The 72089-nt window shown below is 38.6% G+C and overlaps 1 protein-coding gene, 1 non-coding gene and 1 pseudogene across 2 annotated transcripts; all 3 read right to left on the reverse strand.

Moving 5' to 3' along the window:
* Positions 1-3207: 3207 nt before the first annotated feature.
* Positions 3208-3309, reverse strand: LOC121102670. The gene has a single exon (XR_005834783.1). It is a non-coding gene; the product is annotated as a U6 spliceosomal RNA (small nuclear RNA).
* Positions 3310-19492: 16183 nt separating this feature from the next.
* On the reverse strand, positions 19493-20367 carry LOC103669630 (annotated as a pseudogene).
* A 47114-nt stretch (positions 20368-67481) lies between these two features.
* On the reverse strand, positions 67482-68477 carry LOC103669631 (vomeronasal type-1 receptor 90-like). Its single transcript, XM_008697973.1, is given in 4 exon segments — positions 67482-67541; positions 67543-67983; positions 67986-68242; positions 68245-68477. Coding segments are annotated over 4 exon segments (909 nt in total). The 5' UTR covers positions 68396-68477.
* Between the last annotated feature and the right edge of the window lie 3612 nt (positions 68478-72089).

A 72089-nucleotide genomic window follows, 5' to 3' on the forward strand; every position in this document is an offset into this window, starting at 1 on the left:
TGGCTGCTGCATTTCCTAGGACAACAGCTGGCACATAATCAGCCCTCATGGATGATTGTTGGATAACTGAGTCATTGAATGGGTCTCATTTACTCCTCATAACCACCTCATTTTCCAGAAGAGAAAACTGAGATGTTGCGAGGTTAAGGTGCTTGCCCGGCAACTAGCTGAGTGTCTGGCACGCAGTGAGTGCTTAATAAAAGTCACCTCTCAATTCCCTTGCTGTCTTCCCCCACATCTCCCAACCCCTGTCAACAATGGGGGCCTCTACACTGGTCTCTCCCCACCCGAGCCCTCCCACTGCTCTGCATGAGGTCCGCTCACTCCAGGTCAGTGATTCAGGGCTTAACACAACAGGCCAGGATGACTAGGGCCAAAGCATCCTGACTGGGAGGAGCTGGAACTGGGCATCAGGGCTGGAAAAGCAGCGTCTCACTCCTCCTGCTGCCAAAGTCCTGTTAACTGCTCGGCTGGGCAGCAAACCCAAAGGTCTGTTTGCAAATTTGGGGCAGAGCATGAAGTGTGCAAGGACACTGATCATCCCACGGATGGGGAGACTGAATCCCAAAGCAGGTACTAGGGGCTCTCAAGACATGGCTGGCTTGGGGAAGTCACATACGAAAGGCTGCTGAGGCCCCTGGAGAAGCAGATCCAGCCTTGAGTCCCGGCTCAGCCACTGGCTGTGCTACCTTAGGAAAACGATTAACGCCCCTCGGCCTCAGTTTCCTCCTCTGCAAAATAGGGATGATAATAATGAGTCCCACCCACTCATATATGTAAAGCATCTAGCAGAGTGTCTGGCGTATATCACGCACTCAACGCATGTTGGTGTTTGATGGTGGCGGCGGTGGTGGTAATGACACATATTGGAACCCAGTCTTCAGGACCAGAAGGAATCTTAAAGATCATCTATGCCAGTGTGTCTCAAACCTCTTAGTCCATGAGAATGACTTGGTTACAATAGGGATGTCCAGGTCCCCTCCACATCAAGCAGGGCTTCCTAGCAGAGGCGGGAGTCGACTTTCCGCTTCTAGGCAGCTCCCCAGGTGTCAGCCGTGCCTGGCTTCATTGGAGCAGAGGCTGCTGAGGGTCCAAATACTAGTGCAATGCCCAGACCTGTGGCCTGGGAGGCAGGAGTCAGAGGGCGTCAGCCTCTGACAGACTTACTCCGGAATCCTGCGTAAGCCCTTTGCCCTCTCTGAGCTCCATCCTTCCCATTCACACCTTGAGGCGTTTGGACTGTGCCTCAACTAGACACAAGCGTGAGACCTGAGGCTGAGCTTGCCATTATGAGTAGAGCCCGGTCATTTTGTCTGTGAGGCTCTGGTGGAGAGAGAGGGCAGTCACGGTCTTAGCTTCCTGCTTTGGGGAGGCCTGCTGGCAGCAAGAGAAAGGCAGGCTCCCCTTTCAAATCCCACCTCAGCCGTGTGACCTTGAGCGAGTGACTTAGCTCCAGAGCTCCGTTTTCTCATCCTGAAAGTGGAGATGTTCATCCTCATGGTATAAGGTCTCTGAGAAGTCACTCTGGCAATGCATCTGGAGCTCGTGGGCCTTCTTCGAAACATCTGAGTGCTCACATCGCACGTGGCCTGGCTGATCACCGGCCAGCTGACCGCGGGCTCCTGGTCACCTTGGGAGGACGGTGCTTATCACAATTCCACCCCCAAGGTCTTCCTCAGGATAATCTGTCCCGGGTGATTCATCTCGTGGGCCGGGCCCTTCCTCTCAGGCCTGAAATATCTCCCTCCCTTCACCATTCCTGGGTCAGGCCTGTGACCCCCGCCATGTGACTTCCTCTGGGGACTGGCCCTGGGCCCCTGCCCGCCTGCCAGCCCTCCAGTCCCTGGCTAGTGACCCGTTCTGGGCCTGACATATCAGGCAGGGCTCAGCTAGGGAGGAGGAAGCCCGCAGCTTGTTGTGCTGGGGAAAAAGTGCATCCCCATGTCCGGCCCCCACCCTGGCCCAGCCACACCTCTGCCTTCAGCAGGCTGGGCTTCCGCCACACATCCTGGCATAACCCGACCCGTTTATCACCCAGCTTCCACGTGGTGCCCTGCCCCTCGGGCACACACATTCCCAGCGAGGCTTCTGGGCTGGCTGGAGCAGAGGGGTTGGCCAGTGTACCCCACAACTTCATGGAAGTCACCTTTTTCTGGAGCCAAGGACAGCTCTTTGGAGAAGGTAAACAGATGTAGACACACATCCCAGCACCACTGTGGACTTGCTGTGTGACTTTGGGCAAGTGAGTCTACCTCTCTGGATCGTAGTTTACCTAATTTTAAATAGAGAGAAAAATACCTCCATCTCCAGTTATTGTGAGGACTAAATAAGGTAATACAAGCTTACTGATGCCTGGTCTTCACCTTTAACCAGTTAAATCAGAGTCTGAGGGATAGGTCCCAGGCATTGGACGCAGCCAGGGAGGGAAACCACTGGTTTCCACTGGTGTGGAAAAATTATTAAGAGCCAAAGCTTTGGGGGAGACCACCAGGGTCTGGATTTTGGCTCTGTTATAGAATATGGACCCTTGAATAGATTATAAGCCTCTCACAGCCTCTTTTTACCTATCTGTAAGATGGGGACAAGTACTTAACTTCCAAGTGCTGTTACAAGAAATAAAAGGAGTATATCATGTGCTTTGCACATAGTGAGCACCCCAAGTGACACATGTGAGCAGACCCTTGTCACATCACCACGGTACACACAACAGCAAGCACTGTGCCTGACCCACATTTGGCCCTTCCAACAAATATCCGTAAATGATAGGTGTAGCTGTTACCATCATAGCTTAAAAAGCATTGAAGACACGTCTGTTACCATGAGACAAAGCTTCTGCCTTTTGACAGACTTACAAAATGACATATCCCAGCATCTGGGGCTGCTAGGAGTGGCCAGGACTCTGTTGTGGCCAGAGATGTAGGGGGAAGTCACAGGTTCTTGGTCCCTTGAGTTTCCCCTTCTTGGTGGTCCTCCGGCTGCCATCTTGAGACGAAGGGCAGAATGGAAAGCGAGAAGGACCCTTGGGCTTGCCAGCATGGATAAGCTGCCATTGTACCCACACTGCACCTCTGGGCTTTCATTTTTCCCCCAAGTGAAAGAAAAATAGACTTTTCTTTGTTTAGGCTCCTGGTTGGGGAATTTTTGTTTCTAATAGAAGGGAAACAGATGCTTTGGGCTTCCTTATTATTCTACTGTCTTTTTTTTTCTTTAAATATGGAATGCTTCACAAATTTGTGTCTCACCCTCACAGGGGCCACGCTAATTTCTGTAGCGTTCCAATCTTCGTATGTGCGCCCCCAAAGCGAGCACACTCATTGTTCTACTTTCTGTCCATAGTCATCAGACTCCAGCTAAATCTATGCCAGGAGGACCAGCAGCCTGTGTCATTAAGTCCCTCCTCAGCCCTCTCAGAGGCACCGAGAAAGCCTGCGCAGCCCCTAAACTGACCCCCTGGAACAGGATAAGCTGCGATCCTATCCAGGCTCCTCTGGCCTTCCTAGAAGGTTCCGGAAGAGAGAGTACTGCACTCCATCCCCCCAAGGCTAAAAGCTCACAGCTCCCGTTGCTCTCCTGAGCACTGTCTCTGGAGTCGGGCGAATATAGATGAGAATCTTCGACTCCTGCACTGATTTGCCATGGGCAAAGTGTCTTTGAACAAGCCTGATTTCACATTTACAAGTGGGACTATGCCAACCAAGATATAAATTTAGACAGGGAACTCGGAGAGGAAAAAGAAAGTAACAGGACCAGAAGTAAGCAACGCTTCCAAATAAACCCAGAGCTAGGTCTAAACGTCCAAGGGAAGGGAGGTGGCAGAGTAAACGTGATTATCACAGACCTTGGCATTATAAAAACAATAGCCCAGCAGCCGCATGTTGGGCGTGCGCAGAGAAGAGAGTGTGAGGGACTTAAGTTTTCTCATCCTTCACCGTAAGGAAAAATAGAGCTGAGGGTGAAACATGTAATTTAAACAAATACATGACCCCAACTTCTTAATGTTCTTCATAATCTTAGGGGGACTTGTAGGAGATAATATCTGATACAGTAACAAAACAATAGGTAAAGTTAGCAACTGCTTTTATTTCAATTAAATTCTTTTTCTTTCCTTAGATTTGAGTATAAATCAGCTCCATATTTTACTTTTAAAGTTTAGCGCACAGAATAAGAAACAGGTGTATTGTGAAGAAGCATCACGAACAAATGCAAACGAGGTGGATGTGTATCCAGCGAAGACTTTTGGAAATGTACCTAGCAAAGAATAACTAAGCAATTAACTTACACCATACTCACGGGTTATTAAAGTTTTAAGCGAAAACAATGGAACCCTAACATACTAGATGAAAACAGATGTGTCTTTTTAAGTGGTATGAAGGTAAAATGGAATTTTCTAAGAAACAGGCAATGAAAGAGATCACAAAGGAAAAAATGATTAATAAAGTTAAAATTTCTGTACATCATAAAAAACAAGCTCAAAGCTATAAACAATATAAAAGTAAATATTTAGTTGGGCAAATATAATTTTGACAAGAAGTAGCTATCCTTAAGACATAATAAAAGGCTCTAAAAATCACTATTACTCTAATAAAGAAGAACATGAATAGACAATTATGGATTGAAAAAACATTAACTACAAAAATATATTAAAAATTACCAAACTCATTGCTAGAGAAACATGCAATAGAGACACAATAAAATACTATTTATAATGTGTACAATTGACAAAATATACTTTAAATGTAATTCTCAATATTCCCTAAAACAGGTACTCATGCATTATTTGTGAGGTTATAAATTAATATTAATTTCACGAAAGCAAACAGAATTTTCTCAAAAATATTCATAGTCTTTAAATCAGTAATGCTACTTCTAAAGAAATAATCAGAGATAGGTTCACAGATATATATACAAAGACGTTTATTGTAGTGTTATTTATAATAGTGAAAATTAGCAATAATCAAAATATCCAACTATAGGTAAATAGTAAAATAAATTATGATTTATAATTCATAAATTTGATAGAATATTATACAGCCATTATAATGCTGCTTCCAAAGCATATTTAAAGTCTTGGAAATTTTTCATTAGACAGGGTTACATGAAAATTCAGGACTTAAACTTGTATTTGCAAAATTATTAAAATAAACATTCCAAATGGAAATGAAAATTAGCATGCAGAGTGTTATCCCAATTCATAAAGTTCTTTCTTTTCCTTTCTTCCACCCAAACTTCCTCCTTCCTTCTCTCATTCTTGTCTCCTGCAATATATATGCCTTGAAAGATATCTGGAAGGATGTGGCCTAATATTAATCCTGGATATCTGAGATACTAGAATATGTCTGATATCCTAGCCCCTCTCATTTTACTAGAATATGTGTGATATCCTAGCCCCCCTCATTTTTGCACCATATAGCTTGAATTCTTTATAAAAGCATTTAGCATTTTTATAAGAAAAGTATTTTCTAAAGAATTAATAATACCTATTTTTGTAGGGTTTTTGTGCGCATTGAATAAGATGACCAGGAAAGCACCTGGCACAGTGTGGCAAGCAGAATTCTGAGTTGCCCCAAGATTCCTGCCCTGTGCTGGACATGACCTGGACATGCAGCTCCTACCTGGAAGGTCCCCTTCCCTTTCCCTTTGGCAACTTTCTATTCATCCTTCAAAACCTGCTCAGGTCAACGTGAAGACCGTCCGGACACCTATTCCCCATTAATCAGATTGTCTCTCCAGACACACGGAGTCCAGCAGTGAGAGCCCAGTCAGACAGCAGAGGGGCTGGGGTGCCTTCATACACCAGTAGTGTCCAAGAATGACTGTTCAGAAGTTTTGGGTACAAAACCACCTGGGGCAGCCCAGCTCCTTCTTCACTGACCCTTGTCTTCAGGCTTCCGTTACTCCACTATCTCCCTGGTATCCTTCTAACAATTGTTTTTATTTAAATTAGTGAATTCCGTTGCTGCAGCCTGCAACTCAAGTACCCAACCGTTGCCCTCTCCCCCCATCACTGAGTTAAAGCTATTAAATGTTTCTGGAATGAACCTTAGTTACACGGAGGGTTGTTACGAGAGACTATCCTTGCCCCAATCCAGCCTTCTGAAGGACGGAGTATGGGACTGACACCTGAGCACCTCCATTCTGAGATGTCTCGGACTGGAGAGCAGGGTGAGCGCAGATGATTCTTGCTTGGGAAATGAGCTATGCCTGCCTTAGGGAGCAGAAACTTAGGGGTTCAATTGCGTCTAAGTGACGTGCTCAAAGCCACACAGCTAGAGAAGAGCACAGGGCCTGGTCTTCTAAAACATACCCTATTTAGTCTTGTGTGCTCCTGGAGAATGCGGGGCCAGGATCTCCTCTGCGTCCACACTCGCTCAGCACACGGATGGCGCTCAACACGTGCTTACAAGCTCCCTGGTCCTCCCAGTAGCCCCAGGAAAGCGGAATTATCCGTAGCTTCATTTTGCAGATAGAAACTGAGACTCAGACGGGAGAAGCGCCCCCAAGGTCATCCAGTTGCGATGTGGGGGGCCTGGACGCCACGCGAAGTCTGCCAAATGCCAGAACCCAGGACCGTCCCTTCGTCCGCCCGGCCTCTGCGATGATGGAAACCCTGGGAGACCCTTGTGGGGTCATGTTGGACCAACTCCCCCAGAATGCCTGGTAGGAGAGGAGTTGACAGGCGTACAGGGGGCTTCGCGTGTGACTGAAGAAGGGGACGAAGTGCGCCTGGTGGCGCTGAGCCGTGCGCTGCACAACCAGAGGTGGGTCGCGTGGCGCGCCTGCCCCGACTCAGCACGTGGCCCTGGGTCCAGATGCGGCGAAGGTGAGAAGATAGGGTGCTCTACTGGTTGAAAGACGCCAAGTACGTGGGCCGGGTGGGGCCAAATGGGGCCGAGCGGAGGCGAGCTGGTGCGCAGAGTGAGTCGAGCAGAGCCGAGTGAGCCGAACTGGACCGAGCGGGACCGAGCAGAGCCGAGCGGGTGGACGGAGTGAGCCGAGCAGAGCCGAGTGAGCCGAACAGGACCGAGCAGGGCGAGCGGAGCGGGTGGACGGAGTGAGCCGAGCAGAGCCGAGTAAGCCGAACTGGACCGAGCGGGACCGAGCAAAGCCGAGCGGGTGGACGGAGTGAGCCGAGTAGAGCCAAGTGAGCCGAACGGGACCGAGCAGGGCGAGCGGAGCCGAGCCGTGGACGGAGCCGGTCCGGCGGTCGGGCGGAACCGAGTGGCTGCGCAGAGCAGATGCCAGCGAGCCAAGTGGGTGGGTGACGGGACCCGGGCCGCGTGGGTCGTGGCTAGTGGAAGAGATGGGAGTGTGCAGCGGTGAGGCTGCTCCGGAAATCCTGTGGCGCATCGCGTCTGGACCCCTCCTTTCTAGGACGAGCAGGAAAGCTGCGCGCTCTGGTTTCCTGAGCCTGCGAAGTGACTCTCAGAGGCGCTCTCTTCCTTTGCTGGCCTCGGTTTCCCCATTTGTAAAATTAGGGCAATGGAAGGGGACAGAAGACACTAGTGTGTGCAGCCTTTCTTAAGCCCTCCGCCTCAGGGGATGATACAGACTTTTCCTATTTTCTAGTGGGACTGAATGTTGCCTCTGTCGTTGGGGTTCGTCCTGGGGAACGTCACTTGACATACTTTTTCTGGAGCTGTAATTGTCCCTCACGCTTTTCAGGGAACATTTCCGTAGCGTGCAGCAGATGCTGTAACCCGGCGGTCCAGCGGGTACGGGCGTGACACCAATGACACCCCAAAGGCCAGCGTATTTACGTGAAACAGGCAGGAGGGCGCTCTCTGGGGCCTGAGCCGAAAGAGTCGCCGATGGGGAGAGAGCCTTGGCCCTTAGCGGGCCCACCTCACTGAGCCTCCTTGTTTTCCTCCGTCAGGTGAGAAGAGCGACGCCTGCCCGTCAGGCTGGTGAGAAATCAGAAGCGTATCCCTTATTCTCTAAAAAGGCGCTTTGGAGATGGATGGGGTAGGGGATCTACATTTTGACGGTGTTATCCTGTCATGTTTATATTGTAAAATATGCCCCTTGTATTTTTTGATAAAAATTACTATGTACTAGGCGTGGTTCTAGGCAGGGTGGATAGAAATGTGAGCAAATCAGCCAGTAATCTCTGCTTATATTCTGGTAGAAGGCCTATGATCATAGATTCCTCTGATGTGGCCCAAGAATTGAGACAGTGAGCATAGTCTTGCTGGTGCTGACCCCATAAGCATCTGATGCGTTCTGGAAGCCCATGCCTGTGTGCCTACAGCTGAATCGTTCTAAAACACACATCTGATGACATCACTGAGGTGCTCACCCCCCTTCAAGGCCTGTGAGGTAAAGGCTTTCTTCAGGGGCTGGCCTCAGCCTACTTCTCCAGTTGCATCTCCCTTCCCTCCCTGAATTTTCTGGAACACCTGGCTACTCACCCCTCCCAGAGTAGATCAACTCCTTCATACTTCTGCTGTGTATTTGTTTCCTTGTTTGGACATGCTGATCTCAATACTAGACACGAGATGGCGCCGATACTGTACCCAAAGCTTTCTCTAGTAGCCACTGAGTACTGGCTACCTGTAAACTGGCTTGGTTGTTGGAACTTTTAGAAAGCCCCTTAATGGCTTGTTTTATAAACAGCTTTCGTGTTTTTAGTACAACTCTTGGTGAATTTTATGTATCTAATCAATGTTCCAGATATAAACAGGAATGGGAGTAATGAAACTTATCTACCCAATGTTTCAGTACTGTCATCCATCCTTGGACAGCAAGCCACATAGTTGGACTCAGAAGCTAGTTCAGGTTCTGAATTCACACGCAGCTTCTTCCTACAACCTTTGTTGCCTGGATGCTTCAGGGACCTTGGCCAGCGTTGAGGGGACATCCCCTTCTCTTTGCCAGGCTCTGTTTTTCATAAGCCAGGAAACAGAATTCAATCAGGAGGATTTTTTCCCCCCAAAGTCCCATTTATTTTCCACCCAAGTAGTATTAGGTAAAAATCAGATAGTATTACTTGTACTGGTTTCTCAGTGAAATTTCTAACATTTCAAATGTGTGAAATTGTAGGTCCCTCCCCCTCTTAGGAGGGGCCACAAAATGGACTTTCATCTGATGTCAAAAACACGTCATGACCTGGTCTCTGCTGCCAGGTCATGAGGGGATATGCCATCCTTTTATAGATGAGTATTCACCAAAAACAGTCTAATAGATTGGAAGGAAATATTAGAATGGTTTCAAGAGCTATGATTCTGCCTTGCCTTGTTCATATTTCTATTTCTGGTCATGTTGTATAATATGTGTAAGAAATCTTAGTTGTATTCATCAAGACTGTGTTTTGCACAGGGCAAATGGCCAAGAGTCTCATTGGTTTGTCCCAAGCTCTTTTGGCCCGAGTGGGATCTCTGGAACTTGAGTAGTGCCTCTTGGAGAGTTTTGTCTTTCTCCACCTCTCAGCCTCATTTTTTCATTTATGAAATTGTGCTCATAATCCCTATTCCATGGAGTTGTGAAAATTCGGTAAGATCCTACAAGCCTTTTCAAAGGCTTTGAGAGCTGTGGTGTTGGAGGAAGGATAAACAGGGCTGTTGTTAAACTACACAGCACATTTGGGAAGGTGAGAAAAAGGCATCGCTTTCTCCTGGTAGACCCAAACCTGTGCCAGGGTGCATGGCTTGGTGGGTTGAGCTTGATTGGAATTCAGCCCTATTTGCCCTTGTGGCCAGGCACACAAGGACACAGTCTATACAATGGTTGTGGCAGCCCTGTGGGTGAAGTCCAAATTCATATGGGGGCGTCTGCCCAGAGTGCCTCTCCCATGCACACACCCTGTGTTTCTACCAAACTGAAGCCATGAGTGCCTTGAAAGTAGAGGATCATTTCACCCCTCTCTGCCTTGTACATGTGGGTCCTGCTGCCTTGTGTGCTTCTTCCCTTACTCTTGCTGTTTCATTGAGCTCCTGCTCAGCCATGAAGACCCACCTTAGGCAAGTCTTCTTTAGGTGCTCCTGATGGGATCCCTTCTACCTTTGTGGCCTTTCCCCTTGATCTGAGCACACACTGCTATCCTAGCCCCAATGCAGTGATCTCTTCTCTTGCACCTCTCTGCTAGCTTTGGACAGTGATGAAGAGACAGACCCAGAGAGTGGGCTCCCCTGTATCCCAGACAAGTCCCATCTCCAGCATGGGAGCTTGCTAATGTGGCACGGAATGGTCACTCTAAAGAGAAATTGCCAGACTATGGGAGCTGCCCAGGATCAAGGAACATGACTCATTTATCTCCTGGTGCCCAGTTTGCAGCAGCCCAGGGCCCAGGGGATTGGTGTTGGTAAGCGTCTGTTGACTGATTCACTGACTGTGTCTCATAGTTCCTTTCCTGCCCTAGCCCTGAGCCAGGACCATGGAGCCCAGGGAACCATGGAGGTTAGCGAGGGAAGGACAGTTGGGGAGTAGATAGAGGTTTCCAGGAGCAAGAGGAGGGGAATACAGGGATTGTCTTTTAAATTTGTTACCCACACCTAAAATCTATATATTCATTATCTTTATGAAAATGAAAACACTGTAAATTCGACTGAGGTTCCCCTTGTCTGATGCACCCAGTTCATGCACTGTCACAGATCGATCTCCACATGTGCTTTTTATATGTGTCCATTAGGGTACAAGGTGGCTGCAGTGCCAAAAAAGCTCCCAAATCTCAGTTGCTTAACATAGAAAACTTTATTTCTCATACTGCATAGTGTGATGTGGTCGGGAGGCAGCTCTGGGCAGCAACCCCAGAACATGTTTGGGGGTCTGGTCTGGAATGGCTTGTAACTGCCAACTCCTTGACCCCTGCTTCTCGCCTCTGAGAGGACCATTGAAGGGGACATTTCAGGCTGGAGGCAGCATATGCTACTTGTTTGCGTATTCCAGCAGCACGAACCCAGTCATCTGGTCTGAAGGAACTGCGGGGAGACTGCGAAATGAGTCTTGTGTGAAGAGGACTCGCGAGGGCCTAGCAGATCTTGCCACCACAGAGATGGGTGTCAATAGGGCATATGTTGTATGATATCAGACAGGTGAAATAGTGACAGTTCTCCTGGAGTGTTCCAACCCAGTTCTTTCTCCTCCATTGGCTGCTAGGCTGTAGATTTTCACCATGACTGCTAGCTCTTGATTTTCAAAGATACCCACAGACAAGGAGAAGAGGGTGCGGGTAGAGCAATTTCAGTGCCACAGAGCCTGCTGGGCTTACCCACATTCAGCCACCTTTCTTGAATAAATGCTCTCTTACTACAAGCCTTTGGTTAATTTCAAGAGTCTGAAAGGGTTGGTTTTGACTGTTTTCTACAGTGTCCTCATTGCTTTTATGAAGCAGGGTATTGGAAGTCCTTATTCTTTTTTTTTTTAAGATTTTATTTATTTATTCGACAGAGATAGATACAGCCAGCGAGAGAGGGAACACAAGCAGGGGGAGTGGGAGAGGAAGAAGCAGGCTCCTAGCGGAGGAGCCCGATGTGGGGCTCGATCCCAGAACGCCGGGATCACGCCCTGAGCCGAAGGCAGACGCTTAACTGCTGTGCCACCCAGGCGCCCCTGGAAGTCTTTATTCTGTCATTCTCCCTGACTTCTCTCTAAGCTCCTTAGTTTATAGTAACTCTCCAGTCTGTGTACTTTATCTCTTATTCTCCTCCGTTTACTTCTTGTGTGTGCTTTGTGGATTTTCTGCATTATATAAGATCATATCTGAAATAATTCACATGTTCTCTTCCCCAAATTGTCCATTTTTGTAGCAATTGGCTTATGACAGGGACTTCTTCAGATAGGAAAGGGATTATTTGCACTTGAGCTCTTTTTAGAGCTCTTAGAAGAGTAGACCTGAAACCAGAGTATCAGACACACAACAGGACACTTCTGACCAAGCATATGCATAAATAGATTATAAAAATATTCACAAAGAGTAGTTATTTATACAATTTATGGAAAAGGAGATTTCAAACCGCTCATTGCGTTCATTTTCAGTAAAGCATTGACTGTGGAGGAAGGACACGAATATGGTAAAAGAGAAAAACCAATTTCATCTGAGCTCAGAGCTTTTTCCTCTAAGAAAAATACCCCATCATCATTTGAGGGCATTTCAGATGTAGTGTAGACAAAGACGAGAGAAGCTGCTAGCATGAATTCTTACGAACATAACGAATGTGGGAAATTATTCTGTAATAGCACAAGCCAGGCAGGAGTAAAACTTTGAAAATGTAATCAGTATGGGAAAACCTTCAGTCATAACAAACCTCATAAGATCTCAAGGGATTAATAGCAGAGAGATTCCCATAAGTGTAATAAATGTAGGAAGGCCGTCACCAGGGAAGAGAGCAGACAAGTCATACCATAAAGAATTTCTCTGATTTTAATGAAAGCGAGAAGCTACGGTGCCAGGAGTTAAAACTCCTTAGCCACCAGAATTCTGCAGAGATGATAATCCTTATAAATGCAGTGAGTGTGGTAAAGCTTTCTTCAGTGAGTCACACTTTATTACACATCAGGAGAAAACCCTAGTAGATTTCTAGGGTTGCCATAACAAATGACCACAAACCAAGTGACTACTTAGCAATACGTTTTCAACATCTGTAGAATATGTTTGGCATCCATTGATTGTGTTCATCCCTTAGAATTGGTCACATTTTCCTGATACTTTGTATATGGAGTCACTTGGAATTATATTTAGACATTGTGAATGTTACATTGTGTTCTGGGTCCTGCTATATGCCTCTTGAGATGTTGCTTTGCTGTAGAAGGCAATCGACCGGGTTTGAGTTGGTCAGCCTGTATGGCTAGTTGAGATTCCGTGTATGAGATCAAGTAGCTCTGTTGTTTTATATGTGTGCCGAATATGCTCAAGGACTAGGCTGGGACACCTGCAGAGACCCACATAGAATTAGGACCCCTTTTCTGGTTCTCTCCTCTGTAATTCCCTCCCACACTCGTTTCCTGTATCCACTGGCCAAGGTATATGGTTTCTATTACTACTTCTAGGCCAACTCAGGAGAAAAAAATCCATGAGAGCCAGGAAATGGGAAACTCACCCCCATGCATATGTATCTGGTTTCTTTTTAAAGTATTTTTGATCTTTGCTCATGGTGTAAGTCTTATATTCATGTGTTTAATGTTTTCATGTTTATATGACATATGTGGTCATTATAATATCTGCACTGTTGGTTATTACGACGTCAGGATTCTCAATTTCAACAGAAATTAAGTTTATGAATGTCCTGAAAATTTAGATTTTTTCACTCATATATACTGATCTTACTCTCGGAACTATTTTATGAATGATTTATTATTTGTTTCCTTCTTGTTCTCGAGGAATAACTAGAGAATGTATTCTGAGTCATACACATTTGTAAAATTCGAAGTCCAAACTACTATAAAGGAAAACTTCCATTACCATCAGATCCATATGAAAATTACAAAAATAAAGTGAAAACATTTTAAATTGAAATTTGGTGGAAAAGTTCTGGTTCTGCTCTGGTGAAACCTGTTGCTCTTGCTAATTACAGCTAAAATCTTTGGGAAAAACAGACAACTCTCCGAGGACTGTGAAAAGTGAACAAAAGCAGGCCAATTATGGAGCGAGCCAGAACTTGGGAGATGCATCCTGCTAGAGGGTGAGTTCCCCATTTCTTTTCTCTCATGAAGAAATAATAGAAATCACGTTGTTCTAGTCAGAGGAAACAGGGGAAGGGGACTTTGAGGGTCAGAAGGAAACTGACACAGGCTACAACTTGGACAAATCTTGAGGACATGGTGCTCAGTGAAATGAGCCAGTCACAAAAGGACAAATACTGAATGATTCCACGTATATGAGGTCCCTGGAGTTGTCAGATTCAGAGATGGAAAGTAGGCTGGTGGTCGCCAGGGGCTGGGGGAGGGACAGTGGGGAGTTACGTTTCATGGGGACAGGGTTTCACCTACACAAGATGAAAAGAGTTCTGGAGATGGACAGCGGGGACGGTTACACAACGGTGTGAATGTGCTGATGCCACTGAACTGTATACTTAGCCACAGGGAAGATGTTAAATTTTATGTGTTAGGTATTTTATGCCAATTTTTAAAAGGTGAAACATTGCTTTGTCTTTATGTCTGTTTTACCTGACATTACAGCAGCCACCTGAGATTTCCTCTGCTCGCTTTTTATGTAGTGTGTCTCTCACTCCCTGATGAAAGTATTCCTATTTTAGAAAATATATAATATGGACTTATTTTTCTTAAATCACTCTCAATCTTTGCCTTTATTTGGATTGTTGAGATTATTGATGTTTTGTATAATTATTGATACAGTTGGATGGAGATCTGTCATTTCCTTACCTATTTTCTATTTGACTCTTCTGATTTTTATTCTTCTCCTCTCCTGCTGCTTTCTTTTGAATTATCTCAATAATAGTAATATTCTAATTTAATTTATCACGTGGCATTTTGGCAATATGTCTTTGAACATTTGTATGTGTTGTTGCCCTGAGGATTATAATATACACATCTAACGTTTCATAATCTACTTAGAATTAACTAAGTATCGTTTTAGGTAAATCCTCAGTACTTTAACACTGTATAGCTTCATCATGACACCACTGCTGCCTAATGTGTTACACATACACATAGTGAAACTGCCACTAATTTGTGTTACAGATTTTGCTTTAAACAGTCCTGTTCATTTTAATGACAATCTAGGAAGAAATAAAAAGTAATATTTCCTCCTTACCCAGCTATTTGCCAATTCTGGACTCTCCTTTAATTCCTGAGGTACCAGCTTTACCTCTGGCTCATTTCCCTTCAGGATGAACTGCTTAACCATTTCTCATTGAGAACGTTGGCTGGCAAATAATTCTTCGAGATTTACTTTAATAGAGAATTAATTCCTTTTACCCTTATTCTTGAAGGATATTTTTTTCTGGGTATAGAACAGGTTTGGGAGGGGTTGTTTTTGCGGGGGGTGTCTTTTTTTTTTTTCCTCTCATAACACTTAAAAATATTTTTCCAGGGGCGCCTGGGTGGCTCAGTTGTTAAGCGTCTGCCTTTGGCTCAGGCCCTGATCCCAGGGTCCTGGGATCGAGCCCCGCATCAGGCTCCCTGCTCAGTGGGAAGCCTGCTTCTCCCTCTCCCACTCCCCCTGCTTGTATTCTCTCTCTCTCGGTCAAATAAATAAATAAAATCTTTAAAAAAAAAATAAAGATATTTTTCCACTGTTTTTTGACATCTGTTTTTTCTGATGAGAAATCCATTGTCATTCAAATCATTGTTTCCCAATATGGAATGTATCTTTGATCTCTAGCTTCTTTCAAGGTGCTTTTATATTCAGGTTTCAGCAGTTTTATTATGATCTGTCTAGGCATGGTTTTCTTTGAATTTTTCCTGCTTCAGGTTTGCTAAAATTCCATGTCTTTAAATCACAATTGGGTAGTTTTGTGACCATTACTTTGAAAAAATTGTTTCCCTCCCATCCTTTTCCCCTCTCTTATCATGATAACCACTTACAAATATTTTAGACCTTTCGATATGTGTGACAGGTCGTTGAAGCTCTGTCCATGTTACTCACTCTCATTTCTCACGTTCCTCAGTCAGTCTGTTGTCAAGTTTGCTGACTGTCTCCTATCATCTCCATTCTGCTGTTGAGCTGGGAGAGCAGTCTTATTTCAGGCATATAGTATTTTCTAGTTCTAAAATGTCCATTTGCTTATTTTTGTAATTTTATTCTTTCTACTGAGAAATCCTGTCTTCTCTTCCTTTTTTAGTCATTTTCCTTTACTTTATAGAGCATAGTCATAAAATCTTCCTGAAAATCACCAGAATTTCAACATCTGTGTGGACATAGGTTTGGCCTCTGTTGAATGTATCTGTCCCTTAGAGTTGCTCACATATTCCTCATTCTTTGTGTGGTGGGTAATTTTGCATTGTATCTTAGACTTTCTGAATATTCTGCTGTGTTCTCAGTCCTATTATGGAGAATGCTGATATTTTTGTTTTAGAAGACAATCAACCTGGTTGGTCAGTTTCAGTCTGTAAATTCTGTTTTGTCTTCTGTGCCCGGTGGCTAAATCTCTGCTGTATTGGTTTGAGTCTTCCCCAAACATGTTCAGGGGTTACGATGAGACCCTTGCAAGGAAAGGTATAGAACTGAAGAACCCCTTCTCTGGTTGTCTCATTTCTGGCTCTCCCTCTCACACCCTCTATCCCCCAAGGGCTCCTTTCCTTGTTTCTTCTGGTCGAAAGAGCATGACTTCTACTGCCTCCTCCATGCCATTTCATGAGAAAGAAAAAATGCATTATAAAAAAGAAATGGGAAACCATCCTCTTTGCAAAATGTATCTCCAGCTTTTGGCTCACGGGACTGACCTATTTTTGTTTACGTTTGGGTCCTCAGTGGTTTTTTAAAAAATATTTTGTCCAAATATATTAACTGTAATCAGTGAAGGGTCCCACCATGGCAAAAGGAGAACTTATGCATGAGTTTTAATATCACTATTAAAAATTTTCATTTTATATCTAGAATTTGTATATTTACTTTTATGAGACTTTTACTTCGTTTTTACTTTTTTTTTTAAAGATTTTATTTATTTATTTGACAGAGATAGAGACAGCCAGTGAGAGAGGGAACACAAGCAGGGGGAGTGGGAGAGGAAGAAGCAGGCTCATAGCGGAAGAGCCTGATGTGGGGCTCGATCCCAGAACGCCGGGATCACGCCCTGAGCCGAAGGCAGACGCTTAACCGCTGTGCCACCCAGGCGCCCCCGTTTTTACTTTTATTGTCCTTTTATCTTTGTTCATGTTTTAAGCCCCTTTAAAAAAAACACCTTATATTGAAGAAATTTGGCAGATAAAGGGAAAGGAGATGTAGGATAGCTAGATGAACTGTTTGTTCAAGAGAAGGTTTTTTTGGATAATGGAAGACTTTTTTATATTTTAAGGAAAAGAGGAAAAGGGCCAGACTGGGAAGCAGGAGAACTCTGGAGGGGGGAGGTGTGGGGAGGTGGTCTTCCCAGGTCTGGGAATCTGGTTAAGTCCCGTTTTAAATTTCTTTAATGTTTGTCAATATCTTCAGTATTGGAGACCTAGTTCTTTCCTCTTCAATTTCTATTGAAATTAGGTTTTGGAACGCTGTGCAACTTTATTTTTTTATATAGATATACACATATATTTTTTATTATGTTCAATTAGCCAGCATATAGTACATCATCAGTTTTTGATGTAGTGTTCAGCGATTCATTAGTTGTATAAAACCCAGTGCTCATCATAACATGTGCCCTCATTAATACCCATCACCCAGTTATCCCATCCCCTCACCCCCATCCCTTCTGTAACCCTCAGTTTGTTTCCTGGCGTCCAGAGCCTCTCATGGTTTGTCTCCCTCCGATTTCTTCCCCTTCAGTTTTCCCTCCCTTCCCCTGTGGTCTTCCGTGCTATTCCTTCTATTCCACATATGTGTGAAACCATATGATAATTGTCTTTCTCTGCTTGACTTATTTCACTTAGCATAATCCCTTCCAGTTCCATCTGTGTCAATACAAATGGTAGGTATTCATCCTTTCTGATGGCTGAGTCATATTCCATTGTATACATGAACCACATCTTTATTCATTCACCTATTGAAGGGCGCTGCAACTTTAGATTTTGTGCCCATGGATAGCTGAGTTTAATCCAGGGAATTTTCTGAGAATGAATTTTCATTTGCTTCCTCCCTGCTCTGGAGCGTTAACACTGGATGTTCTGAATAACACATTTGTTATATTCGCAATCCAAGTGGACTTGGAGGAACTCTCATCGGTACCAGATGTAAGGCAGAGAAGGGCTGCTTCATGGTCCCACGACTGCCTGTCACTTTTCTTAATGGGCCTGCTTTCCATTGTCTCTCAATATCAACTTCCCACCTGTTACGGACCCCAGGCCTGTGCCCCGCCCTGGCAGAGCAGGCAAAAACCCGTTATCCAGGTTATCACTCGATGTCTCAAGACCAGCACAGGCTTTCATCTCGCTTAATATCCTGGTCTGAGATCATCCTTCATATTTGGACCCTGGGATTACATTTATTTTAGCAGATGCCAGTAGGTATTTAAAGGAACATTTGCCTTAATTTATCCACAGTTTAAAGCAAGAGGTATTCATACTGACTAGCCCATCTTATCACCTACAGGAACAGTAGTCATGTTACATGTGTCAGGAATGTGATTTTCAGACTCTTCACACAGACAGTGTATTGGAAGAAAAAAGTATGTTGTCCATAATCTTGACTTTGTGACATGTTCGTTCTGTGTTGCTTACGATATTATGTTACAGGAAAAATAATAATTTTGATGTTTTGATTACATTTTTTAAAATGAAATAACACCATGCGGTGCCTGGGAGACTCAGTCGGTTAAGCATCTGCCCTTGACTCAGGTCATGATCCCAGGGTCCTGGGATTGAGACCCGCATCGGGTTCCCTGTGGGGAGCTTGCTTCTCCCTCCCCCTCTGCCCCTTCCCCCAACTCTGGCTCTGGCTCTCTCTTTCTCTCTCAAATGAGTAAATTTTTTAAAAATTAAATTGAAAAATCTTAAAAAAATGAAGTAACACCAGAATTTGATATTATAATCTTCACATTACTGAAGAGATATAACAGTAGTTAAAATTATTGACTTCCTGGTTTCTAAATCTGATGTATACAATTAAAGATTTGAATTCATATTCTATTCTGCTTCTTTGTACCTAAATTCATTTAAATATATATATATATAGTCTCTAGGTTTTACATAAGGATTTATACATTTGCAAGGAGATAAATAATTCTTATATGTAAGCATTTTGCTGTTATTTGCTGATATTATAAATTATGTCTGGATCATTAAGACTGCAAGACTTACTATGAAATATGTGGAGATTTCTCTGACCTTGTACATGCTCACTATTTAAAATTCTCTCATACAGATATATTCTGTGCACACCTATAGACACACACATACACATGCGTTATTTTAATATGTTATTAAAGTCTTCAGATTGGTCATCTAGGTTTTGTGTTCTCTCTCTTTCACTTTTTTAACAACTTACTTGAATTAGCTGATCTATAACAAACTATACCTACTTGAAGCATACAAATGGGTTCTTTTCCACATATATACATGTCATGAAAATATCACATCACCCCCCAGCATTCCTTATGTCCTTTTGTAAATCTTGCTTCTGCTTTTCTTGTCCCTGTCCTCCACCTGCCGATAATCACTGATCTCCTTCCTATCACTTCAAAGTTCATTACTGGGTTAGGGGTCCAATTCCTGTGAATGAGATTCAAATGAAACCCCTGAATTATGTCATATAGGTGTATTGTTAAATGATCTACTATGTAGTTGTGAGCCATGTATACCAAAATAAACAGACTTAACAGAAAAAGCCTAAGTCCTTATATTTCAAATAACCCAGGGAGCACACCCTTTAGACTATGATTAATTGTTTTGAATTCAGTGCCTCGGATCATCTTTTAAAGGCATTAACTGTCACAGAATAATTACACATTTATTGTCATTCCACCCACATGGATTTTAAGAGCTTGATTATTTGTTTCTTGGTGCTGATTAGGACTGATGGTGGCATAGCCATTTCCCACAAACATTTGGACACACAGACACACAGGGTCATTGTTCCAGAACATTCTTGAAGAAGAGGAGACAATACAGTCTAAAATGTACGTGACTACAAAGAAACTCATTAGTCTTGGTGGCCTTTTTTTCTGAGGACGCTTTTGGAGAAAGATTGGTGCTATGAAGATGCTGGTACAAAGGAATCTCACTTGAGAGGGCCATGAGCTCCATCAGGAAGACTTCTTGGAATATCACCAGTGCAAAATATATGTACCGAAGGAAGTAACTCATGGGATAAAGTGAGCAGGATTCAGGGACAAATAGATGGGCTGAGGTCACATTGGGGGGTGGCAAGAGTGGACATTAGGAAATGACCACTAATGGCCATGTTAAAGACCCATAGGAAGAGAATGCAGTGTATGTTTTGATGTGATGATTTATGTTCAAACTTTACCAGGTAGGACCTTTTGGGACTCAGGGTGAAGGCCTGGGTGACACTCAACAGGCAGGTAGTACAAAAAATAGGCCCCTCGTCAATCTGTACAAATAGATAACAGATTTACATTTTATGTCACCCCCAATTTTTTGGGGTCCCAAGATGTCTGTAGCCATGAATCCTATGGTTAGTAGCATGACTATATGGATTAGGGCCAAGTGACCAATGATCAGGTCAGTTGGCTTAGGCCTGTGCTCAAGAAACAGGGTGTTGATGTGGAAGACAAGAAGAATGGTGTTGACTATGATCCCAATTTCAACTTTGGAGAAAAAGACATTCCTTATGTCAATAAAACTGGAATGTTTGTTATTTTTATTCATGTTTATGGTGGAAAACAAGCATGTAGTAGATGCCTGAGGAGAAGCTCAAGAAAACCTCTTTATCACAAATATGAACAACATCATCAGTTCAACCAGCACTATTGCCGTTCTCAAAATAGCTGGAGTAATTCCAGTGTGCTGCTTCCTACACTTTAGTGCACAAGACCACTCGAACATCCTCCTGAAAGCCATCCCCTGTATTTCCCTAGTTTTGTCACTTCCCAGTCTTCACTGGATTGTGTATTCCGTTGCTGGGCTCACATAGTACCTGAGTTTTCCCCTACAGTAAAAATAGCCAATTTGCCTTTGTACCTACAGAAACCTCATAAAAATGCTGGCTATATAGTAAGAGCTCTATAACTCTTGTAGAATTACAGTGAGGGGAATTGCCTGAACGTGGAAATCGGGCCCTTCCAAGCAAAAGGAGTCAATGAGATAACCATGCACACAGTTACATTAGTTCACCACTGTCTTTATTCTGATTCTGATTTATTTCCAGACCAAATAGTTTCCATATATAAAGACTAAATGTTGGTAAGAATGGTCGTAAAGTCAGCAGCTTGAACGTAAATGTATGATCTGATGTTTGGTGCAGGTGTGACCCTGATCAGCCACTTTAACACATCTGAGCTTCAGTTATCTTGCATGTAAAACAAGGATAACTACAGTACCTATATCCTAAAGATATTATGAGAAGAAACAGATTAAGTCAATATATCAAACATAGACAAGTGCCTGATGCATAGGGATTGCTATAGAGATGTTAGCTATTATTTTTATTATTATTCAGTTCCTCATATGTGTGGCTTAGGAGAATTGATGCAATTCTTTATTAATTCCCTAGCTCTGTCCCTGCCTAGAGAGAGAGGAGAAACAATTACCAAAATAGTACATCGTTTTAACAAACTATGTTCATAGGACATTGGTGGAATTTTACTCTTTTCTCAGAATCCCCCAAGACAATTTCACATCTTATGTGTATTTTCATTATTATGCCAGAGGTGGGGGGGCACTTTTAAGTGAGCGGAATCAAGTTTCAATCATTTTCAGGAACACATTCCCAGAATTCTTTTCTTTCTATTCTTTGGCACATGGTACCAGGGTAGGAAACATAACAGCAATTTAAATAGATTCCGGGTCATTTTCTTGAAAGGTTTTAATCAGAAGACTGGTATCCACCCCACCCTGAAAGCTGTTTCTCCACAGAAGTTCAAGCATGCAGTTCTCTTTCAAGTAACCACTGGTATCTCATGAGGACCAAATGTAATAAAATTTATACTAGAGAGCTAGGTGATGGCCCTATTCAAGGAATATTTTCCCTGTGCAATGCAAGTATTTACTTTAATTCAAGCCTTAGAAATATGAGGTACATAACATTGTAAAATGGATCTAGACACATATTTTCACAGATTTGTCATCTATAAATCAAGAATGTAAGGCTCAGATATTTTCACAGGTACTCGACAAGTACTTCTATTATGTGTAGTTGCTATCAACATAAGATAGCATTTAAAAAGTCACATCTAAGATGGGCACTTGTTTTAGATCCTTTGGGAATTTTTGATTTTATAAAACAGAAATTCATTAATAGCATTAGAAAAAGTTAATCTTTCTCTTTTTTTGTTCTATCCCCTCCACATCTATTTATTTTTTTTAATTTAATTAATTAACATAGAGTGTACTATTAGTTTCAGAGGTAGAGTTTAGTGATTCATCAGGTGCATCTTACACCCACTGCTCATTACATCACATGCCCTCCTTAATGTCCATCACCCAGTTACCCCATCTCCCCACCCACCTTCCCTCCCACAACCCTCAGTTTGTTTCCTATAGTTAAGAGTCTTTTATGCTTTTTCTCCTTCTCTGATTTCGTCTTATTTTATTTTTCCCCTCCTTCTCCTTTGATCCTCTGTTTTGTTTCTTAAATTCCACATATGAGTGAAATCAAATGATAATTGTCTTTCTCTGATCGACTTATTTCTCTTAGCATAATACCCTCTAGTTCCATACATGTTGTTGCAAATGGTAAGATTTCATTTTTGATGGCTGAGTAATATTCCATTGTGTGTGTGTGTGTGTGTGTGTGTGTGTGTGTGTATCTTTCTCCAAAGTATTGAACAAATAAAGTGATACAATTTTCTCCAATCACACATTCAGCAAATTAGAGTTTACTCCTGTGATATGCCCAGAAGAAATAACAGAAAAATATTAATCTAATTTTCCAGCTGTCTCTGAGTTTTACAGTCATGATGATATCATTAAGCACACAGCCCTAAGTGGTCTTTAATGTCTTTTATGTACTTATGAAATATACATATTTCCTATAAATCGTTTCCTGTATTGAAATAGATACTGATAACATTTTAAAAGAATAACACGAATTAGATATATAATAATGTTTAAAGGATAACATTTTAAAAGAATGGTATAAAATAAAATGAAAATTATAAAATTCTCATGTGTAATTCCCGTGAATACAAGCTTTGCTTTAATTTAGTTTGAAAATTTATAAATAGTTTAAAAAGAGTTTTATAAATATGTAACATTGTAAAAGTGGTCAAGTAGCATATTTCAATCATCTCTGTTAGGGCTTAGGACTCCCATTATTTTCAGTGTTATTAAGGGGACTGCAGGTCCTACAAATAGAAATGACTAAGAAAGGCAGGAGCGTGTAGTTGCCATGAACTTGCTCTAATAGTCAGGAAATCATGGTTTAGATGGTCATTGCTTTAGAACTACTGGCTCCTGCAGCTAATCTCCTTCTCTGAGTCTTCCTCCCGGGAGGCCAACCTGTAATAAGGGGGTCTAAAAATAAACTCCTAGTTTTCATTCCTCCTCATGAATCAGCCTGATCCCATATGTGGGCAATTGCACCTATTAGAAGTTTCTTATTCTGAAACACAATGATCTTCTAGTAACCTGTGGTCTTAGTGTCTGCTCATTGAAACCAAACAGAGCAAATCTATTCCCTCTTCTTGTAGCATCTTAAATTAGCAGAGGATGACTATTATGTGCCTACTAAAGCTTTTTTTTTCCAGGCAAAGAGCCCAGTTTTCCCCACTGTTCCATATAATACACAGTTTCCAGATTTGTCTCCATCCTTGTTGACCTCTCCTGTTTACCCATCTCTTTTCCTTTACTACTTGGTATATTGAAAGAGACCCTTTTCCTATGAGTAAATGATATGATTGCTTAAAAAAGAAGAAAAAGACCACTGGAAACTCTTGTTTTTCTACAGGAGATATCCCATAGGAAGCACAAGAAAAATTAATCTCCTTTTGCCCAGTATCGATTAAGTGACATCATTAGATGCACTCATGAGCCTCCACTTGTATTTCCTCCACGAAGTGTAGGGGAGACAACAGAAAATATTACTCTAATCGTCCAGCTGTCTCCAAACTTGGTGGGTCACACAAAACTATCGACAAAGCACGCCCCCCACATATACACATTTTGTATTTGTTTGCAAATATTGTAAGGATGTATAGCTGTTTCTGTGCAGTATACTATATTATTTTTATTATAAAGCATTCTAGTAGATATGAACATTTCATAAAAGCAAACTAAAAGAAATTCCACTAGTGTGTCCTCTCGTAGCCATGATTCATTACCTGAATTCATACCACTGTTTAGGAGATCAGGGTGCCAGAAAATAATCTTTTCCCCATTAGCAGAATGATCTAGGAGACCTTTCTCAAAAGAGGCTCTTAGGAATAATTGATGTTGAGATGGTACCTGACTTACCAATGTACCAGGCACCAAAAAATCTCATTTTATATAGTGGAGAAAACTGAAATATAGTGGAGATACTTGAAATGACATACTACCACAGAGAAAATAAAATGGAAGAAAATTTGGAATAGGTCACATCTGGAGAGGTCATTTTGTGAAAGATGAGGGAAAGGCTATTAGCAGATTAGGGGAAAACAAAATAAAACAAAATGCAATTGAGTAAGAAATGCCAAATAGAAATCTAAGCATTCAGGGGTGCCTGGGTGGCTCAGTCAGTTAAGTCTCTGACTTTTGATTTTGGCTCAGGGTCAGGAGATCGAACCCCACATCAGGCTCTGTGCTTAGCGGGGAGTCTGCTTCAGATTCTCTCTCCCTCTGCTTCCCCCCCATCCGTGCTCTCTCTCTATCAAATAAATAAATTTTAAAAATCCTTTTAAAAAAAAAGAAAAGAAAAAGAAATCTGAGCATTCATTTTGAAAAGTTATCACCAAGAGCTCTTGAACCTGAGAGTGAAGCTGTCAGAAAAGTATGGATGGCAGTTAAGACTCTCTAATACCCTGATCAAAAAAAAGCAATCACTGTGAACATACTGCATTTATCCAAATCGTGGATAATCATATGATAATATCATCAAGCGGGTCACCAATTAATGAAGAATGGTAAATTCATTTCACTGGATCCAGTGGTCACAAAGGAAGTGGAGGGTATAATGGAAGGAAGAACCCCTTACTAAGACCCCAATACAAGTTTGTGTGCTCTTGGTCTTTTGGGTGGAACAGATTACAATGTGAAGGGAAAGAAGGAAGGGCACACACACTTTTTCATGTGTACCATGAGAATAATAATGTACATCTACTAGGGCGGAGATGATGTATAAGTAATATGATTAATGTCAGCACATATGAATGTGCCTTAGATTTATGAAAGAGCATACTTTGGTTCGTCATTATTATATGTGTCAAATTCCCCACCATTGTCATTACATCTGTCATCTATAAATTAATTTAAACATACAAAAGGCATTTATAAGGCACAACTGATCATGCATTGGGTTTGGGGCTATGGGTATATTAAGTAATATTCTCTACCGGAGGCACAATTTTAGCTTTAGAACTATGACGAGAACTACAGGCATAACTTGTTTTATTGCACTTCATAGATACTCCATTTATACAAATTGAGGGTTCAAGACTTCAGGGGAGGAAGAAACTGCAGATTTGGTGGAAATAGCAAGAGAACAAGAATCAGAAGTGGAGTCTGATGACATGACTGAATTGCTATTTTGGTCTTTTAAAGTATCTCCCAATAAATTTGTGGATTTTGGTGTACAGATCTTCCAAGTTTTGTTAAAATTATTCCTAAGTATTTCATGTCTCTTTAATGACGCTTTCAATGGTTATGATTTTTTAATGTATTGCCGAATTCTGTGTATTCTTTTTATGAATTTTTTGTGTATGTTCATGAGGAATTTTAGTTTATTTTTTTTAATGTCCTTGGTTTTGTATCAAGGTAATGCTTGCCTTAAATAAGTTGAGAATGTGCCCTCCTCTTGTATTTTCTGGAAGATGTTTTATTACATTTGTATTATTTCTTCCTTAAATATTTGGTATGGTTCACCACTAACTGCATCTCAGATGGATTCTCCTTTGTGGGAATTTTTTAATTGTTAATTCAATTCCTTTGATAGCCATGGGCTAGTCAACTTATATATTTCTTCTTGAGTGACCTGTGGTGGTTTATGTCTTTTAAAAAACCTTCTCCATTGCCAAATCTGTCACAACAAAATGTTTGGAGCTTGTCTCTAAACTAATTTTAAAGCAGTTTATTGCGGTGTCTGGCTGGCTCAGTTGGAAGAGCACGTGACTCTTAATCTCAGGATTGTAAGTTCAAGTCCCACATTAGGTGTAGAGATTAGTAAATAAATAAATAAAACTTTAAAGCAAGTTTGTTGATCTCCATAGCGCCCGTACCAATTTACATTCCTACCAAAAGTATATGACGGGATCCTTTCTTCCACATCCCGGCCAACATTTATCTGCTTGAAGATAATCATTCTAACAGGTGTGAGGTGATATTTTATCAGCATTTCTCTGATGATGAGTGATGCTGAGCATCTTTTTATGTATCTGCAATATGGAGGTTAAAATAGATCTAAAAATGATCCAAGAATTCCACGTCTCCGTATATACACGAAGAACACAAAATCAGGATATCAAGATATATGCACTCTCATGTCCATTGCAGCATTATTCACAATAGCCAAGATACAAAAACAACCTAAGTGCCCGTGAATGGGTGATTGGATAAATAAGATTTAGTATATATAGGTATACAATGGAATATTTGTTCAGCCATGAGAAAGAAGGAAATCCTTCAACTTGCAACAATGTGGCTAGATCTTGAGGATGTTATGATAAGTGAGGTAAGTCAAGGCAAATACTGTATGATATCACCGATATATGGAATCTAAAAAAAGCCAAACTCATAAGAACAGAGTAAAATGGCAGTTACCAGGGGCTGAGGAATGGGGGAATAGGAGAGATGTTGTTTAAGGATACAAACTTGCGGGGTACCGGATTGGCTCAGTCGGTTAAGTGTCCGCCTTCAGCTCAGGTCATGATCCCAGAGTCCTGGGATCAAGCCCCACATTGCGCTCTCCACTCAGCGGGGAGTCTGCTTCTCTCTCTGACCCTCCCTCTCTCGTGCTCTCTCTCTCTTTCACTCACTTTCTCTCAAATAAATAAGTAAAATCCTAAAAAAAGGGATACAAACTTGCAACTAGTAGCAAATAAGTCTTAGAGATCTATTGCATGATAGATCTTGCATATAGTGAACTATTGCATATAGTGAACATAGACAATGTTGTATTATAGTCGGACTTGCTATGAGTCCAGATCTCAATTATCCAACCCACACACAAAAAATATAATTATGTGACAGGATAGAGATGCTAACTGTTGGTACAATGGCAGTCATCTTCCAACATATAAATGTATCAATCAACATGTTGCACACCTTAAATTTACACAGTGTTATATGTATGATATATTTTTTTAAAAGCACACATGTAATAAAGATGTTTATAGCATTGTAAAAAAATAAAAATGATTCAGAAAAAGTAAGTTCATTGAGGTATAATTCATATATCATACAATTCAACATACCATATAATTCATATACCATACTAATTAAATGTACCCATTTAAAGTATACTATTCAATAGATTTTAATATATTCACTGAATTATGCACCCATCACCACAATTAATTTTGAAGATTTTTATAATCCTAAAAAGAAATCTCTTTTCTTTAGAAATAATTTCTCATTTTCTCTCAACCCTAGAGTTTCTCAACCACTAATCCATGTCTGTATTTATAGATTTGCCTATTGCAGACATTTTGTATAAATGAGATCATATAGTTTATGATGGTTTGTGACTGGCTTTTTTCACTTAGTATAATGTTTTCAAGATCCATCCATGCAGCATGTATCAGTATTTCATTCTTTTTTGTCTGCGAATAATATTCTATTGTATGGATATACCATATTTTGTTTTTCCGTTCATCAGTTGTTCCATTGTTCCATTTGAATTGTTTCCTTTTTTGATTATTATGAATAACACTGCTATGAGCATTAATATAAAAGTATTGTTTGAACACCTGTTTTCAATTCTCATGATTATAAACCTAGGAGTGAAAGGGCTGGGTCATATGGTAACTCTACCAATATATGTTCCTTTTCTTTCATCACTTACACATTTGATGGTGTATTTAAGAAGGCTTTACCTAGGGGTGCCTGGGTGGCTCAGTCGTTAAGTGTCTGCCTTCGGCTCAGGGCGTGATCCCGGCGTTCTGGGATCGAACCCCACATCAGGCTCCTCTGCTGGGAGCCTGCTTCTTCCTCTCCCACTCCCCCTGCTTGTCTCTCTCTCACTGGCTGTCTCTCTCACTGGCTGTCTGTGTGTCAAATAAATAAATAAAATCTTAAAAAAAAAAAAAAAGAAGAAGGCTTTACCTAACCTAGAGTCAGGAAAATTTACTATAGTATCTTCCTCGAAGAGGTTTATGCTTTCAGTTTTTCTTATGAGATTATGATACATTTTTTCTTTTTTTAATAATAATTTTTTATTATGTTATGTTAGTCACCATACAGTACATCCCAAGTTTTTGATGTAAAGTTCCATGATTCATTACTTGCGTATAACACCCAGTGCACCATGCAATACGTGCCCTCCTTAATACCCATCACCGGCCTATCCCAATCCCCCACCCCCCTCCCCTCTAAAGCCCTCAGTTTGTTTCCCAGAGTCCATATGTTGAGAATTCGTTCTTTCTGATAGCTGAGTAATATTCCATTGTATATATGGACCACATTTTCTTTATCCATTCATCTGTTGAAGGGCATCTCGGCTCCTTCCACGATTTAGCTATTGTGGACAATGCTGCTATGAACATTGGGGTGCATATGGCCCTTCTCTTCACTATGTCTGTATCTTTGGGGTAAATACCCAGTAGTGCAATGGCTGGGTCATAGGGTAGCTCAATTTTTAACTTTTTAAGGGACCTCCACACTGTTTTCCAAAGTGGCTGTACCAACTTGCATTTTCACCAACAACGTAAGAGGGATCCCCTTTCTCCACATCCTCTCCAACAATTGTTGTTTCTTGCCTTGTCAATTTTTGCCATTCTAACTGGCATAAGGTGGTATCTCAATATGGTTTTGATTTGAATTTCCCTGATGGCTAATGATTTTGAACATTTTTTCCTGTGTCTGTTAGCCATTTGTATGTCTTCATTGGAAAAGTGTCTGTTCATATCTTCTGCCCATGATACATTTTGAAATAATTTTTGGTTATGGTGTGATGAAAGAGTCCAACTTAATTCTTTTGCATATAAATAGTCAGTTGTCCTAACATCATTTGTATAAAAGACCATTTTTCCCCAAATTATTTATCTGGCAGGCTTATTGAAAATCCTTAATTATTCCTTAATAATTATTGGCTCTGTAGTAATGTCTCCCTTCCCATTCCTGATTTTTAGTCTACTCCTATTCTTTTTGTCCTCGTCTAACTAGAGCTTTGTCAATTGTCTTGATATTTTCAAAGAATTGACTTTTGGTTTTACTAATTTCTCTATGGAATACCACCCCCCATTGATTTCTGTCTTAGCATTATGATTTTAATCCTTTCGCTTAAACTTTAGATTTAATTTTCTTTTCTTTCCCAGGTTCTCATAGTAGAAACTTACATCATTGTCTTAAGACCATTTTTTTAATAATATAGCTATTTAATATTATACATTTCTACCTGAGCACAGTTTTAACTTCATCATACATATTTCCATTTTCCTTCATTTATAAAAATTCCCTAATATCCCTTTTGAGTGAATCCTTGTATCATGTGTTATTTAGAAATGCATTTTGTCATTTACCAATATATGAATATTTTCCAGGCATCTTTTGTTATTGATTTCTTGTTTAATTCCATTGTGGTCAAAAAACATAATTTCAGCCTATTAGATTTATTGATATTTGTTTTATTCCTCAGAATCTATTATGTTTTTTGGTGAATATTCTATGTACACTAGAAAAGAATATATACTCTGCTGTTGTTATGTGGAGAGTTCTATCAATGTCAGTAACATTGTATTAGCTGACAGGGTTGTTCACATCATCCACACACTTGATAATTTTCTGCCTACTTTTTCTATCATTGATAGAAGAGTTTTGAATCTTTGATAATAGCCTGAATTTGTCTTTTTCTTCTTTCTGTTCTTACCATTTTTTTGCTTTAGTATTTCGAAGATTTAGTTAATACCTGCATAAACATTTAGAATTTCTACTACTTTTGATGCAGTGACTTTTTTATCATTGTGAAATGTCCTGCTTTACTCTTGATAATAGTTGTTGTACAGAAATCTAATTTGTTTTATATCAATATAGCCCCTATAGGCTTCTTTTAAGTGTTATTTTCATCCTTTTACTTTAAACTTACCTTTCTGTTCAAAAGAGATTTCTTAAAGACAGTTTGGAATTAGCTTTGGCTAAATCTAATTTTTCAATTTCTGCCTTTTAATTGGGTGTTTCACCATTACGTATAGTGAGATTATTGATATTATAGGTCTCAATCTGTCATCTTAGTATTTGTCTTCTACATGTCACATGTTTTCATATGTTTTTTCTTAGGTTCTCCCCCTTTTTGCCTTTTTTGGGGGGCATTAATTGTGTATCTAATGAATCAATTTTATCTTCATAATTGGCTATTGGTAGTCCTCTTTAGTTTTACACAGTGTTCATTAATCCAGGGTTTATAAGATACATCTTTAACTCATCACAGTTCACCTTCAACTGATATGATGCCATCTTTTTCTACTGAGGCGTAATTGACATACGACATTGTATTAGTTTCAGGTGTACAACATAATGATTCGATATTTGCACATACTGCAAAATCATCACCACAATAAGTCTACCTAACATTTGTCACCATTCATCGTTACAGAATTTTTTTCTTATGATAACTTTGCAATTTTCAAGTATGTAATACAGGATTATTAACTAGAGTTCCCATACTGTACATTACATCCTTATGGCTTATTTATTTTATTTTGGAAGTTTGTACTTTTTGACTTCCTTCACCCATTTCTCCCACCCGCACACCCCTATCACTGGCAACCCTCAATATATTCTCTGCATCTGCGAGCTTGGCTTTTGTTTTTGTTTCTTAGATTCCACCTACAAGTGATATTATATGGTATTTGTCTTTCTGACTTATTTTCACTTACCATAATTTCCTCAGTGTCCATCCATATTGTCACAAATGACAAGATTTCATTCTCTTTATGGCTGAATAATATTCCATTGTGTATATATACACCACAATTTCTTTATCCATTCATCCATTGATGAGCTCGTAGGTTGCTTCCATATCTTGGTTATTGTACATAGTGCTGCAGTGAACATGGGGTGCAGGTACTTTTCAGGTTAGTGTTTTTGTTTTCTTCATATAAATACCCAGAACTGGGATTACTGGATCATATGGTAGTTCTATTTTTAATTATTTGATGAACCTCTATACTGTTTTCATAGTGGCTGCACCAATTCACATTTCTGCCCACAGTGCAGGAGGGTTCCCTTTTCTCCATATCTTCCCTAACACTTGTTTTTTCTTGTTTTTTAGATGGTAGCCATTCTGACTGGTGGAGGTGATATTTCATTATGGTTTTGATTTGAATTTTCTGATGATTAATGGTTTTAAACATCTTTTCATGTGTCTGTTGGCCATATATGTCTTCTTTGGAAAAATGTCTGTTTAAGGCCTCTGCCCATTTTTAATTGGATTGTTTGTTTGTTGCTTTTGAGTTGTATGAGTTCTTTATTTATTTTAGATGGTAACCCCTTAACATATACATCATTTGCAAATACCTTTTCCCATTCAGTTCTCCTTGCTTAAATTTATTCCTAGGCACTTTATTCTTTCTTTAAGTTTTTATTGAAATTCTACTTAGTTAACATACAGTGTAATATTAGTTTCAAGTGTACAATATAGCAATTCAACATGTTCACACCTGGTGCTCATCACAACAAGTGCGTTCCTTAATCCCCATCACCTATTTAACACATTCCCTCCACCCACCTCTCCCCGTAACCAGTTTGTTTTCTTTGTGTGTGTGTGTGCCTGTGTGTGTGTGTTGTTTGTTTTGTTTTTACCAGTTTGTTTTCTATAGTTAGGAGTCTCTTTCTTGGTTTGCCTCTCTCCTTTTTTCCCCCTTTGCTCATTTGTTTTGTTTCTTGGATTCCACATATGAGTGAAATCATTTGGTATTTGTCTTTCTCTGACCGACTTATTTTGCTTAGCAAAATACTTTCTAGCTCCAACCACGTCATTGCAAATGGCAAGATTTCATTCCTTTTTATGGCTGAGTAATATTCCATTGTGTGTATATACACATATATATACCACATCTTCCTTATCCATTCATCAGATGATGGACATTTGGGCTGTTTCCATGATTTGGCTATAGTAGATAATGCTGCTATAAACATTGGAGCGCATGTATCCGTTTGAATTAGTATTTTTGTATTCTTTGGGTAAGTACCTAGTAGTGCAATTGCTGGATCATAGAATGATCATATTAAACTTCTTGAAGAACCTCCATACTGTTTTCCACAGTGGATGCACCAGTTTGCCTTCTCACCAGCAGTGCAAGAGGGTTGCAAGAAACAACGGGTGTTGGCACTTTATTCTTTTAGATGGGACCGTAAATGGGATTGTTTTCTTGATTTCTCGGATACTTCATTATTAGTGTATAGAAATAGATGTATTTTATAGAAATTCAACCAATTTTTATATATTAATTTGGTATCCTGCAATTTCACTGAATTCACTAATTAGCTCTAACAGGTTTTTTGGTGTGGTATTTAGGGTTTTCTGTATATAGTATCACGTCATCTGCAAATAGTGACAGTTTTGCTTCTTCCTTTCCAATTTTCATGCCTTTTATTTCTTTTCCTTGCCTAATTGGTTGTGTAGGACTTCCAATATTATGTTGAATAAAAGTGGCTAGTGTTGGCATTTTTTTCTTGTTCCTTGATCACGGAGGAAAAGCTTTCCGTTTTTCACTGTTGAATATGATATTAGCTGTGAGCTTGTGATTTATGGCCTTTATTATGTTGAGGCCAGTTCAGGTACTGAGAGTTTTTATTTAAATGGATATTGAATTTTGTCAAATGCTTTTTCTGCATCTACTGAGATGATCATATGATTTTTACCCTTCATTTTACTAATGTAACTTATAACATTGATTGATTTTCAGGTGTTGTACCATCCTTGCCTCCCTGGAATAAATTCCAGTTGATCATTGTGTGTGAACCTTTTAATGTATTGTTGAATTTTGTTTACTGATATTTTGTTGAGGATTTTTGCATCTTTGTTCATCAGGAATATTGGCCTCTAATTTTTGTTTGTTCTTCTTTTTCTAGTTTCTTTAGGTGTAAGTTAAGTTGTTTATTTGAGATGTATTTTGTTTCTTGAAATAAGCCTGGATTGCAATGAACTTCCCTCTTAGAATTGCTTTTGCTGTATCCCACAGATTTTGGTGTGTTGTATTTCTGTTTTCATTTGTCTCTATTTTTTAATTTCTTGTTTGATTTCTTTTATGACCTAATAGTTGTTTAGTAACATGCTGTCTAATCTTTACATATTTGTAGTTTTTCCAGTTTTCTTCTTGTAATTGATTTATAGTTTCATACCATTGTGATCAGAAAAGATGCTTGATAGGATTTCAGTCTTTCTGAATTTATTGAGACTTGTTTTCTAGCCTAACATGATCTATCCTGGAGAATGTTCCATGTGCACTTGAGAAGTATTCTGCTGCTTTTGGATGGAATGTTCTGTATATATACGTTAAGTCCGTCTGGTCTAATGTGTCATTTAAGGCCAATATTTCTGTACTGATTTTCTGTCTGGATGATCTATCCATTGTAAGTGGAATATTAAGCTCCTGTACTATTATTGTGTTGCTGTACATTTCTCCTTTTTTTTAAAAAAGATTTTATTTATTTATTTGACAGAGAGAGACAGCCAGTGAGAGAGGGAACACAAGCAGGGGGAGTGGGAGAGGAAGAAGCAGGCTCCCAGTGGAGCAGAGAGCCCAATGCGGGGCTCAATCCCAGGACCCTGGGATCACGCCCTGGGCCGAAGGCAGTCGCTTAATGACTGAGCCACCCAGGCACCCTGTGTCCATTTCTCCTTTTAGGTCTGTTAATATTTGCTTTACATATTTTGGTGCTCCTATGTTGGGTGTGTATATATTTATAAATCTACTTTTTTGATGGATTGACCCCCTTTATCATTATGTAGTGCCCTTTGTTTTTTATTACAGTCTTTGTTTTAAAGTCTGTTTTGCCTCATAGGAGTATAGCTACACTAGCTTTCTTTTCATTTCTATCTGCACTGAATATCTTCTTTCATTCCTCCACTTTCAGTCGCTGTGTGTCCTTACTTCTGAAGTGAGTCTCTTGTAGGCAGTATATACATATGTCTTGTTTTCTAATCCAGTTAGCCACTTTATGTCTTTTGACTGCAGAATTTAATCCACCTACATTAAAGTAATTATTGATAGGTATTTATTCATTGCCATTTTGTTGTTTCTGGATGTTTTTGTAGTTCCTCTCTATTCTCCTCCTCTTTCTCTCTCCTGTGGTTTGATGACTTTCTTTAATGTTACATTTAGATTCCTTTCTAATTTTCTTTTGTGTATTTACTATAAGTTTTTTTGTGGTCACTGTGAGGTTCACATATATCATCCTGTGTATATGACTGTATATTTTAAGTTGATAGCAACTTAAATTTGAACACATTCCAACACATTTCTTGTAAGGCTTAGTAGTGATAAGCTCTTTTAGCTTTTGCTTGTCTGGAAAACCCTTTATCTCTCTTTATATCCTGAACTCTGTATCTTTATCTCTCTTTATATCCTTGCCATAGAAGATATATTCTTGGTTGGAAGTTTTTTTTTTCCTTTCAGCGTTTTTTTTTCCTTTCAGCATAGGCTATGCTACTGTCTGCTGGCCTGCAAAGTTTCTGCTGAGAATCAGCTGATTGCCTTATGGGTTTTCCCTTGTATGTAACAATTTGTTGTTTTCTTCCTGCTTTTAAAATTCTCTCTTTAACTTCTGACATTTTAATTATAGTTAAATTAAATTAAACTAATGTCTTGGTATGGCTTTTTTGGGGTTCATCTTACTTGAAACTCTCTGGGCTTCTTGGATCTGGATGTCTGTTTCCTTCTCTGCGTTAGGGAAGTTTTCAACCATTACTTCTTCAAATAAGTTTTCTGCCTCTTCCTATCTCTCTGTTCTTTCTGGGACTCTTACAATGTGAATGTTATTCTGCTTGATATTGTTCCAGCGGCCCCGCAAGTTATCTTCAATTTTCAAATTTCTTTTTGTTTGTTTGCTGCTCTATTGTGGTGAGTTCCGTTGCTTTGCTTTCCAGCTCACTAATCCATTCTTCTGCTTAACCCAATTTGTTGTTGAACCCCTCTAATGTATTTCCCATTTCAGTTATTGTGTCTTCTGTTTGATACTTTCTTATATTTTCTGTCTGTTGAAGTTTTCACTGTGTTCGTCCATTCTTGTCCCAAGTTAGGTGAGCATCTTTGTGACCATTACTTTAAATTCGTTATCAGGTAGGCCTCCGATCTTCATATCATTAAGGTCTTTTTCGGAGGTTTTGTCTTGTTCTTTCATTTGGAACAAGTTTCTCTGTTCTCATTTTGCTTGACTCCCATTATTTGTTTCTGTATATCAGGTACAATAGCTACTTCTCTATCTTAATGAGTGGCCTTTGTAGGTAATGAAACTTCTCACTGAACCTTGCCCTAGCTCTTGGTTGTCTTTCAAACGTTTGTGACTATCTAAACCACCTGATTTATTCTTGATATGGTCCCATTATTGAGGGTGTGCTAAGACCTGCCAGTGTTCCAAGGGGAGGAGTCTCTTTTCAGGCAAAGAGCCGATTCTCAGGCAGTAGCTTTTAAAGTATGCAAATATATATAGTCCTTTGAGGCCAGCTATATACAGACCTGTGTTATCTTCTTGTTGAGTATTAAGGGTTCTTGTATGTTTTGGTCACAAGTCCATTATTATATATGTTATTTGAAAATGATGTGGCTTATTTTGTATTCACTTAACAGTATCATTCAAAGATCAGAAGCTTTTAATTTTGGTAAAGTCTAATTTTTTTTCTTTCATAAATTATGCTTTTGGTGTTGAATCTAAAATCTCATCACCAAACACAGAGTCATCAGATTTTCCTCTGTGTATTCCAGAAGTTCTATACTTTTTACTTATATATTTAGGTCTGTGGTCCATTTTGAATTAACTTTTGTGAAGGTGTAAAGTCTGTATCTAAATTAATTTTTGTCATATGAATGCCCAGTTGTTCCTGTATCAAGTTTTGGAAACATTATTCTTTCTCCACTGGATTGCCTTTGCTCCTTTGTAAAAAATCAGTTGACTGTATTTTTGTTGGTATTGTTCTGGGTTCCCAGTTCTTTCCCATGAATCTATTTGTCAGTTCTTTCACCATGTCATCATGATTACTTAGCTTTATAGTAAGACTTGAAATTGGATAGTGTCAGCCTTAATTCTTCTTCTGCAGTATTTTTATGTTTATTCTGGATCTTTTTAAAATTTCCAGATAAGCTTTTAGAAAGAATTTGTCAATATCCATGAAGTATTAGCTGAGATTTTAATTGGGATTATTTTGAATGGAAAAATCAAGATCAGAGAATAAGCATCTTAACAATATCGAGTCTTCCTTTCTGTCAACCTGGACTATCTCTACATTTATTTAGATCTTCTCTGATTTTTTTTATCAGCATATTGTAGAATTTCTCAAATAGATCCTGTACATATATTTGCTAGATTTCTACTTAACTTTTCTTTCTTTTATGCCAATGTAAATGGTAAAGTGGATTTAATTTCAAATTTCAAAAATTATTCATTGGTGATATTTCATCTATTAACCCTATATTCTGCAACCTTGCTTTAATCAGCTATTAGTTACAGGAGTTTTTTGTTGATGCAATGGCATTTTCTACTTAATTTTGTCATCTGCAAAGACAATTTAGTTTCTTTCTTTCCAGTCTGTATACCTTTTATTGCCTTTCCATGTCTTTGTCATTTCATGTTATTACATTAGTTAGAATTTCTAGCATGATATTGAATAAAAGTTGTGAAAAGGGACATCTTACCTTATTCCTAACTGTAGGGGAAAGACATCTAATTTCTCACCATCAAGTATGATGTTAGCTGTATGTGTTTTGTAGTTGCTGTTTATCAGAATGAGGAAGTATCCCTCCACTGCTAGCTTGTTGAAAGTTTTTATCATAAATGGGTGTTAGATTTTGTCAAATGCTTTTTCTGCATCCGTTGACATAATTATATGATGTTTTCCTATAGCCTGTTGATATGATGGATTGTGTTTATTGATTTTCAAAGTGAGCCAATTTTTCCCACCTAGAATGAGTCCCACTTGGTCATGGCATATACATCTTTTTACACATTGTTGGATTTGACTTGCTGATATTTCGTTGAAGATTTTTGCATCTATATTCATATGACATATTGTTCTGTAGTTTCTTTTCTTGTAATACCTTTATCTTGTTTTGGTATTAGGGTAATTCTTCCTCATAGAATGAGTTAGAAAGTCTTCCCTCTGCTTTTATTTTCTGAAAGATACTGTGAAGAATTGGTATAATTTCTTCCTTAAATGTTTGGTAGAATTCACTGGTGAAGTCATCCAGGCTTGTTGCTTTCTCCTTTGTGGAACATTTTAGTTATTGACTCAATTTATTTTAATAGATGTAGACCCATTCATATTATCTGCTTCTCTTTGTGTGGGTTTTGGTAGTTCGTGTCTTTGAAGGAATTAGTCCATTTCATTTCAAATTATCAAATTTATGAGTTTAGAGTTGTTCCTAATATTCTTTTTATTACCCTTTTACATGCCTAGATCAGTAGTGATGACCTCTCTTTCATTTATAGTAAGAGATTTATCAATTTTATTGATCATTTCAAACAACCAGATTTTGGTTCCCCTGATTTTTCTCTATAGATTTTCTTTTTTCAATTTCATTGATTTATGCTCTAATTTTTATTATTTCTTACTTCTGCTTGCTTTGGACTTAATTGACTCATTGTTTTCTAATTCCTTAAGGTGGAACCTTAGATTATTGATTTTAGATCTTTCTTCTTTTCCAGTATATGCCTTCAATGCTATAAATTGCCCCTGAAGGGACAGATTTCACTGTATAGCATAAATTTTGACAAGTTGTATTTTCATTTTTATTTAGTCCAAAATAGTTTTAATTTTTTGAGATTTCTGTTTTGACCCATGTGTTATTTAGAAGTGTGTTGTTTAGGGGTGCCTGGGTCACTCTGTCAGTTAAGTATAAAAGGCCATAAAAATACTCCTCCATTTCCCATGACATATCTGTATTTTTTTTAAGATTATTTATTTGACAAGGAGAGAGAGAGAGAGAGTGCAAGTGAGCACAAGCAGGAAGAGGCAGAGGGAGGCAGAGAAGCAGACTCCCTGCTGAGCAGGGAGCCCGATGCAGGGCTCAATCCCAGGACCCTGGGATCATGACCTGGGTGGAAGGCAGACGCTTAACCAACTGAGCCACTCAGGTGCCCCTGACATATCTGTATGATAACAAATTTTCTCCATATATTTTAGCCATGATACTATTTCATAAAAGATTGCATAGAGTAATATACATAGGAATCCAGCTCTTTTCTCTCTTTTTTTTTTTAAAGATTTTATTTATTTATTCATTCGACAGAGATAGAGACAGCCAGCGAGAGAGGGAACACAAGCAGGGGGAGTGGGAGAGGAAGAAGCAGGCTCATAGCGGAAGAGCCTGATGTGGGGCTCGATCCCAGAACGCTAGGATCATGCCCTGAGCCGAAGGCAGACGCTTAACCGCTGTGCCACCCAGGCGCCCCTAGCTCTTTTCTCTTAAGTAAGACATTAAAGAGACTGGCAAATACATAAAATAAGACCATCATCTCAGTAGATTTGTTTCTATTTAGAAAAATATATCTATCTCTATTAAAATACCTTTAAAATTTTTTATTTTTTTATTTTTATTTATTTTTTATTTTTATTATGTTCAGTTAGCCAACATATAGTACATCATTAGTTTTGGTGTAGTGTTCAATGCTTCATTACTTGCATATAACACCCAGTGCTCATCACATCACGTGCCCTCCTTAATACCCATCACCCAGTTACCCCACCCGCCTACCTACCTCTCTTTCCACAAACCTCAGTTTGTTTCCCAGAGTCAAGAGTCTCTCATGGTTTGTTTCCCTCTCTGATTTCTTCCCCTTCAGTTTTCCCTCCCTTCCCCTGTGGTCCTCTGTGCTATTCCTTATATTCCACGTATGAGTGAAACCATATGATAATTGTCTTTCTCTGCTTGACTTATTTCACTTAGCATAATCCCCTCCAGTTCCACCCATGTCTATGCAAATGTGGGTATTCATCCTTTCTGATGGCTTAGTAATATTCCATTGTTTACATGAACCATATCTTCTTTATCCATTCATCTATTGAAGGACATCTCGGCTCCTTCCACAGTTTGGGTATTGTGGACATTGCTGCTATGAACATTGGAGTGCACATGGCTCTTCTTTTCACTACATCTGTATCTTTGAGATAAATACCCAGTAGTGCAATTGCTGGGTTGTAGGGTAGCTCTACTTTCAACGTTTTGAGGAACCGCCATACTGTTTTCCAGAATGGCTGTACCAGGTTGCATTCCCACTAACAGTGTAAGAAGGTTCCCTTTCTCCACGTCTTTATCAACATTTGTTGTTCCCTGTCTTGTTAATTTTAGCCATTCTAACTGGTGTAAGGTGGTATCTCGTTGTGGTTTTGATTTGTATTTCCCTGATGTCGAGTGATGCAGAACATTTTTCATGTGTCTGTTGACCATTTGTCTATTTTGGAGAAGTGTCTGTTCATGTCCTTCTGCCAATCTCCTGACTGAATTATTTGTTTTTGGGGTATTGAGTTTGATAAGTTCTTTATAGATCTTGAATACCAGCCCTTTATCTGTTGGCAAAGAAGAAGTCAAACTCACTCTTAACAGATGACATGATACTTTCTGTGGAAAACCCAAAAGACTCCACCCCAAAACTGCTGGAACTTATACAGCAGTTCAGGAACATGTCAGGATACAAAATCAATGCACAGAAATCAGTTGCATTTCTATACACTAACAATGTGACTGAAGAAAGAGAAGTTAAAGAATGGATCCTATTGCACCAAAAGCCATAAGATACCTAGGAATAAACCTAACAAAAGACGTAAAGGATCTGTACTCTAGAAACTACAGAACATTTATGAAAGAAATTGAGAAGGACACAAAGAGATGGAAAACATTCCATGCTCATGGATTGGAAGACTAAACATTGTTAAAATGCCTGTGCTGCCCAGAGCAATCTACATATTCAATGCAATCCCTATCAAAATACCATCGGCATTTTTCACAGGGCTGAAATAATCCTAAAATTTGTATGGAAATATAAATAATACAGAAAAGAGCCTGAATAACCAGGGGAATGTTGAAATAGAAAACCAAAACTAGGGGTATCAGAATGCCTGACTTCAAGCTGTATTACAAAGCTGGATCATCAAGACAGAATGGTACTGGCACAAAAACAGACACATAGATCAATGGAACAGAATAGAGAGCCCAGAAATGGACCCTCAACTCTATGGTCAGATGATCTTTGACAAAGCAGGAAAGAATATCCAATGGAAAAAAGACAGTCTCTTCAATAAATGGTGCTGGGAAAATTGGACAGCTACCTGCAGAAGAATGAGACTGGACCATCCTCTTACACCATACCCAAAGGTAAATTCAAAATGGATGAAAGACCTAAATGTGAGACAGGAATTCATCAAAATCTTAGAGAACACAGGCAGTAACCTCTTCAACATAGGCCACAGCAACTTCTTGCAAGGGAAACAAAAGCAAAAATGAACTATTGGGGCTTCATCAAGATAAAAAGCTTCTGCACAGCAAGGGAAACAGTCAACAAAACTAAAAGGCAACCTATGAAATGGGAGAAGATATTTGCAAATGACATATTAAAATACCTTTTTTGTTGTTGCTTTATTTTTTATTATTATTGTTATACCCTACTAATGAATCGTTGAACGCGACATCAGAAACTAATGATGTACTACTATATGTTGGCTAACTGAACATAATTAAAAAAAAACACCTTCTAACATGATATTTCCTAAAATTTTTTATTGTTTGGTGAATTAATATAAAATGGTTTTAGAATTACTCAGTTTAATATCTAGTATAGTAAGTTTTAACATAACCCACACCAACAAAACCTCTTTGGTGTCATTAATAAGTTTTAAGGTGGAAAGGGTTCTTATGAGCAAAAAGTTTGGAAACTACCACTCTAGGGATTATAATATGTATCTTTAACCTATCCCCTATTATAAGTTAATATTTAATGTAAATATTTTACATTACATATGTATATAGAATGTAAAACTTTTGCATTACACTTCCTTTTACTGCTTTTCTGTCCTTCATCCTATATTTTAGTTCTACAAATGTTATACATCCCACAATGTATTATTATTCTTTTTGATTTAGTCATTTGACTTTTTAAGAAATTAGAAAAAGAGAAAAAGCATAGTTTTTGGTACTTTTTTCACAGATCTGTGATTTTTTGTTATTCATTTCTTCCTGTAGATCCATGTTTCTATCACTTCTCTGCATTGTGAAGAATCTTCTGTTATATATTTTATTTGTTTCTGTTGGTGATTAATGCTGTCAGCTTTTCTATATATGAAAAATATCATTAATGTCCTCATTATTAAACATTTTCATCACATATAGAAATCTGTAGAAAAAAATTTCTTTAGCTTTTCAGATCTTGGTTATTGTCTTCTGGTTGCATTATTTCTGATAGAAAATTCTTTCCTTCTTATAATTTTTTATCTATTGTAATGTGTCCCCCTTTTTGTCTGGTTTTAAGATTTTTCTCTTTGTTTTGATTCCACTGTAATGTGCAGAGGTCTCATTTTCGTTGTGTTTTTCTTAGAGTTTGTTCAGATTCTAGGTCTATATATTTTACCAGGTTTGGAAAAACTTTGGTCATTATTTTCTTCTAATATTCCCCCCTCATTTTCTTTCTTTCTTTTTTTTTAAGTTTTTATTTAAATTCTAGTTAGTTAGCATTTAGTATAATATTGGTTACAGGAGTAGAATTTAGTGATTCATTATTTACACATAACACACAGTGCTCATGCTAACTGGGCCCTCCTTAATACCCATCACTCATCTAGCCCATCCCCCAACCACCTCCCTCCAGCAGCCCTCAGTTTGTTTTCTATAATTAAGAGTCTCTCACGGTTTGCCTCCCTCTTTTTTTCCCCTTCCTTCCCCTATGTTCATCTGTTTTGTTTCTTAAATTCCACATATCAATGAAATCATATGGTATTTGTCTTTCTCTGACTGACTTATTTTGCTTAGTATAATACACTCTAGCTCCATCCATGTCATTGCAAATGGCAAGGTTTCATTCTCTTTGGTGGCTGAATAATATTCCATTATATTTCCATATAAATCCCACAAATATATACATATTTAAATATATATATTTAATAATACACACACCACACCTTTTTAAAAGATTTTTTATTTGTTTATCTGAGAGAGAGCAAGAGAGAGAACAGAGAGGGACAAGCAGACTCTTCACCAAGCATTGAGCAGAGAGCCCAACATGGGGCCTGACCCCAGGACCCCGAGATCGTGACCTGAGGTGAAGGCAGACGCCTAACCACCTGAGCCATCCAGGAGGCCCACCACATCTTCTTTATCCATTCATTAGTTGATGGACATTTTGGCTCTTTCCATAATTTGGCTATTGTTAAAATGTCTATACTACCCAAAGCAATCTACACATTTAATGCAGTCCCTATCAAAATACTACCAGCATTTTTCACAGAGCTAGAATAAACAATCCTAAAATTTGTATGGAACCATAAAGACCCTGAATAGCCAAAGCAATCTTGAAAAAGGAAAGGACAGCTGGAGGCATCACAATTCTGGACTTCAAGCTATATTACAAAGCTGTAGTCATCCTCCCTCTTTTTCTGCTTGAAACTCTACACATATTTTAGAATGCTTCTTACCCTACTTATGCTTATATAATTTTTAAAAACTTTTTTGCATGAGTTTGGATGTCTATTAACTTGTTTTGAAGTTCCTTGAAATTTTTTTCTGCAGTATTCAATCCTCCATTAAGCTTATGCATCTGAAATTTTAGATTATAGATATTATATATTTTAGTTCTTGCATTTCTATTTAGCTCCTTTTAGGTTTCCATTTCTCTCCAAAAATAATTTGTCTTTTCACCCATTCTATCTGTTTTAAACCTTAAAATATTGATAATAGTTGTTTTAAAGTACTATCTCCTAATTCCAATACCTGGAATACCTGTGGGTCTGCTTCTAGTGATTGTGTTTTCTTTTGATTATAAGTCACAGGGTTCCATTTTGTCACATGTCTTATAAATATTAATATAGTTTTGTGTAAGTTATGTTTGATGCTGAAGCATAATTGTATCTTTTTTATTTCAGAGAAAGTGCAAACCTTTTCCTGCCTCCATTAGGATGAGGGTTGGATTATTCAGATTCCTCATAGAGTTTAATTAAGGTGGACTATGCTTCAGCTTTAATTATGTTCAATATGCCTGTGATTACCTCAATTCTAAACCTCCAGATCTGCCTCTATTTTTCTATTTTTTATTTTCCTTTTTTAAATTCATTTTTTAAGTTTTTTAAGTTTTTAAGTTAAATTTAGGATTGTTTATTCTAATCAACTCCCATAGCTCAGAAGATTCTGAATAAACTTACATTTATTTACTTGCCATTTCAGTTCTCAAGGAAGACATTACAGCTTGAAACATGGAACTACAATTTTGGAAATCATGATATGCATGACCACTAATACTCAGAAACTACATGCTCCATCTCAGAATTAACCTAGGGGTGAGGAAGGCCATCACACACTATAGAAAGAGGATACTCAGAGCCACTGTGAGCTCACGGAGATGCCAGGAATCTCTCACCCCAGAGAGTGGCATTACAAAGAATGAAATGGGATTGTACTAATTTGATCTTAGGATAAAAATGAAAGAACTGGTATTTTCTACCACGATTGTAACTCTTCTGATCCTTCCACACAGATATGGCAAGGGAGTTTATAGAAAACTTTGAGCTGTATGGTGAGTAACGTAATATAATTTAAAAAATTATTAAATTAAAAATAAATAAATTAATTAATTAAAAAAGAAAACTTTGAGCAAAGATCTTCCCAGATCATTATTTTCCAGGAGAAAATAAAGTATGATTAAGAGACAGGTAAAATGTTTTACCGGGGACTCCATGATTCTGTCCTCCCAAGCCAGATCTTGTCACGTTTGTATAGATGCTAAAATTATGGGCCTACAGAGATGAGGTAATGATATTCTTTCCTTTAAATTACGAAGGTTCTTTTCACATGCACCCCACATGTCCATCTGGGTAAGTGCCGCTAAATTCAACAGACTTAGAATCAGTGCATGGACAGGATACTAGGCAGGCTGGGGAAAGAGGCAAATTGGGTCTTAACAGTAAGATTTTTTGGTAGCTTCAGTTCTAATCAACTCCCATAGCTCAGAAGATTGTTTTCTCTATAATAGAATGGGGAAATGTTCTTATAAGTACATTTTGTCCTTTAATTGGTGACTCATAAAAATAGTTGACTTTTTCATTTGAAATACTGAATTAATTTCAGGTATGCATATATTTTTCTGAATAAACTTACTTTTATTTACTTGCCATTTCAGTTCCCAAGGAGGACATTACATTTTGTCATTTTAGAGCAGAACATTACTAATTCATATTCCTCATAAAGGGATAAATTTTAGCTCTGGGTTTTCACTAAAAATATTGTTTTGCTCCCATCTTCATAAATCAATTAGAGCTATTCTCTAACAACCCTCTAATTTGGGTTATTAAAAAATAATGTAAGTTAAGAAGAAAGTGAGGTTCTTTGTTTAAAACATTTTATCAAGAGAGTTTAACCTCACATTCCTTCAAAATATTTACCAGTATTTTCTCATGAAGATCTTTCTTGTCCCAGTTTTAATTTCACGAATTTCAAATTAATGCTGACAGAACTTAATTATGTGCTCTTGCAGTTAGGAAACTTCACATCAGAGGACAGTGAAAATGAGGCTGCAGTTACACAAAAAAATAAAGAAAACACAGTGATGATGATAGAAACGTCCCCTGCCTGTCTGCAGAAGACCGAAGTATATAATCTTACAGTATTTGGTGGGGAGAGAGACTGTTTTGTCTATTTATCTCTTCTCCATATATTATTCATTTAAAAAATACCCCTTCCTTTTCATTGAGCATATGCCAGAACCCGTTTCATTTAGAGGAAAATTTGGAACAGAATATTTTCATCTGTTCTGATCTCTATGCTTTGGTTTTACATTTTTTTCTTAATTATATATTATCATGAATTTATTATAAGATAAATGGGAACTAATCTCCTTCTTCATTACTAAAATACGAAGAATATGATGTTAAATTAAAGAGGAAAAAAAAGAAAGACTACTTTTATGTCATTAATGGGTGGATCATGGAAACCAATTCTCACGTAGGGCTGTTTGGGTTTCCCAGTAAGGACTGCTTCGTAGTCATGATAAAGCACCTCTGGGGTTTTCCTGTTTCTTTACTTTGGAATAATAATTACTGTTCTCTTGATTTTTCTCAAAATCGATGTAAAAATATTGATACTATAAATACCCATGTGTCAGGGACCACCCTGAGCTGAACTTTGCAATCCTTGAAATTTGCAAAAGCAATGGATAATTCTCACCCGTGTTTTTTTTGGAAATTGCTGCTATTCATGTATTCAAATGTTCTTCAAATACCCATTTTCATTCCCTTGTAGTTGGTATATTTCACCAATGCTCTGTACACTGACATCTAGTTGGTGATGATTTTGCCTTCCCTGAGTGTGCCAGTTGTTTTTCCATAGTTCTTTCCCTGGTCCATGTGCCACAAGGTAGAGAATGTTGTCCAGTAAATCCACAACCCAAACCCACATGTGTGGTGCATTGTCAATCTCACCTCCCAGATCCTTTTTTTTTTCATTTATACTTTAATTTGTAGAAGAGGATTATAATGACAACAATGAAGATGAAATTGACTTATATGATAATAACAAACCAAAATATGCCCTTTCATGTACATAAGGAAGGCATATTATAAGTGCTGAAGATAAATCATATTATTTATACATTATCTTCATCCTAAGAAATGTGCATTTTTATGCTCATGTTGTACAGTGAAAATAGATGTGCTCATCCTTCCTTCCTTCCCCCTATAGTCTGTCCCACCCACAAGGTCATAATGCCCAAATTAGCACTGGGGTCTGGCAAAGAGTTTCCTCCTTCACTACATTCTCCACTTCTCCAACCACTGGTTTGATTGCAATGACCTTAGCATTCTTCACTAGTTTACAGCCCATTTGATGACACTGTGTCATATGATTATTCATGATTCAGATAATTGCAGAATGACACAATATCTAAAGTGATTGCTTCCTTGATCAAGTTTTTAAGGGGAATCATAGCTGTGTTACCTTTCTCCTGAGGAAACCTCAGCCTTCACTATGAGTTCTAACTGCTCTTGGTGGTAATTTTTCCAAACGAATGTTCATATTTCGCTTTGACATTTCTTACTCCATTTATATTTTGTTTCGTTTGCTTCTTTCTTTTGATTTCCTGTTTTGCCTACTTAGCCTTTCTTTCCTCTTTCACGGTGTGGCCTCTTAGAGTATGACCTGTTTCAGAATTTTCTTTCATGTTATTTTCCCTGCTCTTTATGTCATTATGATCAGAACTTCAAGTCACTTTGAAGATATCTATTTTTCTCCAGTTTTAAAATGAGATTTTTGTGCTTGGTATATTAGTCAAGCCAGGCACCATCTGAGCACCAAGCACTTCCAAGAGCCTTATTTGAGGAGGGTCTCCTAGGTCAGCCTGCTGATGCCTGAATTGATATCCTGCATCCTGCTCTCCTGAACAGTGATGTGCGAGTCAGGTGGTGAGCATGGTCAAGGGCCGTTGTAAGGGACACACTAACAGAATTTCTTTTAGCTTGTTTTTATGAAATGTTCATATTCTCCAAGAATGTTTTCTAATAAAGCATAGAAATAGGTAAATACCTTTCTTTGTAATTCTAACTGACATACAAATAAAGAACGTAGATATTTGGAATGTGCACTCCACTGATACAGTTGTGTATGATCCAGGAAGTTTTGATACACTTGGATAATTAGAGTTACAGTTCTTTTCTCTCCTGGCACTTCATGTGAGCTAATATAAGTGGGTGTTTGTGAATGCATTAAATCGTGTCACTTTCCCTGATCAATACTCTGGGGAGAAAGGAGACCAACTTTTTTTCTCTTACTGTGGAATTCTCTGATAAAAAAAGAATATTTGCCAGGGGTTTTAGATAATGACCCACAGATACCATGGTATCCAAAATGTTGAAGTAAACTCATGGCATATGCACACTCCTGACTTTCCTTAAACATTTATTTTTTCCAAGTTTTTATTTAAATTCCAGTTATCATACTGCGTAATATTAGTTTCAGGTATAGAATTTAGTGATTCATCACTTACATACAACACCCAGTGCTCATCACAATTTAAGAAACAAAACAAATGAGCAAAGAGGGATAAGAAGAGGGGGTGCAAACCAAGGAATACACCCTTAGCTATAGAGAACACACTGATGGTTATCAGAGGGGAGGTGGGTGGGAGGATGGGTTAAATAGGTGATGGGGATTAAGGAATGCATTTGTTGTGACTTTTTTTAATCTTATGAATTGATCTGACAATGGTAATAGAAATCATGTTCTTCTGGCCAGAAGAAAAAAGATCAGGGCCTGTAAGGCCAGAGACTGTCAGAGTGAATCCAGAGGGAAGATAATCAGAGAAGGGTCTCTAACTAATTCTGTGTGTGCCAGTGCACAAGTCTAAGATTAATCCCAGACGTGTATGGGACAGTCCTAAACAAATATAAATACAAAAAGAATTGGAACAAATACAAAAAGAAGATGAAACTAAACTTACAGTATGAACCTAATAGGGGAGGTTGCCTTCTAAAACAAAACATTCTCTAGAGGGTTATAACAGGACTAAAATATAGCACAATAGTTACAAAGTCCAGGATATAATTCAAAATTACTCAAAATATAAAGAACCAGGAAAATGTGACCAATACTAAGGGATAAATACATAGAGGCCGAACCCAAGATTAAAAAATGATACTGAAATAATCATAGATACAAATAAATTCTTGTAAGTCATAAATATATTTTTTTCTATGTTATATTTATAATATGATATACTTATAAAATATAAATCTGATCCATTAGGTAAGAAAAATACACTAAAAATGAATGAAAAGGTAGTATTTTTCAGTAGAGAAACAAGTTATAAAACATAACCAAATGGAAAATTTAGAACTGAAAAATTTTACAACTGAAAATTAAAATCTTCCTCAATGGGCTCAGTAGTGAATGGAAATGACGGAAGAGGTGAAATAATCAACAAACCTGATGATCAACCAATAGAGAATCAAAGAAATTAGATTGAAAGAAGTGGACAAAGCCTCAAGATCCTACCAGACGATATCAAAAGATCTAAAGTACATGTAGTTGTCATAAGAGAGGAAAAAATGGGGGAAACATTTTTGGAAAAATTAATAGCCAGAAAACTAACCAAATGTGACAAAAGATTCATCAATTTTGAAGTTCAGCAAACCCCAAGCAGGATAAATACAAAGCAAATTATGCTTAGACAAATCATAATAAAACTACTGAAACCCAAAGATAAAATATCTTGGAAACAGCTAGAGATAGATGATACATTGATATGAGAAAGCAATTATTTGAATGACCATGGGTTTTTTCATCAGTAACAGTGGATATCACAAGGCAGTGAAAATATCTTTAAAGTGTTATTTTTAAAAAATCCTATTAACCCACAGTTCTATAGCCAGCAAAAATATCTTTGATCGAAGTGGAACTAACAGAAGTATTTGCAAGCATAGTTGCTGTACAGGATATGCTAAATAAAGTACTTCATTGTGAAGGTGTGATGCAAACTTGGACGTGTAGGACGTAAAGGATAGCACAGAAATGGTAAATGTATGGGTAACTAGAAAACACCTCTTTTATTCCTTCTCAGAATTTCTTTAAAATACACATGACTGTTTAAAAAAAATTATAACACAGTGTAGTGGGGATTTTTCTGTGTAGAAATGTAATACCTCCAACAATGATGGTGGTATAAATGACCAATATGGTATTAAACGTTTGACAATTTACATGAAATGGTACTACATATTAATTCTAGGTAGGTTGTAAAAAGGTTAGATATGTACATTAATTTTCCTAGGATAACAATGAGGAAAATAATTCAAAGACATATTGCCAAAATTCCAATTGATAAATTAGAATACTAATGTTATAGTATTCAAATATTTTTTTTAAAAAGCAGGAGGGACATCTGGGTGGCTCATCCTGTTGAGCATACAACTCTTGGTTTTGGGTCAGGTCATGATCTCAGGGTCAAGGGATGGAGCCCCATGTCGGGCTCCATGCTCAGCGGGGAGTCTGCTTGAGATTCCCTCTCTTTCTCTCTATCTACCCCGCCCCACTCTCTAAAATAAATAAATCTTTTAAAAATGTTGATAATCTAAACTATAAAGTTAAAAGGCAACGACTGACAGCGTGGATAAAGAACAAGTCCCACTGTATGTTTTCTAAAGTAGGAGCACTAAATAAGGAGTGAGAGAGATACACCTTGTAAATAGTGAGTATAAGATGTCTTATGTTGCTATTTTAATATCAGATAAAGCAGACATAAAGATGAAGCATTTACTACAACAGGAGAGATTTTTCACAATGATAAAAGCACAAAACTTTATCAGGAAGGCAATTTGATATTGATAACAAATTACACCTAATTACAGGGCCTGAAATGTATGAGGGAAATAGAGAGCTATGTACAATTTCACAATTATAGTGGGAGATTTTAACACCTCTCTCAAGAAATTAATAGTATAAAACACTAGAAGACATGGTAGATTTAAGCAACACTATTAATGACTTTCTTCTAATTATCAGTTACGGAACTCTACATCCCAAACTGTAGAACAATTTTCTCCATGCACATGGCACACCAAGATAAGCCATACACTGGGGTATAAAATGAGTCTCAATAAATTTAAGAGGATTAAAGTTATACAGACTTGTTTTCTCAGACCACAAACATCTAGAGTAGTATCTATAAAAATAATATACCTAGGAAAGAAAGAAGAAAAGTAAGAGAATATATAAAGAAAAATAATCTGACAGCTATAGAGAAAATTAATGAAACGAAAAGCTGTTTTTGGAGATCAAAAATAACAAATTCTTAGCTAGATCAACAAAAGAGAGAAAAGCAAATCACCAATGTCAAGATTTAAAAATGGGTTAACAGGACCTACATTTGCTGGGTCCATGTGTAGGGAGCTTGGAAGTTGCCACTCCATTTTAACAAGTAAATGGATCAACAGACTGAAAAATCAACAGCTCTACTTGGATCCACAAGAGAAGGGAAGGCATGGGAAAACCACAGCCCCCAAGAGACAGACAGACGAATACAGGGAGTCACAGATCACCAAAGCAGAGATGCACAAGTGGAAACTGCTGCAAGAACCAGTGCCAAGCTAGGAAATAGTTAAATAGTTGCTGGAGACTCAGTGTGGACAACTCAGAGAGTTAAAAACTCCATGGTGACCCAGTCAAGGGTTGGCGTGGGGGGGGGGGACTCCACAAGAGTAGGAAATGTATCACCAGAACTCCTCCATATTCCTGTAGTAAATACCTGAGATCAACTTCTCCTTCCAAGATGGAGAAGGGAAAAGGAATATTCTATTCTATTCTATTCTATTCTATTCTATTCTATTCTATTCTATTCTATTCATCATTTATTATTTTTTCTAGTTTCAAGATTTTATTTAAATTCCAGTTAGTTGACATACAGTGTAATATTAGTTTCAGTAGTAGAATTTAGTGATTCATCACTTACATACAACACCCAGTGCTCATTAACAAGGGCCCTCCTTAATACCACTCACCCATCTAAGGCATCCTTTCCTCCAGCATCTCTGTTTGTTCTCTGTAGTTATGGTTTGCCTCTCTCTTCCCCCCCATCCATGTTCATCTGTTCTGTTTCTTAAATTCCACATGAGTCAAATCATATGGTATTTGCCCTTCTCTGACTGACATATTTCACTCAGCATAATACTCTCTAGCTCTATCCACATTGTTGCAAATGGCAAGATTTAAACTTTATGGCTGAGTATATTCCATTGTGTATATATACGACATCTTCTTTATCCATTCATCAGTTGATAGACATTTGGGCTGTTTCATAATTTAGCTATTGTTGATAATGCTGCTCTAAACATTGGGATGCATGTATCCCTTTGAAATAGTATTTGTATTCTCTGGGTAAATACCTAGTAATGCAATTGCTGGATCATAGGATAGTACTGTTTAAACTTTTTGAGGAATTTCCATACTGTTTTCCAGAGTGGCTGCACCAGTTCACATTCTCATCAACAGTGTAAGAGGGTTCCCCTTTCTCCACATCCTCCCCGACATCTGTTGTTTCCTGTGTTGTTGACTTTTGCCATTCTGACAGGTGCAAGGTGACATCTCATTGTAGTTTTGATTTGTATTTTCCTGATGGTGAGTGATGTTGAGCTTCTTTTCATGTGTCTGTTGGCCACCTGTATGTCTTCTTTGAAAGAATGTCTGTTCATGATTTCTGCTCATTTTTAACTGGATTATTTGTTTTTTGGGTGTTGAGTTTGGTAAGTTCTTTATAGATTTTAGGTACTAACCCTTTACCCTATATGTCATTTGCAAATATCTTCTCTCACGCCATAGGTTGCCTTTCAGTTTTGTTGATTGTTTCCTCCCTGTGCAGAAGCTTTTTATCTTTAAGTCCCAATAGTTCATTTTTGTTTTTGTTTCTCTTGCCTTGAGAGACATATCTGGAAAGAAGTTGTGTTCTCTTCTAGGATTTTGAGGGTTTCCTGTCTCACATTTTGGTCTTTCAGCCATTTCGAATTTATCTTTGTGTATGGTGTAAGAAAGTGGTCCAGTTTCATTCTTCTCCAAGTTGCTGTCCAGTTTTCCCAACACCATTTGTTGAAGAGACTGTCTTTTTTCCTGGATATTCTTTCCTGCTTTGTTTAAGATTTGCTGACCATAGAGTTGTGGGTCCACTCCTGGGTTTTCTATTCTGTTCCACTGATCTATGTGTCTGGTTTTGAGCCAGGACCATACTGTCTTAATCACTAGAGCTCTGTAATACAACTTGAAGTCCAGAATTGTGATGCCTCCAGCTTTGCTTTTTTTTTTTTCAGGATTGCTTTGGCTATTTGGGGTCTTTTGTGGTTCCATACAAATTTTAGGATTGTTTGTTCTAGCTCTGTGAAAAGAAGTTGATGGTATCTTGATAGGGATTGCATTGAATGTATAGATTGCTCTAGGTAGCATAGACATTTTAACAATGTTTATTCTTCCAATCAATGAGCATGGAACCTTTTTCCATTTCTTTGTGTCTTCCTCAATTTCTTTCATGAGTGTTCTATAGTTTTCTGAGTACAGATCTTTTGCCTCTTTGGTCAGGTTTATTCCTAGGTATCTTATGGTTTTTGGTGCAATTGTAAATGGAATCGACTCCTTAATTTCTCTTTCTTCTGTCTCATTGTTAGTGTATAGAAATGCAACTGATTTCTGTGCATTGATTTTATATCCTGCCACTTTGCTGAATTCCTGTATGAGTTCTAGCAATTTTGGGGTGGGGTCTTTTGGGTTTTCCACAGAAAGTATCATGTCATCTGTGAAGAGTGAGAATTTGACTTCTTCTTTGCCAATTCAGATGCCTTTTACTTATTTTTGTTGTCTGATTGCTGACGCTAGAACTTCTAATACTGTGTTGAACAACGGTAGTGATAGAGGACATCCCTGCTGTGTTCTTAACCTTAGGGGAAAAGCTCTCAGTTTTTCCCCTTTGAGAATGATATTCACTGTGGGCTTTTTGGAGATGGCTTTAATGATACTGAGGTATGTTTCCTCTATTCCTGCACTGTGAAGAGTTTTAGACAAGAAATGGTGCTGTATTTTGTCAAATGCTTTTTCTGCATTTATTGGGAGGATCATATGGTTCTTGTCCTTTCTTTTATGAATGTAGTGTATCACATTGATTGATTTGTGGATGTTGAACCACCCTTGCATCTCAGGAATAAGTCCTACTTGGTTGTGGTGAATAATCCTTTTAAAGTACTGTTGGATCCTATTGGCTGGTACCTCGGTGAGAATTTTTGCATCCATGTTCATCAGGGATATTGGTCTGTAATTCCCCTTTTTGATGGGGTCTTTGTCTGGTTTGGGGATCAAGGTAATGCTGGCCCCATAGAAAGGAAGTTTTCCTTCTTTTTCTATTTTTTGAAACAGCTTCAGAAGAATAATATTAACTCTTCTTTAAATGTTTGGTAGAATTCCCCTGGGAAGCCATCTGACCGTGGACTCTTGTTTTTTGGAGGCTTTTATTTTATTTTTTTTAAAGATTTTATTTATTTATTTGACAGAGAGAGAGACAGCCAGAGAGAGAGGGAACACAAGCAGGGGGAGTGGGAGAGGAAAAAACAGGCTCCCAGCGGAGGAGCCTGATGTGGGGCTCGATGTGGGGCTTGATCCCAGAATGCTGGGATCACGCCCTGAGCCGAAGGCATACGCTTAACGACTGAGCCACGCAGGTGCCCCTGTTGGAGGCTTTTAAGTACTGCTTCGGTTTCCTTGCTGGTTATGGGTCTGTTTAGGTTTTTTATTTTTTCCTGTTTCAGTTTTGGTAGCTTATATCTGTCTCCAGATTGCCTAATTTGTTGGCACGTAGTTGCTCATATGTTCTTATAATTGTTTATATTTCTTCCATGTTGGTCCTGATCTCTCCTCTTTCATTCATGATTTTATTTATTTGGGTCCTTTCTCTTTCTTTCTTTCTTTTTTTTTTTTTTTGGTAAGTCTGGCCAGGGCTTTATCAATCTTATTAATTATTTCAAGGAACAAGCTCCTGGTTTCATTGATATGTTCTACTGTCTTTTTGGTTTCTATTTCATTGATTTTGCTCTAAAGTTTATTAATTTTCTTCTCCTACTGGATTTAGGCCTTATTTGCTGTTCTTTCTCCAGCTCCTTTAGGTGTAAGGTTAGGTTGTGTATTTGAGACCTTTTTGTTTCTTGAGAAAGGCTTGTATTGCTATATACTTCCCTCTTAGGACTGCCTTTGCTGCATCCCAAAGGTTTTGAACAGTTGTGTTTTTGTTTTCTTTGTTTCCATGAATTTTTTAAATTCTTTAATTTCCTGGTTGACCCATTCATTCTTTAGTAGGATGCTCTTTAGCTTCCATGTATTTTGAGTTCTTTCCAAATTTCCTCTTGTGATTGAGTTCAAGTTTCAAAGCCTTATGATCTGATAACATGCAGGGAATGATCCCAGTCTTTTGGTAGCAGTTGAGATCTGATTTGTGACCCAGTATGTGATCTATTATGGAGAATGTTCCATGTGCACTCAAGAAGAATGTGTATTCTATAGCTTTAGGATGGAATGCTTTGAACACATCTATAAGTCCATGGTCCAGTGTGTCATTCAATGCCCTTGTTTCCTTGTTGATCTTCTGCTTAGATGATATGTCCATTGCAGTGAGTGGGTGTTAAAGTCCCCTACTATTGTATTATTATCAATGTGGTTTTTAAATTTTGTTATTAATTGGTTTATATAATTGGCTGCTCCCATGTTAGGAACATAAACATTTACAATTGTTAGATCTTCCTGTTGGATAGACCCTTTAATTATAATATAGTGTCCTTCCTCATCCCTTAACACAGTCTTTGGTTTAAAATCTAATTTGTCTGGTATAAGGATTGCCACCCCAGCTTTCTTTTAATGTCTATTAGCTTGATAGATGGTTTTCCACCCCATTATTTTCTATCTGGAGGTGTCTTTGGGTCTAAAATGAGTCTCTTGCAGACAGCATATCAGTGGGTCTTGCTTTTTTATCCAATCTGATAACTTGTGTCTTTTGATTGGGGCATTTAGCCCACTTACATTCAGATTAACTATTGAAAGATACGGATTTGGTGCCATTGTATTACCTGTAAAGTCACTATTTCTGTATATTGTCTCTGTTCCTTTCTGGTCTGTGTTAATTTTGGGCTCTCTCTTTGCTTAAAGGATCCCTTTTAATATTTCTTGTAGGGCTAGTTTAGAGATCACAAATTCTTTTAGTTTCTCTTTGTCCTGGAAGCTTTTTATCTCTCCTTGTATTTTGAATGACATCCTAGCTGGATAAAGTATTCCTGGCTGCATATTTTTCTCATTTAGCACCCTGAATATATCATGCGAGTCCTTTTCTGGCCTGTCATGTCTCTGTAGGTAGGTCTGCTGCCAGTCTAATATTTCTACGCTTGTAGGTTATGGACCTCTTGTCCTGAGCTGCTTTCAGGATTTTCTCTTTGTCTCTGAGATTTGCAAGTTTCACTATTATATGTTAGGATGTTGACCTATTTTTATTGATTTTGTGGGGCATTCTCTGTGCCTCCTGGACTTGAGGGCCTGTTTCTTTCCCCAGATTAAGGAAGTTCTCTACTGTAATTTGCTCCAGTATACCTGCTGCCCCTCTCTCTCTTTCCTCTTCTGGGATCTCAATTATTCTAATATTGTTTCACTTTATGGTGTCAGTTATCTTTTGAATTCTCCCCTCATGATCTAATAGTTGTTTATCTCTCTTTTTCTCAGCTTCTTTATTCTCCATCATTTTGTCTTCCATATCACTAATTCTCTCTTCTGCCTCATCTATCCTAGCAGTTAGAGCCTCCATTTTTTATTGCATCTCATTAATAACCTTTTTTACTTCACCTTGATTAGATTTTAGTTCTTTTATTCCTCCAGAAAGGGATTCTTTATTAACTTCTATGCTTTTTTCAAGCCCAGCTAGTATCTTTATAATCGTTATTCTGAACTCTAGATCTGACATCTTACTTATGTTCATACTGATTAGGTTCCTGGCAGCCAGTACTGCCTCTTGTTCTCTTTTCTGAAGTAAGTTTTTCCACCTTGTCATTCTGTCCAGAGAAGAATAGATGAATGAGAGAACAAACTACTGAGATAGCAACAACGACCCCAGAAAAATATACACTAAACAAATCAGAAGAGACCCAAAACCTAAAAATAANNNCCTAAAAATAAATAAATAAATAAATAAATAAATAAATAAATAAATAATTTTTTAAAAAAAGAATATAATCAGGTAAACAGAATAAAGCAATACCCTGGATCCTATATTTTGGTCTGTTTGTTAGAAAACTAGATCCCAAGTTGTAAAGAAAGAAAAATTAAATACAATGAAAGGATAGAATGTAAATGTAAAAGTGAAAATTAAAAGACAAAAAAAGAGAGAGAGAGAGAGAAAGAAGGAATATAAACAGGTGAACAGAACAGAGAAATATACTGTATCCTGAATGTATTTTGGTTGGTTTGTTAGAAGAAACTACCTTCCAAAATTGCAAAGAAAGAAAAACTTATATATATACAAAAAGAAAATTAAATACGTTGAAAGGATAGAATATAATTATGAAGATGAAAATTTAAAAAGACTTTAACAAAACAAAAAAGAAGAGAGAGAGAATATGATCAGACAGGTGAAGAGAACAGAGCCATACACTAGATTCTGGGTGTATTTTGGTCTGTTTATTAGAAGAAACTACATCCTAAAATTGTAAAGAAGAAAAAATATATACAAAAATAAAATTAAATATAATGGAAGGATAGGCTGTAACTAAAAATGAAATTTTAAAAAGATTTTAAAAAGAGTTGAGAAAATAAGAAGTTGGTTGAAAAAGGAAAGAAGAAAATAAAAATTGAAAGACTAAAGAATCGTGGAGAAAAAACATGAATTCTATATACTATTTTCCCCTAGTGCTGGAGTTTTGCAGTTCTCTATGATCGGGTAAACTTGGTCTTAACTGGTTGTTTTTGAAGATCTTCTGGGGGAGTGGCATGTTGCGCTGATTCTCAAGTGTCTTTGCCACGGGCAGAATTGCACCATGCTTGCCAGGGGGCCAGGCTAAGTAATGTGTTCCGATTGCTCTATGTGGGTTTTGTTCCCTGAAGGCTTTCCACAGCTGCTTTAGAGGGTGAGAATAAAAATGGTGGCCTCCCAATCTCCAGCCCCAAAGGTGAAAGTGAAAGCTCAGGGCCCCACTCCTCAGTTCACCCTCAGGGTAAGGCAGTCAATCACTTCTGTCTTCCTGGTCTCTGTTCACACTTTGTGCTCACCCAGCCTGTGACTGAGCATTTTGATCTCAGGCACACAACCCCGTTTCAAGTCTCAAAACCCTGAAGACTCCAGCAGTGCACACCTGCATTGCTCCTCTTGTGGGAGGAAGGGGGAGGGTCTTGCAGGTTCCGCAACTCTCTGGGGCCCTATTCGGAAAGCAGTCACCTGACTGTGCCGTGGTTCGTGGTTCGTGGTTCATGGCAACCCCAAGCTGAGAGCCCTTTCCTGGGCTTGCTGATTGCAGCCGGCTTCACTGGTCTGATGCCTGGGAACTCTGCGGCAGTCAGGCACCCCCAATCTTCCTGTGACTCTGAGACCAAACTGTCCCATCTAGGATTCTGTCCTGCTTTGCCACTTGAGCACCTTTCAGGCAGGGACGTCCCTCACTGGAGCAGACTTCTAGAAGTTCTGATTTTGTGCTCTGCAGCTATATCACTTTTAGGTAGCTGGCCTATGGAGGCTCCCTCCCCCCATAGTTTATCTTCCATATATCTCCTCGGGTTCACTTCTCTGCATCTTCTACCTTGCAGAAAGTGGTCACTTTCCTATTTGTAGAGTTGCAGCTATTCTTTTCTTAGATCTCCGGTTGAGTTCACAGATATTCAGAATGATTTGACAGCTATCTACCTGAATTCCTGGGACCAGATGAAAAAAAGGTCTGCTACTCCTCCCCCATCTTGGACCACACTGTTGCATAATTCTAGCTTCTGTTATCACTTATTCACTCATCTGCTTCTTCCATCCTTGCGGTCATTGCATCCAGGGGGTTTCAACCTCATGTATTGCATTTTTCATTTCAGCCTCATTGGTTTTAAGCTCTTTTATCTCTGCAGTAAGGGACTCCCTGGTGTCTTCTATGCTTTTCTCAAGCCCAGCTAGTATCTGTATGATTGTTGCTTTAAATTCTGGATCAGGCATATTACTTATATCTGTTTCAATTAGATCCCTGGCTGTGACCTTCTCTTGTTCTTTCTTTTGGGATGAATTCCTCTGTCTTGGCATTTTGTCTAGGTCTCTTCTTCTGTGTGTTAGGAAAGCCTGTTATATTTCCTGCTCCTGAGAGTAATGGCTTTATGAATACGTGGTCATATAATGTCCAGGGCCTGTCACTTCGGTAAGGGTGCTACAGGCACTCTAACGCTGTATTATGGCCACTCTTTCCCTCAAGTCAGTCCTCTGCAGGGTTTCTCCTTCCTTAAAGTAGGGGGTGTTTGGACCTTGGCCAGCGTGTGGTGAGTTTTAACCAGGTGTGCTCTAATCTGCTTGTTAAAAGAGACCTGAAGTTATTTCCATTAGAGCTGAAGCTTTGCAGAACTCTAGGTCAGTAGACATGGTGCATGTGGGGGTTTGTGCTGTTCTTCTTGGGGAGGGACCCACTGCACTGGTTCTCTGGTACACTCACCCGAGAAAAGCAGTACCAGCAGAGTGCAGAGCAGCAGGGGCTGGTGTAAGCAATTTAAGCAGCCAGTGTTGGTGCTGTGCTGTTTACTGAAGTTAGTTTATGCTGAGGGGTGGGGGCGGGATGGCACCAGCAAGCTCCTTTGTCCCTGGGGAGGGGAGTTTGTACTTGCTGCTATCAGGGAAGCCCTCCCAAAAGAACATATAATTTTCCCCTTGTGCATCACAAATGTTTTTAAGATTGCTGTTTTCACACCATCTGTGTCCAGGTTGCTTGCCTGCCTGCACAGGGCACCGTGGGTTCTATCCCAGCCAGGCCAACTGAGTTTCAAAACTCAAACTTCAGGGATCTAGGGTGGCAGAGACCTGCACTGGTCCTTTGGGGGAGGGTCTCGCTGCAACGGGACTGATGCAGGTTTGACCCAGAAGGGTGGTCACACCAGAGTGCAGGAGTATGGAGTTTGGTGTAAAGCACAGCAAATAGCTGGTGTCCAGGTTAGCTGCCCTCAGCAGGTGTCTCTGCACCTATGCTGAGGGGCAAGGGAGGAAAATAGCACCCCTGGCTCCTCTGTCCCTGCATCTCTCAGATGCACTCCAAGAAGGGGGAACTATCTCTCCCAGTGCATCCCAGGGGCTCCTCATATGCTGCTGTCCACTACGGGGCTTCTGCTGTCCTCCACAGGAGCACCACAGTGCCTGCCAGGCTCAATACCAGCCACTGCACAGAAAACTCCAGTCTTTGAACTCCACTGGCTGTAAAAACTAACAAAAATCAGCCCCTCTCATTTTCCCAGTCGATGGCTTTGGAGAAATGTTTTTCTTGTGCTGTCCCCTGTGCACTGCTCACTTACTCTTCCTCTCTCCACTTCTCCTCTCTGTGATCAGCGCTTTCCCCCTCCACAGCACCTGTGATCCTTTTCTCCCCCAAATCATGTCTCTGCACCTCCTACCTCCCATGACATGGCCTCCTCTCTCCCACTAGTTGTGCAGTTTATTCTGTCAGTCCTCGGGTCAATTTCTTGGGTATTCGGAATTGATATTTATCTAGCTGTATTGGAGGGATGAGGCAAGCCTAGGGTCTTCATACTACTCTGCCATCTTACCTCTGCCAAACACTATTTCATTGTTTTTTAAATTGTAATTAGTATACAATATTATGTTAGCTTGAAGTACAATATGGTGTGTCAGTGTTTACGTACAGTATGACGTGATCACTATGATAAATCTTCCTACCATCTATTACTATATAAAGTTATTACAATATTTTTAACTATCTTCTCCATGCTGTACATAGTATTCCCATGTCTAATTTATTTTATAACTGGAAGTTTGTACCTTTTAATCCCTTTTCCCTATTTTGTCAATCTCCACCCTCTTCCCTCTGGCATCAGCAGATAGTTCTCTGTATCTATGAGTCCTTTTCTGTTTTATTTGTTCCTTTGTTTTGTTTTTTAGATTCCACATGTAAGTGAAATCATAAGGTATTTGGTCTTTCTCTGACTTATTTCACTTAGCATAATACCCTGTAGGTCCATCCATGTTGTTGCAAATGGCAGGATTTCATTCTTTTTATGGCTGAGTAATATTCCATTATATAAATATATACCACATCTTTTAATCCATTCATCTATTGATGGATATGGGTTCTTCCATATCTTGGCTATTATAAATAATGCTGCAATGAACGTGGAGATGCATATATTTTTCAAATGAGTATTTTCATTTTTTCAGACAAATACCCAGAGGTGGAAGTGCTGGGTCATATGGAAGTTCCATTTTTAATTTTTTGAGGACCCTCCATACTGTTTTCCATAGTGGCTATACCAATTTACATTTCTACCAACAGTGTATGAGGTTCCCTTTTCTCCATATCCTTGCCAACACTTATTATTTTTTGTCTTTTTGTCTCATACTAATCTGACAGGTGTGAGGCAATATCTCATTGTGGTTTTGATTTGCATTTCCCTGGAAATTAGTGATGTTGAACATCTTTTCATGTGCCTATTGACCATCTGTAATGTCTTCTTTGGGAAAATGTCTATTCAAGTCCTGTGTCCAACTTTTAATTGGATTATTTGTGAGGGGTTTTTTATATTGAGTTATGTGAGTTCTTAATATATTTGCGGTATTAACCCCTTATTGGTTACATTATTTGCTAATATCGTCTCCCATTCAGTAGGTTGCCTTTTTGTTTTGTTGGTGGTTTCCTTCATTGTACAGAAGCTTTTTAGTTTGATGTACTCCTATTTGCTTATTTTTGCTTTTGCTTCCCTTGCCTGAGGAGACAGATCCAAAAAAATATTCCTCAGACCAATGTCCAAGAGTTTACTGCCTGTATTTTTTTCCAAGAACTTTATAGTTTGTGGTCTTCATTTAAGCCCTTAATCCATTTTGAGTTTATTTTTGTTTATAGTGTAAGGTAGTGGTCCAGTTTTATTCTTTTGCATATGGCTGTCGAGATTTCCTAATACCATTTATTGAAGAGATTGTCTTTTCTCCAGTGTATATTTTTTGCCCCTTTTTAAAAGATTAATCAACTATGTAAGCATGAGTTTATTTGTGGACTCCATTCTGTTCTATTGATCTGTTTTTGTTCCAGTGCCATTCTATTTTGATTACTATAGCTTTGTAGTATAGTTTGAAATCTGGCACTGTGATAAATCTAGCTTTGTTCTTCTTTCTTAAGATTGCTTTGACTCAGTGAGGAGGTTCCTCAAAAAGTTAAAAATAGAGCTACCTTATGACCCAGTAACTGCACTACTGGGTATTTACCCCAAAGATACAGATGTAGTGAAGAGAAGGGCCATATGCACCCCAATGTTCATAGCAGCAATGTCCACAATAGCCAAATCGTGGAAGGAGCCAAGATGCCCTTCAACAGACGAATGGATAAAGAAGATGCAATCCATATATACAATGGAATATTACTCAGCCATCAGAAAGAACGATTACCCCACATTTGCATCAACACGGATGGAACTGGAGGAGATTATGCTAAGTGAAATAAGTCAAGCAGAGAAAGACAATTATCATATGGTTTCACTTATATGTGGAACATAAGGAATAGCATGGAGGACATTAGGAGAAGGAAGGGGAAAATGAAGAGGGGAAGATCAGAGGGGAAGATGAACCATGAGAGACTATGGACTCCAGGAAACAAACTGAGGGTTTCAGAGGGAAGGGGGTCGGGGGATGGGTGAGCCCAGTGATGGGTATTAAGGAGGACATGTATAGCATGGAGCACTGGGTGTTATAAGCAAACAATGAATCGTGGAACACTACATCAAAAACTAATGATGTTCTGTATGGTGACTAACACAACATAATAAAATTTAAAAAAAAAGATTGCTTTGACTATTTAGGGTATTTTGTGGTTCCATACAAATTTTAGGATTATTTGTTCCAGTTCTGTGAAAAATGCCATTGGTATTTTGATAGGGATTGCATTGGATCTGTAAATTTGCTTTGGGTAGTATGGGAATTTTAACAGTATTTCTTGCAATCTGTGAGTACAGTATATCTTTCCATTTATTTGTGTTATCTTCAGCTTCTTTTATCGTGTCATAGTTTTCAGAGTACAGGTCTTTCACCTCCTTGGTTAAATTTATTCCTAGGTATTTTATTCTTTTTGATGAAATTGTAAATGGGATTGTTTTGAGTATAGTTGACACACAATGTTATGTGAATGTTAAGTGTACAGGATATAGTGATTTGACAAGTTTATATGTTATGCCGTACTCACCACAAGTGTAGCTAATGGATTGTTTTTTGAATTTCCCTTTTTGATAGTTCATTGTTAGTGTATGGAAGTGCAACAGATTTATCTATATTAATTTTGTAACTTTACTGAATTCATTTATTGGTTCTAATAGTACTTTTGTGTAGTCTTTAGGAATTTCTATATACAGCATCGTGTTGTCTGCAAATAATGACGGTTTTACTTCTTTTCCAATTTGAATGCCTTTTATATCTTTTTCTTGTCTGATTGTTGTAGCTAAGACTTCCACTACTATGTTGAATAAAAGAGGCAAAAGTGGGCATTCTTGTCTTGTTCCTGATCTTAGAGGAAAGCTTTCAGCTTTTCACTGTTGAGTATGATGTTAGCTGTGGGCCTGTCATTTATGACCTTTATTGTGTTGAGTATATTTCCTCTATACCCACTTTGTTGAGAGTTTTTATCATAAATGGATGTTGAATTTTGTCAAATGCCTTCTCAGAATCTGTTGATATGAGCGTGTGATTTTTGTACCTCTTTTTGTTAATGTGGGGTGTCATGTTGATTGATTCGTGGGTCTTGGAAAAAAAAACCCTAAAATATGCCAGAGCACTCAGTTCTTCTTTACAAGTGCTGTCCTCAGGGGAAACTAGTTAAACAGAGGAGACAAACTTCTAGGGTTTTATCAAAGCCTAACTGACCTAGATAAGGAAAATGCCCAACTCCAGCTCACTCGATCCATCCTGTCCCCACTTCAGGAGGGAGAAAAACACTGAAAACCACTTGTAAGGTTCACAGTCCAGAAGCATGGACTCACTAAAAGACTGAGATCTAATCATAGACATATAGAATGACTCCCCTCCTCTCACACCATCACATCCCTAAAGCGGTGGTTTACATCAGTTCCTTTTTTTAATTGAAATATGTTTGACGTATAACACTATGTAAATTTAAGATGTACAACATGTTAATTTGATACATTTCTATATATATGATTGCCATTATAGTAATAATTAGCAGCATTCTTATGTATGTAATTATCCTTGTTTTAGTCTCTTAGCAAATGTCTTGATTATAATACAATGTTGTCTGTATCCACTATGCTGTGGGTTAGGGTTCTAGGGCTTATTTACTACCTGTTGTAAGTTTGTATCTTTAAACAACATCTGTCTTGTATCTATTGAGATGATCATGTGATTTTTATCATTCACTCTGTAATGTATATCACAATTATTGATTTCTGTATGTTGGACCATCCTTATATCACAGGGATAATCCCACTTGATCATGGTCTGATCCTTTTAATGTGCTGTTGAATTCAGTTTATTAGTATTTTACTGAGGATTTTTGCATTTTGTGTTCATCAGGGAGACTACCCTGTGATTTTCTTTTGCAGTGTCTTTGTCTGGCTTTGGTATCCGTTAACGGTGCCCTCAGTTTGGAAGTGTTCCCTCTGCAATTTTTTGGAAGAGTTTGAGAAGAATTGATCTGTTTCTTTCTTGATATTCTCTATTTGGGGGGTATAATTCTTACTTAGTTTTTAAATGTCGTGTCCTTTAATTATTTATCTATATTTAAAATAGCTGATATAAAGCCTGTACCTAATAAGTCAAATACATGTATTTCCTCAGGGACTGCCTATTAATTGCTGTCTGTTTTCCTACATACAGGTCATCCTTTCTTTTTTCCCTTTTCTTCATTTCTCATAATTTATTGTTGAAAAGTGAACAATTTAAATAATACAATGTAGCAATCCTAGAAACCAAAATTCTCCCCTTTACCAGAAATACTTTGTTACTATTGCTTGTTTTTTATTTTGTGTTTCATTTCTTTTTTACTGGCTTTTCTTTTCTTTTTTTTTTTAAAGATTTTATTTATTTATATGACAGAGAGACAGCCAGCAAGAGAGGAAACACAAGCAGGGGGAGTGGGAGAGGAAGAAGCAGGCTCCCAGTGGAGGAGCCCGATGTGGGGCTCGATCCCAGGACTCTGGGATCACGCCCTGAGCTGAAGGCAGATGCTTAATGACTGAGCCACCCAGGCGCCCTTTTACTGGCTTTTCTAAACTAATTTGGGTTTTTTTGGTGTTTTTTTTTTTTTTTCATGTGTAGCCATTGCAGTCTCTGTTAGTTAATTTAGTGGCCAATTGTGTTTGGACAGAGATTATCCTAAATGCCTGGAATTTATGTTTCTCCGTCTTTACTAAGTGGTTATGTGTGCATATTGGGACATGTACTCAGTGGTTATCCTCTGCTGAGTTGACAACTCTGCCACAACGTTCCTTTCTAGCCTGCAAAGTGCCTCAAGGTCAGAGGCAAGAACTTATGGACCAAGGTCTTTTCTGAACATGTGCCTAAACCTGAGCATATATACATTGTTATGCATGCATATGGCTTTCTAGATACCTGTAATGTGTTTGGAGCTTTTCAAAGTCAGTATAGACATTTCATACTACAGCTTTTTTTTTTAAGCTTTTGGTTATTGTTTGCCCCAACTTTAATTTACTACCTCAGAAAGTTGCTAAGCGAAACCATTACCTCTAAATATTGTTGACACGTACCCTTTAGGAAGGGTCTTTTCTCACTAGAAGAGTTCAGAGTCAGGTCAAATAAAAGCAGTTTTGCAGGTGGAGTCTTTCAGAGAACTATTAGGTTAAATGTTGATAATTCTCTGAGAATGATGTTTTGAAGGCACTCCAATCCCATTTTGTCCCTTCTGGCACCAGACTCCTGGATTACCATGATTTGGGGCTGTTGGCTTTCAAGGCTACTACAGAGGTAGGAAGAGGACATGGGAGTAAGAGAAATTTAAACTCTATCAAGCTTGCTGTTCTTACTGAGAGTCAGCCATTCTTTTGAATAAATGTTCTTTGGATTGTTACAAGCCTCTGATTAATTTCCAGAGTTCTCAGAATTTATTTTGACAGTATTTGCTATTTTTCTCTTTGCTTTTAGGAAGAGGGAAATTTTCAGACGTCCTTTTCTGTACTTTTCACTGGCATCACTCCCCCTCTAGCAACTTGCCAAATATTCTTGATCTGGGTCAAAATATAACCTGAGAGACAACATACTAACTTGCATTAGGATATTTCACTCATGAATATCATGCACCTTGAAATAACTGTCTATATGAATGATAATATCTTTAAAAAATTTTTTTCCTAAGTTTCCTGAATTTTCCTAGAATTTCCTAAATTCTCTGAGGGATACATGTTGATTTGTGATTCTTGGCAACTTACAAGTCTTGGTTCAGGTTACCAGCTCTCTATCCAGTTGTCTGCAATCATCGTATAACTCTTAATCAACATGCAAGTAGTTTTCCGTTTGGTGTGTCCCACCATGTTCCTCAAATAATCAAATCTTGTGATATATGTCATGCAATTCTTAGTATGAATAGAATCCATTACAACTATTACGGATGGTTTGAGAGTTTTTTATAACATCTCAAGAACTCTCAAAAAAAGCTCAGTAAAACCAGAAAAAAAGAGAATGTCATCCTTATTTCTGGAAGAATGGTGTCATCAGAGTAGAATCCAATTTGCCTATGTCACATCAAATCCATTCATCTAATTACTGTGGCCAGAGCAATGGAGAACTTTTGTTGTCCAGGCCTGTGTGATATGTCATCACCTCTGCTAATGGCTGGACAATGTCAGCACTAAACAAGCAAAGAAATGAATCTCCCATCAGAGAGACTGATTCTCTTGCTAGAAAAATTGAGAAACCGTAGTAGGGGGCAAAAACAAAATATGAACGATACCACCTATGTGCCACTATGTAATGTTTCATAAAAATAATTCTAGGGGCACCTAGCTGACTCAGTCAGTAGAGCATGTGACCCTTGAATTTGAGGTCATGAATGTGACTCCCACAATGGGTGTAGAGATTACTAAAATAAAGAAACAAACTAAAAAAATTTTTTAAAAACAATTCTAATATATTTAGTCCTAAATTTGTAGCTGTTGGATCATTACATATAGTGCCTCCTAAATCAGTGTGAGGTAAGCATAACAATTCTCATTTACACGAAAAATAGGTATCAAGATAAATGGGAAATATAAAGTATCCTATATGATTTTTATGTACTTGGAGAAAAGCTGAAAAATCACATTAGAGTATTTGAAGAATCAAAAGAGGAGTGGCTCTTTTTGTTTATGCAAATGTTATTCAAATATTCTTCTCCTGCCCTAGACAGTGTAATAGATCACTAAGTGTTTTAATGAATACAGACCCTTTATCAGATTACTTGGAATGCACATACCTGAAAATAGAGGACAATTTTTACATGAGACAGTCACACGGTTCTACAGCAGAGGGCAGTAAGATATCCGACAATGTCACTTGAGAGAAAACATCATGGGAATAAATCATGGTGGACCAGTGTTGTGCTACCGAAATTAGTTGACAGGAAGTGAACCCAAATCTTCAAGGGTAAACACTCTATGAATACAAAAACCTTAGCTAATATAATCTTGAACAACTCTTAACATTTTTTTCCAAAAACTTTATAGCATGAAAACTAGAAAGGAAGACAAAAGATTCAACCATTTCAAAGAGGGCTTTAAGTGAGAAAATTAAAACAGTCAGAAAAATAAATGTTTACATACCTAGTTAGACTAAATATGGATCACTGAGACTGTAGTTATTTTAAAAAGTACCATAAACCATCAAGTAGCTATAGGTGGTACGGACTAACTCAGACTATGACAAGAACCACCTCATAGGTCTGCTCTTGCTTCCCCTGATCAGAAATATGAAAATCTTGCATTATCTCAGATAAGGATATGGTTAAACTATTCTGTACTTACCAACATGTATCAAAATGAATAGATTTGGGGTGCCTGGGCGGCTCAGTCGGTTAAGCATCTGCCTTCAGTTCAGGTCATGATCTCCAGGTCCTAGGATCGAGCCCCACATCAGGCTTCCTGCTCAGGTGCGAGTCTGCTTCTTTCTTTCTCTCTCTCTCTCTCCCTCTGCCCCTCCCCACCTCTTGCTCTCTCTCTCTCTCTAATAAGTAAATAAAATCTTTATTAAAAAATGAATAGGTTTGACAGTAAGAGCATACCTCCATATAATTTAATTAACTAAGCATATCATGTATGCCATGAATATTCATTTGGAAGCCAGTGAATTCATTTATCTTAAGAGAAATTATCTGTCACTCAATAATTAAACAATTATTTTCCTTCCCAAAATTATTTTAAGAACATGGTTATTTGTTTCTCGGTCCTAATTAGCACAGAAGGACTGATGGTGAGTGACGTAGCCATCGGCCACAAGAATCCGTACGTGAAGATGAACCGGGTCATTGTACCACACCGTTCTTGAGAAGGAGACAATGCAATCCAAAAAGTACATGACCACAAAGAAACCCATGAGCAACAGAATGGTTTTGGTGGCACCTTTTCCCAGGGATGCTTTTGAAGAAAGGTTGGTGCTATAAAGATGCTGAGTCTGCCTCAGCATCTTATGTCTATAGAAGGGAATTACCATGTACCCACATGCGAGGGCCATGAGCCCTATAAAGACGACATCCTGGAAGGTGAACAGTGTGAAAAATATTTGCCTGAGGAGGTAATCTTGGGGCCAAAGAGAACAGGATTCAGTTACAAACAGAAGATGGGCAGAGGTCACATTAGGAGTAGAAACAGTGGATATTATGAAGCAACTACTAACAAACATATTGTAGACCCATAGGGGGAAAAAAAAGAACACTGGCTCTGATGTGAGGATTTATGTTTGAACTTTGCCAAACAGGGGCTTCTGGGGCTGAGGATGATGGCCTGGAGGACACTCCGCAGGCAGGTGGCACAAATGGAGAGGTCCCTCATCAACTTATGCAAGTAGATAAATGATTTACAATTGAAGTCATTCCAAAACCTTGGAGACCCCAAAATGCCTGTAGCCACAAAACCCACTGTTATCAGCATCACTGTATGAATTAAGGCCAACTGAATGATAGGTCAGTGGGCTTTGGCTTGTTTTTAAGAAGTAATGTGAGGATGTGGATGAGAAGAAGGACATTATTGGCTGAGATCCTAATGCCAGCTTCCAAGAAAAAGACATTTTTTATGGCAATAACATCATGAAATTTGTTGTTTTCACCCATATTTATGGGGAAAAGAAGTATATGGTAAATAACTGAAGAGAAAAACAAGAAAAATGATCTTTCTCACAAATCATTACCTTCATCAATCTCAAGCAACACTACTGCTGTCATCACAATAAGTGGGTTAATCCTGATGATTCCTTTTTCCCTGTCAATACTCAAGTTCACCATCATACCATCCTGGAAGCCATCCCCACCCTCTCCCACCATGGAAAGTCCCACCACTTCCCAGTCATGCCTGGATTATGTATGTCATCACTGGGTTTCCACAGTGCAAGAGTTTTCCTCTACATTAAAAGTTGCAATAAATATACCTTGGATAATTGAATTTAAATTACAAAAAGAACAAACCTTAGAATAACATGCAAGTAAGAAACAAAACAAAAAAATAATAAAAGTTGTCATAAAACTGAATGGGAAGAAATCAGAGAGGAAGACAAACCATGAGAGACTCTTGACTTCGGGAAATAAACTGAGGTTTGTGAAAGGAAGGTGGGTAGGGGGATGGGGTAATTGGGGGATGGACATTAAGGAGGGCATGTGATATGATGAGCACTGGGTATTATACATAACTAATGAATCACTGAACATTACATCAAAACCTAATGACGTACTATATGTTGGCTAATTGAATTTGAATTAAAAAAATTAAAGTTGCCATATTTTGTGGAAAGCATTTCTTTATTTTTACCTTATTTTTCAGTTTTTCTAGGAGCAGGGACAATATCTTGTGTCTGCATCATCTTGATCAAGTACTGAATACATAATAAGAGCTCTACAATTTTGGGTGAATTTGAAGGATGATTGCAGAAAAGTGGAAATATGACCCTCCCAAAGAGTATCAACCGGATAGCCTACCACATAGTTGTTATCTCAGTGCTATCTCTATTCTGCCGTTTTTTTATTGCCAAACGATTATTCTTAATACATAACAGACCAAATGCTGATAAGTGTGGGTTCTGATGTCAGACTGCTTCCATGTCCATCCTTGATCTGCAAGTTACTAAAAGTGTATCTTGAGCAGTCAACACTTCTGAGCCCCATTTACCTCCTCTGTAAAAATGGAAAATCCTGTTACCTTCACCTTAGAGATGTTATGAATATAAAAAAGATTTAAATACCAAGCATGGGAGCATTTCTGGCACATAATAATCCCCATAAAAATATTAACTATTATTTGTATGATTGTGTAGTTCTTTGTACATATGACATGAGATTATTAACTCAGTTCTCTTAAGGATTTCTTAAAATTGTCCCTGCCAAAAGGAGAGAGGAGACATAACAACCAAAATAGTAAATTCATTTAACAACCTCTGTTCACAGGTTCTGATGACATTTTAAGTCTTTTCACTGAGTCCCCAAAGATAATTATATAGCTTACAGATTTCAATTCTCGTGCAAGAAAAAAAAAAAACTAGTTTGAGCAGAGTCAAATTCCTGATCATTAGCTGGAATGCATTCAAAATTTCTTTTCTCTCCATTCTTGGCCATGTGGTACCATGTGGTAAATATAACCACAATTTAACTAGATTTCGAGTCATTTCTTTTTAAGGTTTTAATTAGAAAATAGGTATCCATCCCCACCCTGAAAGACAGTTCTCCTAGATGTCCAAGATTTCATGCCTCCTTCCAGTGAGCAATAATATTTCTCTAAAGTCATGGGGCTCATGAGTAAAATTTTACTAGAAAATTTTGTGAGAAACTACACATGGACTATTTCCCTGTGGAATGCAGCTATGTGCCTTAATTCAAGCCTTATAAATAGGAGGTACATAACATTGTGAAATGGGTCCAGATACATTCTTGCATATTTGTCATCTGAAAACCGAGAATGTAAGGCTAACTTTTCACAGCTACTTAGAGCATTGTGGTTGGTTCTACAAGGTAAATGATTAAGGGGAATCAGAAATGTTAAGAAGCCATGAACATGGGATAACACTTATGAACTGAGGCCCAGGTAGATACTTGATTTGAAACATTTGGAAAATTTGGATTTTCTAAAATGAAAATCGCATAGTAGCATTAGAAATAGTTAACCTAGGGGTGCCTGGGTGGCTCAGTTGGCTAAGCGCGTGACTCTTGATTTCGGCTCAGCTCATGATCTTAACTGATTGGGTCACCCAGGCGCCCCTGAGCTAAATAAATGCTGGGTCCTCTCTTAGCCATGCCTCATGATGCCAACCATCTAAATTGCACACCCTGGATGACAGCATAAAAACTCTGCCATCTGCAAGATGATCTAAGAGACCTTCCTCACATAAGGCACTGAGGCATGGTTGATAGTGGGATGGTACCTAACTCGCCTAATCTAACAAGCAAAAAATCTCATTTTATACCCTGGAGAAAACAAGCTGCACTTAGGGAGACTAGAGGTTCTGAGTATAATGAGATAGATCACAGAGATTATTAACTCCGTTCTCTTAAGGATTTGTGGAGATGCCACATTGTGAAAGAGGAGAGAAAGACTTCATGAGCAAGTTAGGAAAAACAAAACATAATGGAATAAGAAACGTCAAATGGAAATGGGAGCATTCATTTTGAAAATTCACTACCAGGAGCTCTTCTAGTTAATAGTGAAGGCTGGGGTACCCCAGGCAACTAGTAACACACAATTAAGATTCCCTTTTATACTCTGACCAAGGAAATATTTGCTTTAGACATTGTGTCATCCTGCAATTACCTGTATCATGGATAATCATGTCATACATATATCATTAAATGGACCATGAACTAGTGAAGGTTGCTAAAGTCAATGCACTGGAGCCAATGGTTGGAAGAGAAGTGGAGAGTGTTATGGAAGGAGGAAACCCCTTCCCAGAGCCCAGTGCAAGTTTGGGCATCTATGCCCTTGTAGGTGGGACAGATTACAGGGTGAAGGGAAGGGAAGAAGGGTGATCTGTTTTCTCATCTGCAACAAGAACATGATAATGCATATCTCTTAGGTTGAGGTGAAGTGTAAATGATAAGATTTATATCCAGCACTTTGCAGTGTGCCTTAGATACAAAAAGAGCATACTTTGATTTGTCCTTATCATATGGATCAACTTCACCATCATTGTCATCACCATCATCATTTTCCATAAATTAAAGTAAAAAAGAGACAAAAAGAATCTGGACGGTGATATTGATTATGCACCATGAGCATGGGTTTGGGCTGTGGATATTTGGGCAACACGCTCTACCAATTGTAGCTGAAAAACCAATGAGAACCGTGGAGAAACAACTCACAGTAAGGAAAGGTAAAATCGTAGCCAGCTGGATGCCAGTGCTGTGACACTGTTCACTGTTTCACTAAGATATTTGTGAAATGGGCAAGCTCCAGGAGAATGAAGAAGGAAAACATGAAGAACACCAGGGCAATGGATGGTAGCTATTCTTCAACACCCAGTGAGAATTATCCATTGTTTGAAAATTGAATGTATAAGACCACTCACAGTACTCACTGGCACACAGGAAATTTATAGTGCCAGGACTTTTAAATCTATTTTGAGAAAAATCAGAAGAAAAAGTGTTTTTCCAAAGTATTGAAACCAGAGACCCTTGAGTGCTTCATCACACTCGACTGTCAGTCCTGGCAAGTCCTGTATGTGAATTCGTTTTCTAGTCAACCCAATAATGAAACAAGAGCCAAGACTGGCTTTCTTGCTTTATAAATAGCTTTTACTTTATTTTTTAATACCATTCTTTTTTTCTT

The sequence above is a fragment of the Ursus maritimus genome, unplaced genomic scaffold, assembly GCF_017311325.1.
Source record: "Ursus maritimus isolate PB19 unplaced genomic scaffold, ASM1731132v1 scaffold_14, whole genome shotgun sequence".
Taxonomy (NCBI): Eukaryota; Metazoa; Chordata; class Mammalia; order Carnivora; family Ursidae; genus Ursus; species Ursus maritimus.